Genomic DNA, 72,089 nt, shown 5'->3' on the forward strand with positions numbered 1-72,089 from the left:
TGCTGCATGCTACTTTCTCTTCTCACTGGGTGAGGCGTGATCATCCTAGCAGACCTAGTGTTTCCCCCTCTTGGAAACCTTCCCTAACTTCTCTAACTAGACCAGATTCTCCTCTTTTTCACTTTGTAGAAACCTTTTCATGGCTCTAGGATGCATTAGTCATACTCATTTTTAACTGTCCCACTTTTTGTCTCCTGCTTACAGACTGAACTTTCATTTCTGTATCTGCATTTTTTAGCTATAATTGTACCAAGTGGGCCTTTAATAAATGCTTGCTAAATAAGCAAATGGATAATCAGCTAGACCGATAATAAATGAATCAGTCAAAGAAGGTGTCAGAAAAATGTATCAGGAGAGATTTTGGAAGGGGTATGAATGGGTGATAGAATCATGTTACACCCAGGCTACAGGGAATGAGAAAGAAAAAACACTTGCTCTAACACTGAGGCAGTCAGTGGAGGGCTCTGAGAGTTATGGTTCAGCAAGCGGTTTGACCAGAAGCCGGGGGAAGGCTGAGCGGGCATGGTCAGAGCACTGAGAGTTAAGGGAAGCTGGAGTCATCGTGTGCGATTAACCCTAGCTGAGAAGTCCAGTGACTAAAGAAAACAACAGTGAGGTCAGGTTCAAGCAAAGACTTTCAGAGGAGCGTGTATACACGCATGCCTGGGGAAAGTGATGATAGGGGTGCTCTCAGGAGGAGGCGCTAGAGAGCGAAACGGTCTGGGAGCTGGAAAGTGACTTTGCATCAATGGCACCGGTAGGCATGCAATCTGAAGAGAGAATGGGATGATGATTGTACAAAGAAACTGAAGGTTAAGTGGAGAGAAAGATGATGGCCTTATAATGTTGGAGGTGGGCTTATACCCAGAAGGGCAAAGCTCCAGCTGGAAACGTCTGTAGGAGGAAGGGCTAACTGAAGGGTGAGAGTCTAACAAACACAGGGTGGATTATAGTCGTGTGGGTGGTTTCCTAATATTAGAGCAGCATGAGGGCTGGATGTCTAGACTGCATGTAAGAAGCTATAGTTTACAGCTAATGAAGATAAACCACCCAACCTTCCATTTGCTGCCTTTTCCAAAGAATCCAACACACCCGTGTACTTCCTGTCTCCCATACCTGCTGTGTTGAAGGTCCTCAGCATTTCATCCAGACATTTTCCTTCTGTTTCAGTGCTTAAAGTTTCCTTGGTTCACATTCCTTGAGGCAAACAAGAGCACATTTGTCCCACCCATGCTGCCCAATGTGTCGCTCAGTTGCTAAATTCTGCCCGACTCTGCGACCCCATGGACTGCAGCAGTCCAGTACACACCAAACATCATACACAGCTTATCCTACTACTGTGATAGTGATGGCTCAAAATTCAAAATTACTTCTTATATGTATATCCACATTTCTTAGTTTTTGTGTCTTTTTGTTAAAGCAAGTGAATGTTGGGACCTAGCCAGTGATTTTGATGGCAGCCAAAAAACATTATTTATGAATATACTAAAACACTCTGTCCTCGTTTTCCACCTCCTGCCTTCATGGTTATATAATATCTACTTGTGATCTTGATAACTTACTTTTTGAGACCGGAATGAGTTGTTGTATTTAACATTGTTTCAAAGTCCTCACCCCAATGTCTATAAAATCTTAGTTTTAGAGCATAGTAGCTAATCCCTGGTATCATACTGGCCATGTCTGAACACTGGTCCATCACTTTCCAGTTGTGTGAGTTTAAGCAGGACCCTCTCTCTCTGAACCTCAGTTTCCTTATCTGTAAGGTGAAGATTAGAGTGGTCCTAGCCCATAAAGTCATTGAATATAGTAAGTGAACCTGGTGCTGACAATAGATTTTTCAACAAACATTTATCCATAGTAGAACAATTATAATACTAGTATGATTTAAGAGGAGAGTTTGCTTTTTATCCTATATCACTTTTGTAATAAGTATTTAATAATAAACAACATAAAACCTTCTCCCTCATCTCTTAATCTGGTGGAATAAGTGGTCATGTATTGTGAGGTCAAAACAGTTATTGAAATGTTAAAAAAAATATAAAAAGCGATCTTGAATGTTTGAGTTTCATAGCTAGTGAAACTCATGTGAACCATCACATCCGAGGTGTTCAAGAGCTAGCATTACAAGACTGAAGCTTGCAGGAGTCTTCTCTTCAAATATGGTTAATAAAAACACATTGAAGGTATGAACTGAATGGCCACATGGCTTGATGTCATTTTTTTTAGTGGTTGCCAAAGAAATGAAAGCTGTGTAATTTAGGGTGAGTGAGCTGGGAAAAAGTACCCAAACTAAAAATTCTTAGCTGATTTCAGGGAATGAAGTTGGTCTCCTGGAACCAGTTCTTTTTAATGTTAAGCTACTCTCCGTTGTTGCTTCAGAAATCGTGACAATGTCTTGGTTTCTGTAAAAAGGCTGGGACTTATTAAACCCACCACAGCCCCAGCTTTCAGGACCATATTAGGCATTTGAGAGAGCCTTGTCCCACAGAACGTGATCTCAAGGCTGCCAGAATGAATGGCAAAGAGGCTGCGTCTCAGGATATCATTAGTGGATTACTTCTGTCTATAGATTATGTTAAAAGGTATTTAGGAAACTGCAATTTTAAGCCTATTTCATGTGCTTGGCATTGAGAAAGCAATAAAAAGTTGAGCTACCATCAGAATTTCTAACGAGAGCACAAACATCTACAAAAGTATCTACAGAAACTCACTATTAAAAATTAAGTACAAACAGAGATTACAGCTATGGATCCTGAAATTTAGAGAAGTGAGTAATTGCAAATTTTATAATAAAACTAGGTATAAATAACACAATAACATGACCACAGTATGTGAATATTATCAAGGCAATTTGGCCAGATGATTTTTAAAAACATAAGAAAAAGTCCATTGTCCAGTGTCATGGACAACTGTTTCTGACTGAAATTTTACTTTCCTATCCATTACTTTTAAACTTGTTAAACTCATCATTACAAAATCATTTAGAGATCTCAGAGCATTCTCCTCTCTGCTCTGAAGAGATGGAACAGAGTTGCTTTTGGTTTCTTACACAGAATATGCCTTTGGTTTAGTATCACTATTGTTTCAGTGAAAAATACTATAGCTAATTTTTTTTTACTGTTAGAGGACTCTGAGGAAGAATTTTACAAAGAGTACCAACTAACCTTCATTCAAGTATATCTTGGAAGACCCGTTTTTAGGCAACCATTGATTTATCATCAAATATTTAGGGACTCCCACTCCATAGCAAGCCCAGAGCTTGGCATTGACCATTACAGACAGGAATAAGTCGGGCATGTTTCTGCTTCCTAGGGTGTGCACTCTGTTGGAAGATGTGCAGAAGTCATAACCAGAGAGCTGAGGATCTCGCCAAGACAGCACAAAGTGCTGTGGGAACATTTAGCAAGGGAATTAACTGATTTTCAGCAAATAAAAATAGACACTGCCTATAGATGAGAAGTACCTTAAAATGCCTTTTATTGGAACAGTAAGCAGTTCTCTTCACTACATTGCACATACATTTTCAGGGCTATACAATTCGTATACCCAGCCACCTCCCCAAAATGATTCGTGGCAGTTAATTTTTCAGTTAGCAAAGTAGGCTTCTATATCTGTAAACAAAACACCAGTACTTTCTCTTACCAATAAACTTGAAACAGGATAAGCAACCCCAAAGTTTGTGGCTACATGGAAATGTTAGAGTACTTTTCAGCTAACACAAAAGAGCAATGAGTCATTCTAGAAGGCTCGGGGCTCTGCGCCTCCTCACGTATCCCACACTTTTGGTGGAAGGTCTGTCTTGATGTCTGTGCAGCAATAAATATTTTTCCTTCACCACATGACAAGCATTTAATTGACAGTCTGATAAATGCTACCAACAAAAAAGCTATCGGTTCTCTCCTCTGGTGTTCTATCATCAATTATCTTACCATCCAGAATATCCATAAAATATTCAGATCACCATGTAATAAGAAGCTGTGGCTGTATGCCACCCCGAGGTAGCATATGTTCAGCGGCAAATGCTCAGTGACCTAGGAAGTGTGCCTTCCTCTCCTAACACATGCCTTGGACAATCTTAACAGAAGTTCTGAAGTGGCAACCAAAACACTCTTCCTTCCCGACAGATGATGCATCCTGTCATATTTTTTTTAGAAAAGTGATTTAATCGTTTCAATGAAATGTTTTTTTGGAACCAAAATGGCATTTTAGCAGTTTACATACTTTCTACCTGATTCTATGCTTCTTTCACTTACTTGCCTTGAGGATAGCAAGGATACAATGAAAAATACATGAAAAGCCAGGTTCTAGTTGTATAAGAATATATCTAAAGGTAGACAGAAAATCAGTCATCTGCAGTGGGTTCAGTTTTTGCTCTCTCAAATGGTTCAGGAAGGAGTTCTGAGCTTGCTGATCTCCTAGTTTCCTTCAGGACTATATTTATGTGGAATTCAAGTAAAAAAACTTAAGAACAATGTACTTGATAATCTTGCATAAAGAAGATTGGACTTTGTAATATTTGCTTGAAAAAAAAAAATGAAGAGAACTATAGGAATCACTAGTTCAAATCCTCTCAATTTGTACATGAAAAACAGCCAAAACCTGTTAAGGTAACTGCCCCAAGCTACACAGCTGGTTCAGGACAGGATTGAAAGTAGGTTCCTGCCTTCTTGACTCCCGGCTTACATTTTACCCCCAAAGTTGGTACTTGTGAACTTGTTTCCTATTTGTAAAGAAGATTGGTAGAAATTTTAAAAATTATAATGATGACTAAAATTAAAGAGGTGCTGTGACAAACTAGAACAAAGGCTAATAGAAGGAGTCTGAGGCCCCGAATTCACCTGTAAGATCTAAAATCACTCCTGCCCCTTCAATTGCCTTGTCAGAAAAATGAGACCCTCTCTCAAGGCTTTATCTATTATAGTTATACAAAAAAATAGAAAATAAAACCTTTAGGGAAAAATACAACATAGTAACAAATATATTGTTCAAAATACAATATGGTAACAAAACCAAAGAGCAGGATGAAACTTACTGGTGTAGTAAAAATGCAGGCATTGCTGTCACACATCTGAGTCCACATTTCAGCTTTGTCACTGCTCACTGTTTATTTAATGCACCTCTCTTCTCCTCACTTTCCTCACCTATCATATAGATTTAATAATATTTATCACATACGGTTGCTATTAGGACTAACCAAGATTGTATATAGAACCAATTTATAACATTGGTATACAAACATGGATCAATTTAACTCTTTTCCATAGTATGGAATGTGTTCTAAAGTTCCAAAATGTGGCAGTTCCTTTAATAACATCACAGTCATGCTCCTTAACTTTAAGTCACTTGTGCTTATAGAATAACATATATTTTAGTATATCAGAAATATATATACACATATATACACATACATAAAATGTATATATATATATATATATATATATATATATATCAGGGCTGATGTTGAAGCTGAAATTCCAATACTTTGGCCACCTGATGTGAAGAACTGACTTATTTGAAAAGACCCTGATGCTGGGGAAGATTGAAGGCGGGAGGAGAAGGGGATGACAGGATGAGATGGTTGGATGGCATCACTGACTCAATGGACATGAGTTTGAGTAAACTCCGGAAGTTGGTGATGGACAGGGAGGCCTGGCATGCTGCAGTCCATGGGGTCACAAACAGTCGGACATAACTGAGTGACTGAACTGAACTGAACTGATATAAGCATACAAAACTCATTCCTGGTGATTTTAAAAATTCAATTTCATCATCTCACATTTGATTCCAAGCTGGGCTCGAAGTGGATCGTGTGACAGAGTGCCTCTACACTCTGTGTTCCTTTCTTTCTTTCTGCTCCTTTATGTTCCTAAACCCGTTAAGTCTCGAGTACCAGTCACTTCAGAGTGCCTCTCTTCCCCCAGGTGTGATGCCGTCCAGGCGACCCGTCTTGGGCAGGTGTAGGTATGAGGAGGGGGCAGCTCTGGCGTCTCAGGGCTTCTCTGCCTGCTGCTGGAACAAAGTGCCTGATCCTCTCAAATCTGGGCTGCTGCCTCGAAAGCCTGGCAGCTCCAGGACTCCAAGCTTCTCAGAAGAGAGACAGACACCCTTTACACTTAAGTCCCTCCAAACACCTTTGTCTTTGGGTGTGAGATTCTGCTAGGGGTTCCCCATCTTCAGAAATCCCTAACCTGGGAGAAGATACCTCCAGGCCTCAGGGTGTGTTAACCATGTCCAGCTTCTGTTAACATCTGCCCCATGTGCACATGCCGGGCATGTCCTGTTCTGGGAAATCCGATTACATGCTTGAGCCGCTTTGCCTTGGCCTCCCGTCTCCCTCAGTCCTACTCCCTGCCTTGTCTCCTTCCCATCCCCCCACCATCACCTCTCCTACTCCCAGAGATGTGCTATTCAAATACAAACCAATCCAAGAAAGAGGCCCCTCTTTTATCCAAATACCTTGGCCAGAAGCATTGCCAAGAATGGATCAGTGTATCAGGTCCATCCTTTCTTTTATCTTTTCAAAATTCCATCTTTTATGAGGCTTCCACACTTTTGGTGACTATACATTTTCCCTGACCACCCCGGGGTCAGCTGGTAGACAACTTTTAGTTACTTTTATCTAAAGTTCACCTATTATAAATACCATAGATACTGGAGATCATCTGAAGTGCTATGTCATCATTAAAGGTGTGATATGACAAATTTCCTTTGTGCCTGGTCTGGTTATCTTAGGAAAACTGTCTCATCAAATGCCATCTGCTTCAGTTCAAGGAAACCTTTACTTTCAGGTCAGAAGATGAATGTGCAGGGCCGGTCTGGGTTCAGCGCGTTCTTTAGGTGTGTCCTGTGAGTCTACGAGTCTGTTCCCTGGAGTTGGGAGGCACCACAGTTGCTTAGCAATGCCTGATGAGAGCCTTTCCAGAGAGGATGAATAGACTCTCTCTGGAGGTGTCTTTTCCAATAGACAAAGTCTCCAGTTTGCACTATGTGATGTACACGGTTTTCATTTCCTAGGAGTGAAGTGTGAAAATATTGTTGTACCAAGATGTGTTTTTTTTTTTTTTTAAATAGAAGCAATTAGGTCTTTTTTAGTACTGAACTATCTCTCCTTTTGTAAGGTATGGGTCAAAAGAGGCAGAAATCAAGTGCATTAGTTATCCTAGGACCATCTCAAGGTGTATCTTGACAAAGGGATGGATCTGAGGTTTAGATTCATCCATCCATCCATTCTTGGCAATGTTTTTGGCCAAGGGATTTGGACGGTCTCTACAAATTTTGCCAAATGAATTTTAATAATGCTATTATGTTGGTGTCAATATAATTGTGGTTTTGAACCATGAATTTTAAGTTATTATAACTAGGCTCAAACACATCTTTACTAATCAAAACCATTGCAATCATCACATTTTTGGCAATGAGAAATAAGTTTGTTTTAGTAGAAGTGAAAAAAATCTGTGCTTCAGGATTCGAGGAACCCTTGGAAAGTATTTTCTGTCTCCTACTGGTTATGGAAGAATTTTCCCTACAGAAAGTTGTCATGATGCTTGAAGAAGTGGCAAGAGGTCAAGTGAATACAGCAGGTAAGGCAAAACTTCTTAACTCAATTCGTCCAACTTTTGAAGCAATGGTTCTGTGGTGTGCAGTCAAGTGTGGTAGTGCAGAAGGATTGGACTCTTTCTTTTGATCAGTGCTGGCTGCAGGCAATGCAGTTTTCAGTGCATCTCATCAATTTGCTGAGCATACTTCTCAGATGCAATGGTTTTGCCAGGATTCAGAAAGCTGTAGTGGATCAGACCAATAGTAGACCACCAAACAGTGACCATGACCTTGGTTGGTGCAAATTTGGCCTTGGGAAGTGCTTTGGAGGTTCTTCTCTGTCCAGTCACTGAGCTGGTCATCTCCAATTGTCATATAAAATCCACATTTCATCATAAACCACAATCAAATCCAGATGATTTGTTGTTGTTGCGTAGAATAAAAGAAGACTACACTTCAAAGTGGATTTTTTTGATTTGTGGTCAGCTCATGAGGCATCCGCTTGTCGAGATTTTTTCACCTTTCCAGTGTGCTTCAAATGCCAAATGACCATAGAATAGTCAATGTTGAGTTTCTCAGCAACTTCTTGTGTAGTCGTAAGAGGATCAGCTTTGATGATTGCTCTCGACTGATTGTTGTCAATTTCTGATTGCTGTCAACTGCTCATCTTCAAGGCTCTCATCTCCTTAGCAAAACTTCTTGAACCACCTGTACGTTTGTTAACAGTTCCTGGGCCAAATGTGTTGTTGATATTGAGAGTGGTCTCTGCTTCTTTATGACCCATTATGAACTGGAATTAAAAAAAAAATCACTTGAATTTGCTTTTTTGTCTAACATCATTTCCATAATCTAAAGTAGTGAAAGTCACTCAGTCTTGTCCGACTCTTGCGACCCCATGGACTGTAGCCTGCAAGTTTCCTCTGTCCATGGGATTCTTCAGGCAAGAATGCTGGAGTGGGTTTCCATTTCCTTCTCCACGGGATCTTCCCGATCCAGAAATCGAACCCGTGTCTCCTGTGTAAAATAAATATAAAATAAACAGCAAGTCATTGGGCTTCCCTGGTAGTTCAGCTGGCAAAGAATCCACCTGCAATTCAGGAGCCCCTGGTTCAATTTCTGGGTTGGGAAGATCACTTGGAGAAGGGATAAACTGCCCACTCCAGTATTCATGGGCTTATCTGGTGGCTCAGATGGTAAAGAATCTGCCTGCATTGCAGGAGACTTGGTTTCGATCCCTGGGTTGTGAAGATTCCCTGGAAGAGGTCGTGGCAACCCACTCCAGTATTCTTGCCTGGAGAGTCCGCATGGAGAGAGGAGCCTGGCGGGCTACAGTCCCTGGGGTTGCAAAGAGTCAGACCTGACTGAGCGACTAAGTACAATACAGCACAGTAAGTCATTAGCAAAAAATAAAAATAAAGCACGTTAAAATTGCACATTAAAATGGTGTATAACATAGCCACATTTATTTAAGAATGCATTCCAATATTAAATGGCAGATTTCAACAATGCAAGACTGCAGTTACTTTTGCATTGACCTAATATTAATACATTTGTTGTTGCTGTTCAGTTGCCAAGCCACAACTGACTCTTTGTGACTCCACAAACTTCAGCAAAACAGGCTTCCTTGTCCTTTACCATCTCCCAGAGTTTGCTCAAACTCATGTCCACTGAGTTGGTGATGTCATCCAACCATCTCATCCTCTATTGCACCCTTCTCCTCCTGCCCTCAATCTTTCAGAGCATCAAGGTCTTTTTCAATGAGTCGACTCTTACCATCAGGTGCCAAAGTGTTGGAGCTTCAGCATCAGCATCAGTCCTTCCAATGAATATTCAGGGTTGATTTCCATTAGGATTGACTGGGTTTATCTCCTTACTGTCGAAGGACATTTAAGAGTCTTCTCCTGCACCACAGTTCAAAAGTATATGCTCCAACTCTTAACATCCACACATGACTATTGGAAAAACCATAGTTTTGACTAGAGGGACATTTGTAGACAAAGTAATGTCTCTCCTTTTTAATATACTGCCAGGTTTGTCATAGCTTTTCTTCCAAAGAGCAAGTATCTTTTAATTTCAAGGCTGCAGTCACCATTCTCAGTGATTTTGGAGCCCAAGAAAAGAAGATCTGTCTGTTTCCATTGTTTCCCCATCTATTTTCCATGAAGTGATGGAACCAGATGCCATGATCTTAATTTTTTGAATGCTGAGTTTTAAGTCAGTTTTTTCACTCTTCTTGTTCACCTTCATCAAGAGGCTCTTTATTCCTCTTTTCTTTCTGCCATTATGGTGGTATCATCTGTATATCTGAGGTTGTTGATGTTTCTCCCAGCATAGGAGTAAGCCAAGAGATTGAGGGTGGTAAGCACACAGAAAGTTCTGTAAAATCAGCCAAACAGGATTAGCTTGCTAAAGTACCTAACTAGTAAAATGAGTTCCTTGATCACTATGAAAGTCAAGAGAAGTCCTAAGATGGGGATAATCTTTTCCAAAAGAACTTTATCCATAGACGAGGTCATAGCTATCTTCAAGGCAAGGCTTCAGTCCAGTATGAAAGCACATAGACCATGACTAAAACATATTTATATCCATTAAATGGAGAAAGTTCTATGAAATCCATTTGCCAGACCTCAAATTGTCCACTAGACATTTTAAAATGCCAAGGAGTAGTACAGACAGGAATTCCTAAGACTGTATTTTAGATAAGTAAGGTAGATACTTTTTGCAGCCTTCCTAGTGCTTTCCTCATCAATACTGATTCATAAATGCTATCATTTTATCACTAGACTGATGGTTTAATACATATACAGTGGTGAGGTGTGGGATTTAAAAGTAAACTGTCTTCAGTAGGACTAGATTATTACTTGGTCTGAACCAGAGCTTTCTGTTTTTATCAAACCAACAATTGTTGAATTTACAATCTTGTTTTTTACTTTCTGAGGCCAATTGTTGGGACTTTCTAGCCAGTTTTTCTAAGTTATCATTTGGGGAAATATCCCTTTGCATCATGATGGAGGTTTGGCTGCTTCTGATAGCTTTACAGACAGCATTCCTTGTGGAAATGTCAGCAAAGTGATTTTCCTTAACTTCCAGTGTCAAGCTTAGAATGCCCAGAAATCATAACTAAAGCATCACATCACTAAAGCATAGCTAAAGCATCACATCGGGTAAAATGTATTGCATCTAATAATTCCTGAACATGTTATTTTCAATTTTATCAATAGTTCCATTGGAAGTAAGGAAGCCATGTTGCTTCCACAACATTCCAAAATCATGAGCTACTCTAAAAGCATGTCGGCTACCAGTATAAAAATTGTCAGTTTTGTCCTTAGCTAAAGTATAAGTCTATGAAAGAGCATATCATTCAGCCTATTGGACCAAAGTAGGCAAATTGTTGCCTCAACAGCATCAAAAGAGTTATAGTAGCATATAGCACTTGCTATTGTCACTTTTTAAATAAGAACCATTATGAGAATCCAATGCTACCCAATGGAATTTCCAGTGGATCATCATAAGTCAAAAGGCGATCCATCAGTATTAAGTAGTTGTGAGGGACTTCAGTGATAGAGCAGAGAAGAGTAGCAGGGCTAACGTTATTACAAGGTCAAAGAGTTATGTAAGGAGCAGTTAACAAAAGAACTTCATAGTAGATGAGGCAGCTGACTGAGACACACCAAGTGTGATGAGAATTCAGGAGGGCCTCTACTACATGAGGTACAAAAACAGCTAAAGGGGATCTCACAACAATTTTCCCTATGGCCTTAACCAAAAAAGCAGTGACTTTAATGTAAGGCAAGATGGTAGCCCCATGCTACAGAGTCCAATTTCTGTCTATATTACCCTATAAAGGTTCCTGTGTATTTGGGTGAGTACCCCCAAGGCATCTACTTCCTTTCTATATAGAAAAAGGAAAAAGAGAATCTGATAATTAGGATGCCCAAAGGCAGGTGGATTTATCAAACTCTCCTTTAAAGCCTTGAAAGCTATGCTGTCCTGTTCTTCCCACAAATTGGATTGGGATGGGTTGGGGTTGTTTTTCTTCAGTAAGAGATACAGAGGTTAGGCCATAAGAGAGAAATTTGTAACCTAATTCTGGTAATAATCAACTAACCTGAGAAAACTCCACAATTGGTGCTTAGTTTTGAAATTTGGGAAACTTAAGCCTACCTGGATCTAAGTGTAGCCTTTGTTCTGGTATCAGATGTCCTAAACATCAAACCTGGGTTTGGGCAAACTGCAATTTTTCTTTGGATACTTTATGTCCCTTTAAGGCTAAAAGCTTTAGGAAATGGATGCTGTCTTTCATGAGGAGGCTTGAGAAGGAGCAAAGAAGCAAATCATCCACATATTGCAACAAAGTAGAACCTCTGGGGAAATTATATCATCCAGATTAGTGATTTGTGAGAAATGAGAAGGAATCTCAGTAAAGCCCTGAGGCATTTCTGTCCAGGTGAACTGTTTTTATACCCAAGTGAAGAAAAAAAGGTTTGGCTAGTTTCATCACCTGGGATTCTAAAGAATGTACTGCATGAATCAATTACAGTAAAGAATTTGTTTCTACTGGGAGTGGATGTGAGAGGTATATGAGGGTTAGGAACAGCCTGGTGTCAAGGGATAACAATGTTGTTTACTGCTTGGAGGTCCTGAACAGACCTTTACCCTAAGCCCTTAGGTTTTTCTCACTGGTAAAATGGGAGTGTTACAAGGACTAGTACAAGGGATAATGAAGCCTTCAGCTTTGTCATCTTCTATTATGGGCTTTACGCCTTGAAGGGCTTCTTTACTTAGAGGGTATTGATTAATTCTTGGAAGAGGTTTTTGAGGGGTCAATCTGAATCTTGAAAGGAGGTGTGCTGTGAATTTTGCCAATGTTATTTGGAAGTTTTGCCCATAAGGAAAATTGTAGCTGATTCAATGGGGACAAATAATCAGTGTTTCCAGAATCAGTTCTAGCACTGTCAGAGATGAAGATAGAACAAATAAAAGGTGTCAAAAGGTCATTTAATTCATCTGGTTGGCTGTTTTGACAACCACTGTCAAGTATTAGAATTACCTCCCACTTTGAGAGAAAGAAATTCTGATGATACATCTCAACCTAATAAATGGATGGGGTGGAAGAACTAAGAAGGAAAAGTTGTTCATGTTTTATGGAGTCTAAACAAACAGGAATTGGTTCGGAGACAGAAATTTCTTGAGGTTCATTACAGAATCCATACTATTTGAACTATTTTAGTACTCCAAGGCAAGGGGTGTATAGTAGTGGGGCTGAGCACTGTGTGGCTCTGATGGCTTTTAGGACTGGAAGAGATTCATCCCCAACTTGGAGAAATGTTTCTAAAAGCCAATTCAGAGGGAAGATTGGTAGGAGCCTCTGAAGTTCCTTGGAATCCCCTCATTGAGAATTGGGAGGATGTTGGAAAGGCTGGTTAGAGGGCTGATGATGACTGAAGTGCTTAAATTTGTAACATTATCTTTTTTAATGTCCTGGCTCTTTGCAGTAATAGCAGAAACCAGACCAGTTTGGGCTTTGTTTAGGGACTTTCAATTGCTAGTGTTGAAGATTAAGAATTTTGGCAGTCTCCCTTATAGGTGACTCATCTATAGCATACGAGTGCTGGTTTGCCAGATTAACTAAATCTGAAGTGGACAGTTTCCCATTCCATTCTGATCCTTTTTACTAGAAGGGAGAGGTCTTGGTGCAGTCCATTAATAAACGTAGAGGTAAAAGCTACCTGGGTAGAATCAACATCTAAAGGAAGTATAGAATTAAAAAAAAAAATCTGAAGTCAACTGTAATAATTATGAACAAATTCATCAGATTTTTGTGTACAAGCCTGAATTTTATTTTAATCAATAGGCTTTAGAAGAGCCCTAGGGAGACATCCCTGGAGAAGGAAATGGCAACCCATGCCAGTATTCTTGCCTGGAGAATCCCATGGACAGAGAAGCTTGGTGGGCTGCAGTCCATGGAGTCGCAGGAGTCAGACATGAATGAGCACACACACAGGGGTAATACCTGGCAATCCAGTGGTTAGGACTCTGCACTCCCAATGCACAGGGTCCAGCTTCAATCCCTCGTCAGGGAACTGGATCCCACATGCCACAGCTAAGAGTTTGCATTCTGCAACTAAAGATTCCACAGGTTGCAATTAAAACGCTAGCACACATCACACTGAAGATCCTGCATGAGGCAACTAAGACCTGATGCGGCCAAATAAATAAATAATTTTTTAAAGGGCCTAGGAATTGCCCGGTAAAATTTCCTAACAATTGCCCAAGTCCGATCATATAACACATTAGCAGACTGGTCTCCTGGTTGTAATTCTAGAGATTTTTAGCACTTTCCCAATAATGGTTTTCATTTAGTGCTGGCCCTGGCCTCCACTAACAAGTATACCATCTAGTTGATGTAGGTTGGAGGATCAAGGTTGATAAGCTTGAATAAGTAGATTAAATGCCTCAACAAATCTGTGAGGATCTTCAGTTACTTTGGGAAAATCTTCAACTCTGACTTCAATTCAGCTTTAGTCCAGGGAATGTGAGAAATTAAAGATTCATCCTCTAGATTTTCAGAAGGCTTCATTTCCCTTGCTGCCTTAGAATTCTCTCTTTATCTTTAATTTTTGCCATTTTAATTGTGATATGTCTCAGTGTGGGTCTGTTTGGGTTTGTTTTGTTTCCTGTATCTGAATATGGTTCCTTCTACAAGCTTGAGAGTTTTTAACCATAATTTAATCAGATGCATCTTCTATTCCTTTCTGTCTCTCTCTCCTCACTCTGGGACTCCCTGTAGTCGGCATGCTTCACGCTATTCCAGAGCTCTCTTAAATGCTTCTCATTTTTATTTTCTTTTTTTTTTTTTAATTCTGATTGTGTAGTTTCCATTATTCTATCACTTATACATTTTTATGTATCACCTAGTCTGCTATTAATTCCTCCTAGTGTTTTTTTTTTAATTTTAGTTATTGTATTTTTCAGTTCTCACTGGTTCTTTTTTTGTATTTTCTAGTTCTTTGTTAAAATTCTCTCGTTGTTCATCTATTCTTTTCCCAACTCAGTTAGCATTCTTACTAATGCTGTGAATTTTTTATCTGGAAAACTGTGGTTTTGGTTTTATTATTTATATTTTTTTTGCAGGGTGTTTGGTCTTTCAATTGAGTCCAATTCCTCTGCCTTCTCATGTTGCTTAACTTTATCTGTGTGAAATTCAGTGAAACAGTTACCTAATGTGATTTTGAAGGGGTGTCCTTTCCTGGGAGTGTCCATGTACAGTCTGGATTTGACATGAACACAAGTCATTTCAGGATGTGCTGTCGGCCGTCACCTTGGTCAGAGGTGGGGCTGCAGAAGGAGGGGTTAATGCCAGAACCAGGTATGGGCCAGGCTTCCTCCCTGCTCCGTGCTCACCATGGCCCTACCGGGAGCAGGGGTAGGACCCAAGTTGCTGGAGCATACACTTGAGGTTTGAGTCCAAACGCCTCTGTTTCCTTTGGGTAGGCTCTCACCCCTCCCCAGGAGTGGTTCCCTTGCCCCAGAGAGGAGCAGTGTGGGAGCAAGAGGGGTCCATGGGTGCTGTCCATGTGTGAGGGGAGTAGGCTGCAACAATCTGGCTGCAGAGAGATATCTGGGCTGCTTCTGATGCACTGTCTGTGTAAACAATACTAATGGCTCCCTCACCCTGTTCGGACCCCACTTCGGGTCTGGCCACCTCTAGCTCATGACAGAGTTCTTTCCTCTATCAGAGCAGCCCTTGATCCAGTGTGGAGCAGCAACATGAAGTAAGTGGGGCTGGAATGCTCACTCAGCTCAGGCTGGGGCATGCACCAGGTGGGCCTAGGAAACCAGTCAGTCACCCCCATAGTTTCAGCCTATCCTCTCCGCCCTGCTTCATGTGCAAGCAAGCACAGGCAGCCTCCTCCCAAGTGCAGTCCAGGCTCCTCACAGCCCGCTTGTCAGGGACCCAGGCCCTCCAGCCAGCAAGAGGGAGCCTCTTCTCTGGGTTGGACACCAGGGGCGGGACTCCCAATGTCTGCCTCAAGCTGCTCACCTCCCAGGAAGGACCTCTGCCTCTGTAATCTCCCCATTCCCCAAGTCCTCTCCCTGGGGCATAAATCCCAACCTGACCTCCTCTCATCCCTTCCTACCCAACTCCATGCGGATCTTTCTTTCTTTCAGTCTTAGTTGTACAACTCTTTCTGGAAGTCTCCAGTGAGTTTTCTGTGAGAGTTGTTCCACACATAGATATATTTTTGATGTGTTCATGGCAGGGAGGTGAGTTTCACATCCTCCTAGCCCACGATCTTAATCTCCTCTTCTCATTTTATCTTTCTTCAATGTCTGTTTGCTTCAGTTAATCTTAAAATCTCTTTTTCAGAGAGGCAATTTTAGCCTCCTGATAATGTTTGGAAGCCTCAAAATACCAACTGAAATGGGGATTTCACTCAACTCTGGAAATTTTAGAAATATTGTAGTTTAATTCAGAAAATTAAACTGATGTTGGGAAAGACTGAGGGCAAGATGACAGAGGATGAGATGGCTGGATGGCAACACTGGCTCAATGGACATGAGTTTGAGCAAACTCCAGGAGATGGTGAAGGACGGGGAAGCCTCAGTTCAGTCGCTCAGTTGTGTCCAACTCTTTGCGACCCCATGGACTGCAGCATGCCAGGCCTCGCCGTCCATCACCAACTCCTGGAGTCCACCCAAACCCATGTCCATCGAGTCGGTGATGCCATTCAACCATCTCATCCTCTGTTGTCCCCTTCTCCTTCTGCCCCCAATCCCTCCCAGCATCAGGGTATCGTCAAATAAGTCAGCTGTTCACATCAGGTGGCCAAAGTATTGGAGTTTCAGCTTCAGCATCAGTCCTTCCAATGAACACCCAGGACTGATCTCCTTTAGGATGGACTGGTTGGATCTCCTTGCAGCCCAAGGGATTCTCAAGAGTCTTCAACACCACAGTTCAAAAGCATCAATTCTTCGGCACTCAGCTTTCTTTATAGTCCAACTCTCACATCCATACATGACCACTGGAAAAACCATAGCCTTGACTAGGTGGACCTTTGTTGGCAAAGTAATGTTTCTGCTTTTTAATATGCTGTCTAGGTTGGTCATAACTTTTCTTCCAAGAAGTAAGCGTCTTTTAATTTCGTGGCTGCAGTCACCATCTGCAGTGATTTTGGAGCCCAGAAAAATAAAGTCAGCCACTGTTCCCACTGTTTCCCCATCTATTTGCTATGAAGTGATGGGACCAGATGCCTGGCATGCTGCAATTCATGGGATTGCAAAGAGTCAGACACAATTTAGCGACTAAACAACAACAATCCAGCTTTAAGAAAATTCCGAAAGTATGGGGTTTGAAGAGCTTCTGGGTTGTGGAACAGGAGGAGGTGCTTAGAGGGTGGTGCATCCAGAGTGACTACTCTACACTCCTTCCCACATATCTTCCCACATGTCTCTTCCACCTGGATGTTCACCTGTAGCCTTTTTCATACTTCCGCTGGTATCTGCAAATAAGTTTTTCTAAAGGAATTATAATTAATCTTATACTAGAGCCACATATGTAGCCTACTAGACTTAAAATCAAAGTGAAGTATCAATAAATAGGGATTTTCCTAGTGGGCCAGGAGTTAAGACTGCATATTCCCAATGTAGTGGGTATGGGTTTGATCCCTGATTCAGGAACTAAGATTCCACATGTCTCATGGCACAGCCAAAAAACAAAGTAAATAAAACAGCAACACTTTCTTACCTTTTGCTATTTGTTGAAATTATATATATATACACACATATATATAACATATTTTCCTTTTGAATTTACCCAGGAAATAAATATAATTTATATGGATATAGGCAACACCAACAGCAGATAAAATTGATTTACTATATATAATGTTTCATACTTTTTTCCATGGTTGAAGAAAATTAGTAGTGTGTCTGAGATGGAGCCCACATAAAATAGGTGGTAAAGAGATGGTTTTTGTACATCACAGAAATAGTTTCTACTCTGATACCATGTGTATCTTGTCCTCTAGAAACTAATTTGGAGATAGCAGACCTTCTAAACCAAATTGGATAGTAAAGAAGTCAGAATACTTCATTCTCTATAATACACTAACCAGCATTCAAATGATTGGACCAGGAACAGACTGGCTTTAGACTCACGAGTCTCCTATTTTACAAAACACAGGACAGTACATAAAAAGGCAATATATCAAAATAGCAGTAAGAAAACATAATTGAAGGGAAAAAACATTTTTTAAAAAGTAGGAAAAGAATTTACCATTGGGTATATCTGTCACTGAGAAAGGTTAAAGGCAAAAGGAAAACAGTGCAGCAGAGGGATGAGATAGATAGATAGCCATCACTGACTCAATAGACATAAATCTGAGCAAACTCCAGGAGACTGTAGAGAACAGAGGAGCCTGGCATGCTGCAGTCCATGAGGTTGCAGAGTCAGGAGTGATTGTGCAACAACAGATGCTCGCCACATTATCTCCAAGGAAGAGACCCTGATGAAAAAGACCCTGACGCTGGGAAAGACTGGAGGCAGAGGAGAAGGGAGAGGCAGAGGATGAGATGATGAAATAGCATCACAATTCAATAGACATGAATTTGAGAAAACTTTGGGAGATAATGGAGGACAGGGGAGCCTGGCATGCTGCAGGCCATGGGGTCACAAAGAGTCAGGCAAAAAGTAGTGACTAAACAGCACCAATTCCAAGGAAGACATCTGACACACAACTTAGATCTGGCTGTTCTGATGTCATCATTTTAATGAATCTATGTCAAAAAGGTGGCTTAAAAATGTAAAGACACTGTCTGTTGATTATCAACTACTATGAACAGCAAGCATCTCTGGTCCATGCTCCACCTCTATCCCCAACCTGGCCCCACCATGGAAGGAGAAATTGCTTTTGACTTTTTGTTTTGCTTATGTGATGTGGGCATTTATAAATCTCTATATGCATGTACAAATATGCATTTCCTTTATAAGCAGATAAAGCAATAAAGATATCTCACACACACACACAGTATGGTAGAACTGAAGTTGTCTTTAAGGTTTAGTTACTTGTTCCCCAAATTATTATAATTAAAAGGGGTTTAGCAATATTATATTTAGTAATGTATACACATTTGTTAGCTAGCAGAAGTCTTCTAAATGCAATTGAAGTTTTCCTATGTGGTTCAGATTACTGGAAAAGAGATGATACTTTTTCTCAAAGAATTCTATCTCCTTCTTAATCTAACACTCCCAACACACATAGACACATATCCACACACAGAGTATTATTCAATATATACCCAATTAAATATCAATAACATATTCAGTAAACCTACAAAGTCCTCTAGAAGGTGTATCTAATCGCCTATTCAAGCCCAATACTAAACAGACCAATCAATCAGTTGAAAGAAAATGAACATTACTGTTGTAATGTTGAGAAAAATTATCGCATGATGTGAGGTTCAGACCAGTCAATATGTAAGTATATTCTCAGAAAATCTGCAAACTCTTTCCTTTCTTTGGGTTGCTGGATAACATCCAGCATTTTGAGTAATTGATAATAGTAAGCATAAAACTCTTAGTTAGACATAATCCAAAATTCTGCCTAACTCCCACCTTAAAGCAAAACATGTAGGTGAAGTTAGTTTTAAAAGTAGAAAGAATATTTTTATCTTTTTAAGATACACACACACTCCTTTAAAAGTACCTCAGCCGCTTTACATTCTTCTTAGGATAAAACTGGGCTTCCTTGGTGGCTCAGACAGTAAAGAATCCAACTGCAACGCGGGAGACCTGGGTTTGATCCCTGGGTCAGGAAAATCCCCTGGAGGAAGGCATGGCAACTCACTCCAGTATTCTTGCCTGGAGAATCCCCATGGACAGAGGAGCCTGGCAGATGGCAGTCCATAGGGTCGCAGTTCAAACTGGATGAAACCAGTTTCCTTTAAAGGGTCCACCTGGCTTGGTCTGTCCTGGCCCACCTCCCTCCCATCTCCTTTTCACCTCTCCTCTGTGGCTGTCCTCCCGGTGCAGACCCCTTGAGCACAGTGCCTCTCCTCTCCTGGACACACCCCTCAACATTTCTTCCTCTGCCTTGGCCATGGCCTTTATACAAAATGCTTCTTCTGCCCTGGACAACTTGTTCCTTTGTCTTAAAGTCTCTCCTTTGGATTTTAGCCCTCTCTTAGAGTTGACTCCCTAAACAATTCTTCCACCATGCATTCTCATAGCTCACTGCTTCTGTCCTTCAAAGCACTTTATCACTGTTGCAATTTTACATTCATTTGTGTGACCATTGGATAATATCTGCGTCTCCCACAAAACTTTAATTTCCATGAAGGCAGGGACCATGGCTTTTTGCTCATTATTGCATCCCGAGGGCCTAACATAGAGCCTGGCACATGGTAGCCATTAAAACCTACATTAACTAAATGAATGAATCAATTTAAATAATAATTGCTGTTATTCTAGATTTTAAGACTCAGCCTACACTAAAATTAATGGTGTATTTGCACATTTCCACCCACCAAAGTTCTGTCTTCCTTCTCATTTTTTCTGACATCCAAGACTGTTTCATGAGATCAGTGTACTAGGATTATTTTTCCTTTCCCCATTTATTTTTTAATGGAGTTGCAAATTTTAACTCACTCTACAATTTGGATATTTAGAATAAGGAGAGTGCTTTTAATTTTGTCTAAATTTAATCTAGTTATTTTCTGCCAATTACTACCACCCCCATCTGAAACTCCCACACATTGGTTAACAGGATTAAAAAAAATCAAATATGGATTAAAATCTAGTCAAATCTCTGATTTTCATTGTCTCTTTAGAGATCAGTCTTTCATATATGCAGATGCAATCTCTGAGGTAACCCCTCTCTCCTGTTTCCCTCCTAAAGTCTAAGTCTGTGTTTTTTGTCCCTGATTTCGTGACAACAGAAATGGAATGGGAACTCCTGTCACGATGCCCTAGGCTTTCACTGGTCAGCAGGCAATGCCGTTTGCCAGTTGGTGTTTTCCTCGCTGGCATTTGCGCCTGGAGTGTGATGCGTTGTGTGTACACTCATCCCTTAGTCTATACGATTGTGCCAGGGACCGGCGGAGTCTGTGGACTGGTAAACAAAGCACCTTTCCCCTTATGTGTATCTAAAGGTATCCAAAGTATCTAAACATTACTGTTCACTGACTTTCTGCTAAGACAGCCTTCAAATAACATGACACCTTATTGGTTGCCCTGTATTGGCTCTTAAAACAAGCATTCTTCTCTGATAATGGGTTAATATCTGATAACAGATCAATATACAAAATAGACAAAGAACTCATACAACTCCATAGCAAAGCAACAACAATAAAAATTAATCAGTTTTTTATTTATTGACTTACTTCTTTTGCATTTTCTCCCTTACTTTATCTTATTTTTAGTGAACAATTTTTTTTTTATTGAAGTATAATTGCTTTCCACTGTTGTGTTACTTTCTACTGTGCAAAAAAAGAATCAGCTATATGTATGCATATATACCCTCTCTCTTGAGCTGGATAAGGTGTGAAGAATACGGATCCCTGGTGCACTGTTGGTGGGGATGTAAATTGGTACAGCCACTATAGAGAATATCATGGAGACTCCTTTAAAAAAACTAAAAGTAGAGTTACCATATGACCCAGATATTTATTTATTTATTTGGCTGAGCCGGGTCTTAGCTCCAGTACACAGGATCTTCGATCTTCTTTGCAGCATGCGGGGTCTTTAGTTGTGGCCTGTGAACTCAGTTGTGGCATGTGGGATCTAGTTCCCTAACCAGGGATTGAACTCAGGCCTCCTGCACTCGGAGTGTGGAATCTTAGGCATTGGACCACTAGTGAAGTCCAGAGAAACTGAGTAGACATCTTCCCAAAGAAGACATAAAAATGGTCAACATGTACACATAAAGGTACTCAGCATCACCAATCACTGGAGAAATGCAAATCAAAGCCATAATTAAATATCACCTTATTCCTGTTAGGATCATCAAAAAGATAAGAGATAACAAGTGTTGGCAAGGATGTGGAGAAAAGGGAAATCTTTTGCACTCTTGGTGGGAATTTAAATTGGTGCAGCCACTACCTACAGAAAACAATGTGGAGTTTCCTCTAAAAAAAAAAAAAAAAACCAACTACCACATCATGTAGTAATCTCATTTCTGAGTATATGTCCAAAGGAAATGAAAACAGGATATTAAAGAGATATCTGTACTTACTTGTCCATTATAGCATATTGGAATATACTATTATTCACAATATATTGTGAACATATTCTCAACAGATGAGTGAATAAAGAAGATGCAATATATAGTAAAAGTTATTCAGCCATAAGAAAGGACAACCTGCCATTTGTGGCAACGTGGATTGACCTTGACAATGTCATGAGAAGTGAAATAAGCCAGAGAAAGGTAAATATTACATGGCATCACTTATATGTGAAACATAAAAAAAAAAAAAAAACTAAATGAATAGATGTAAGAGCCTGGAATGGTGGTGACCAGGGACTGGAAGGTGGGGGGGAAAGGGTAATTGTTGATCAGAGTACAAATTTCCAGCTATAGGATGAATAAGTTCTGGGGAATCTAATGCACAGCACAGTGACTATAATTGACAATACTGTGTTATACTCTTGAAAGTTGCTAAGACAGTAGATCTTAAATATTCTCACCATCAAAAAGAGATGGTAGTTACATGATGTGATATAAACATTAACTGGGCTTCCCTATCTTTTTGAACTGATCTGGGCTTCCCTGGTGGCTCAGATGATAAAGAATCTGTCTGCAATGCAGGAGACCTGAGTTCGATCCCTGGGTTGAGAAGATGCCCTGGAGAAGAGAATGACTATTGATTTCAGGATTCTTGCCTAGAGAATTCAGGGACAGGAGAGCCTGGCAGGCTAGAGTACACAGGGTCGCAAAGAGTCAGACATAACTGAGCAACTCACACACACACACACACACATACACACACACACACACACACACACACAGAGGCAAATGCTTATGGTGGTAATCATTTTTTAATATATTTGTGTATCAAATCAACAAACTGTACATCTCCAACTCACAATATTCTATGTCAGTTTTACCCCACCTAAGCTGGAAAAGAAGCCCAAGTGTACCATGATTTTTATTTATTTATTTATTTATTTATTTATTTATTTATTTATTTTTCATGATTTTTAAATTTAATATCATGGGGTAGTTGATGGCTCATCTTGGCTCCTGTGACCTGGTCCATATTCTCAACAGCTGCTTACACAGCCCAAGGAGGACTTCAGAGCTTGTCTAGTTATGTATAGATGGATGAATAAGTGAGGAAAGACCTTCAGCTCCCGCTTGGTTTGGGGACATATAAATTGTTAGGCTTTAGATTTTATTCGAAGTGGAGCCAAACTAGGTTGATGTGGGAGAAGTATACTTCATAAAATTCACCCAATAGGAGAAAAGGTGAGATAACACAGAACTTTGGCAACTCGCTAAAGGAATATTAGAAGCCATGTTACACAAATGTTTAATTTTACAGCTGATAAAACTGAATCTTAAAGTGCGTAAGCAATTCACCCAAGGTCACACAGGGAGTAGGTTTCAGAGCCTAGATAAAAACCCTAGTCCTTCCATTTCCATCCCCTGGGGTCTTTACATTGCCTTTTAGACTCACCATAAGGTGGGATGAATTGAAAAGTCACCCAGGGCCCAGGTCTCAGTCTTCACTTCAGAGACTTGTTATTCTTTCCCAGGAAGGTTAGAAAGAGTCAAGGTATATACATATATACCCACAACTGACTTTTTTTCACTCATCTCCCAGAAATAACAAAAAGAGAAATGGGAAGCTTCACTCTAAGGATCAGTTCCTTGTGAGTCAAAAGAAGGGTAAGAAGCAAAGAAATAGAGAAAAGAGCAAAAAATGAAGGCTGTAAGGGAGGGCAAGAGGAAGGAAGGAAAGTAGAGAGAGAGGGAGGGAAGGAAGGAGGGAAAAGAGTACATGCAGGTCAAGTAGAATTGCTGGAACCCACAGAATCTCTTGCCACCATGCCATTCCATGGCTAATCCTCGTCTCTGCCTGTCAGAGAAAGGAATAGAAGCTTGTAGAAAACTGCTGCTCTAAACAAGACCTGTTCTTGTGGGAACAGAACAAGATTAGAAATGTTGAGATTAGAAATGGAGATACCAGAGGCAAATTCCGCGTCACTCAAACTGCAGAAGACCTACAGGTATCTAGAGAGTCATTGGAAAGCCTAAGGGAGCACATGGCAGTACATTTAATTCTGTTAATCAGTTTGCATGGAATTTCAGGATTAATGGACAGAATGTAGTTTATAAATGTCAGTTATAGCTATAATGTTCACCCTGTGCCATAATTTAATTCAATAGAGCTAAAGGCTAGTAAATTTAGAACCAATAAAAAGAAATACTTCCTCCCATTGTACACTCCTCCCCTCTGAGACCATTGCCAGGAGGTCCTTGACATGGCGCCAGCTTTGAGAAAAAATTTGACAGGCCTCAATTAGATATATATCTGGGCAGGCAAAGAGAAGATGATTTAAGAGTCACAAAATCCTGTGCTTTAGTGTATTATTGAGAGCCTGTGCAAGGGTAGAGGAGGTAGTCCACCCGCTTTACGCTGCTTGGCTTAAGGTGGATTAATCACATCTGCTTTTTATAGTGAAGAAAAACATGGCATACATCAGCTCAGAGAGGGACTCCCAGGGAGAGACACCCGCTTTGTGCCACGTGGATGCCACATGTCCTGTGGGATCCAGATACTCTGCTTCTGGGCAGGAAGGAATCTGGAAAGGGCCAAGGGGCCCCATGCAAATTGCTGTCTCCCGCCTTCTGAGAAATGTCTCCAAGTTTCCCTGAAGATTACATGTGGGACATCTTTGTGTCAAATAACCCCTCTCCCTCTGGTCCCTCTGACTCCTCTAACCTTGAATGTGTCTCCTCCCATTGAAGAAATTCATCTTCGAAACAATTCCACTGATTTCCACCTCAATTCTATTCCTATATCATTGACTTCCTTAGAAATAAAGAGTCAGGGAAGAAAGTCCTAAATACCATTCCTCCCCATTTTATCTCAGAGCAGGATCTAATGAGAAAGCCTTTACTAACCATGGCTATATCCATCTAACCTATGGATTTAGTACCCTCAGGGGAAGTTTGGAAAAATAGACAAATATATTTGTCTTCTAGAGTAGGTATCCCCAGATATTTACATATTGAAATAGGTCATTTAGCTATATATGTTATTTCTTTTATTACAACAGGACATTATCCTGTTTTTTTCATTTAAAGTTCTCATGCATGCGAAGTCCCTTCAGTCATGTCCAACTCTGTGTGACCCTACATACTGTACCCACCAGGCTCCTCTGTCCATGGAATTCTCCAGGAAAGAACACTGAAGTGGGTTGCCATGTCCTTCTCCAGGGGATCTTCCTGACCCAGGGATTGAACCCTTGTCTCTTACATCTCCTGTGTTGGGGAGCAGTTTCTTTACCACTAGCACCACCTGGGAAGCCCAAAGTTCTCCTATTATCTCTCGATTCCATTTTAGACTGGTAAAGGGGATTTTACAAAATGTTTATTGTAAAAGAGGAGGATGACATTAGAGAGTTTGAGAACCACAGATATAGTGCACAAGAAGCAATATTCACATATACTTGAGTAAAATTTTCCCACTGAGTATTCAGTTTGCTCCTCTGTATTTCAAGGTTCTTTTCCTCAACCTCATTGGTTGCTCACTAAGGCTTCTACTTCCGCTAAATACTGACTTTATTGCCTTTGATTACTTGCTATTGCTACCTTTATTCTTCCAAATTCTGGATTTCATTTGTTTGAAAGTCCTATTCCCTTGTCCTGGAAGTCAAAATGTTTCCATGTGACTCCTAGTATGTCCTTTGGTATCTTGCAGCAAATTGTGGCTGTAGGGGTTTTCTCAGGCAATAGTAGAAATCACTGATGTAGGGGTTAAGGAATAAAAGTTGGAGAAATATTTGTTCAATTCTCAACAAATTACTAAATATCTTAAAATTCCATTTTCTCACCTATTAATAAACATGTTGATACTAATATCAACCTCACTGGGTTGTTTTAAGGGTTAAAAGAGATACCACATGTGAAGGATTCAGCATAGTAGAAGTTGTAGACTTGTGGAATACTTTATTCTCTGCTTTTAAAGTGTGTGATTCTTTTGAATATCAATTATACATTAGACTTTTAATGGTATCCATTTCTTGCAGAATCTTGTCATTAAGACCTGTGAAACTCACCCAAAATTGAGTCTAAAATGCACTTACCAGTTATTGGAGATACACTAGTGCAATTGTTTATTATTTCAATTTGATCTTAATTAGCAGAGTGAGAGATGCCTTTTAAACGGCATGAAAGTGTTTATTTAATTCTCCTATTCAGTACTCTCAAGAGTGAAAGCTTCTGCTTCAGTGCTTGGTCAAGCCTTAAACTTTATGTGCTCTGGCACGGCTCTGTAACAGAAGTGTTCATGGCTGACTCTGCCAAGTGCACAGAATAAATATAAATTTTTATCAGTACAGTAAGTGTTCATAATACTGACTGTCAGTTGAAAGCTATGCAGTGCTTTTATGGTTTCAAATTTTATAATAGAAAAGCAGCAAGGTTTGAGTGTGGCTGTGTATCCTTCAAATCTAAGCTGCCGATGCCCACAAACCACTATGTACATGTAGTGCTCATAATATTTAGCACAGAAGAAGTGAGGGCCTAATAGGCCAGGGACAAGGATCTAACCCAAGGCTTACCACGACTGTCTAGGAGCCAGAAAAAATCCCCAAGTCTTACCTGTTAAAAAAAAAAAAAGTCTATTACTTGTAGAGATCGACCTTTCAGTGTTGCTAGGAGGAAAAAAAAAATGAAGTAACACATGTGAAAATGATGCCAAAGTTACACAGTCTAACTATACAGTTGTGATAGCCTTCAAGTTGCTGTGCTATTGATAAAGAATCCAGAGAGTTTTCAAGGAAGCCAGTTTTACTAACACAGACTATGAAATAATGCGGAATAATCTGTTTTACATTCAGATTCATCAACTTCAGAGGGATCTTCAGAAATCATGTTGTCTTCCAGGAATTTTGATTTTGACAAAAGAAGACAGCAAATAAAATTTCTTCATGTACTCTCTTTAGAGTTGATGACCTACATTTTTAGTTTATCAACTAGCAAATCCTAGTCAAGCAAGATCTGTGTTGAACTATAAAACATCTCAAGAAATGAAGATCCCACCACGGGTATCCTAGGAGAGATTCTAGTGTAATTAGGAGAAACCAAATAAGATCACAGACAAGAAGAAATGGCCTCTATAAAGCAATGCCTCTTGAAGAGGTTTCAATCTGTTCTTTTCTTGATGCATCTTATTCAAAACTGGGCCTAGGTTATCAATCGTCTTAAAGCAGTCTGGGCCATTCTGGTGCTTTTCTATAAATATTAAATTTACTTACTGTTTGAAGAAATAAGTCATGCTCCTCCTTCATTGAATGTTATTAACTTAACTCTCAAATGCTGATATTTTGGGGAGCTGAGAAAGATAGCTTCTTGAGCAGAATAAAGGACTTGAGTGAAATCAGAATAATTTCTGTCCTAGAAGGCCATCGAGTTAAGATGTTATGCCTGATATATAATTCCTGAAGCCCTGGTGAATCAAAGCGGATGATCTATTATATCTTGGATTGCTTTCTAGTTGTTTTATGAACTTTAGTTTTATATCCTCACTGTAAAAAGGCAGACACAGCACCTTTTACTTCTGCCCTATAAATGCCCAACACAGAGCTGGCATTCAGTGTGATTTTAAAACGTATTTTGTAAGTTCTCCTAGGTAACATGAATAATTCAATAACTCTTTTGTTAGAATGATTCATTCATTCATTCAGCAGCACATGCTGTTTATCCTTTTATTTAGAAAAAGAAATGCTCCAAATCTTTAAACTGGTAGAGCCCAAAGGACATTTTCTGTCTGGTTCATTCTGTGCTGAATGGGTCTCTTACTCTTCTCCTTTTTCCATGTGGAACTGGCTACCCAATTTTATCAATTCCATCCTAAAATATCTTTCTAATCCACTTCTTTCTCTCTAACTTTAGTCCTACTGCCCAAGTTCAGACCATCATATCTTTTACCTAGGTTGTTTCAAGACTCTTCAAATCAATTTTTGCCTAATCTACTTTTTAAGATTTAATTAATATGCATTTATTAACAACTATGTACCCAGTGCTTCCTAGGTACTGAGAATACTTTCTAGATTTCTACTCTCATGGGGCTTTTATTCTAATGCTCAGACAGAAATTAACCAAGAAAACAAACAGGATCATTTCAGGTGGTTTAAGTATTACAGAAGAAATAAAATAGTGATGTGATATTGACTAGTGGATATAAAGTGACAATATGTCTTTTAGAAAATGCATTTTGAGTTTGTAACTGGGCTATAGTTCATAGGGTCGCAAAGAGTCAGACATGACCTAACATCTAAGCCACAACATTTAGTTGAGTTTCGGAGATGAGAAGGACCCAGCCATTTGAGGAACTGGGTAGATAATCTTCCAAACAGAAGTAGGGGCATGAAACTGGAACAGAGAACACACCAGTATAGACAGAGAATAGCAAAGTTGACAGGGTTTTATGAGCTGAGATGGAGAAGTGGGCCAACAGCAGTTCATGTAACTTTGTAGGCAATTGAAAGGAGTCTGGGCTTTATTCTAGGAGCAAAAGGTAGATCCTGGAGAATTTTAAGCAAAGAAGCAGTATCATATGATTTAATTTTAATAAACTCATTCTTGTCCTGAGGAGATTGGATTCATACAGGCAAAGCATGAACCAAAAGGATGAGTTATGAGACTATTAAAATAATCCAGGTAAGAGAAGATAGTGGTTTATACTATGGTGATGGGAAACAAAATGAAGGAAACACATTTAGGATTTTCTTATTTTTTTATATTTTGAGCAAGCAAAAATGAAAAATAAAGAATGACACTTGGGTCAGGGGCTTGAATATCTAGATAGCTGACTTTACCATTTACTGAGATGGGCAAAAATGGAGAAAGAGTACATTTCACAAGTAGAACAATTTTTCTAAAATTTGAGTCTGGTTATGTTTTAGCTTAGCTAATATATTTCAACCGTTTCCTATTCTTCCCAGTATGAAATCCACACTTTATATTAAACATATGACATCACCTGTATTCATCCTTCCAAACCAGCTTCCTTTCCCATCACTCCCCCACAAGGCACCTGCAGCTGCAGCCGTAATGAGCTTCTCACTTCTTTTCTGTACAGGCTGTACTTTCTCCCTTCTCCATGCCTCAAAACTCAAGTGTTTATTCTGCCTAAAATTTTTGACCTTCATCCTCTATGTTATAATGTCTAACCTATCTTTCAGTACACTGTGTTACCTCCTCACCAAAGTAAGTTGGGTACTTCCCTGTTATGCTTTCCTGAGCCAGTCTCAGATAATGGGCCAATCCCATTCTATTGATGAATATGCCATTGCTGTGAGCTTATCATCAGGAGGGAGTCTCATTCACTTTTCACCCCCATGATTGATAAGCCACATCACAGCTCACAGAACAGGCCAAGGTAGATGTACTTCACCCCAGTTACAAGGGTCACTCACCTTCATCCTGATTATCAATGTGGGAGTCTTTATTAACTTTCATCTGTTTTTTGCATACAGCCCAAACACACAATTCTTACACAGTGGTATTGCTAAAATTCTCTTTTCTTCCCCCCTCTAGCTTAGCTTCATGGGTGTTTAGAAATGTGAAAAATATTTTTGCACAGAAGAAAGAATGCTATCAGGGTAATTAGTGTATGGGGTCTGAGACCCTTAGGCAAGCCACCACACTTTGAGACAAGATGTATTCTTAATGAGGAAGTCATTTTCTGTGTGTCAAAGTCATAAAACTTAACACTGACCCCTCCCTATATTTTATACTGAGTCTGTGTTGTGCTTGCCTGAATATGCTGCCAGTAGATTTATACTCTAATAACTTGATTTTTAATTAGCGAGAAACCAAGGCAGTACTAGTTAAATGTCTCACAAAGCATTGCAGATGACTCTAAATGCCTTATGATATAAATACCTTTAGTCAAATGAAAACACAAGTAGCTTTGCATATATTTATATGTTTTGCCCTTTAAGTTTTGAGTTTAAAGGCTGAAAGCAGAGGCAGTGGTAAGAGGAAGGCAGCTTCTTCTGAAGATTCATGCATTAAATTAGTTTGATTAAACTCAACACACATTCACCAGACATCTACTAGGTGCCAAGGCGTGTGTAGGGCATGGTGGGAATTGCAAAGCCAGGTGACATGAAGGACCTACTGCCAAGATGCTCTTCAGAATAAAGTATTTTCCAAGAAAAACCTTTTTCTGTTCCTCTGAGTGGTCTCAAAAGACAGCTGAAGTCAGGAGTCATGCATCAATTCTGGAGTCCTCAGCATTTCATTGGACTTGCTAAATCAAACCCTAAGTGGAAGTGATGCAGTTCTATTCATTATAATTCATTTCTGAAAAGTAAAGATTCATTTGCCCTAAGAACTTATGGCACATTTTTAAGTAAAATATTAAAAACTCTGAAGTAAAATAATTTAAAACAATCAAATCAGTTTAAAAGCTAAATGATCTAAATGAATAAAAGAATTTATTCTGTGATACTTAGGCTCTTGATTAGAATAAAATTTCTAGTTCATTTTAGCTTGAGATAAATAAAATTCCTAACCAAGCATGATCAAAAGTCTCTCTTTCTTTAGGGAAATAAGATTCTGTGAATTTTGCACTTGGAATTTTATATCAGAATTGGTGTTCAAGATTGGAAAAGAGTGAAGTAGACCTTACATTGATGTCAGTCCTTCACTCATTTATCCAGCCAGGCTGCAGCCCTCAGATGTATCAAACACAGATTTGCTGGGCACCCTCTCTGTTTTAGGCTCTGTGACCCATGATTTAGTTCCCTTTTCTCTTTGTATTTCAAATACAGTTCTCTCATTGGAGAGTGACATTTTGTTCTTCCTTCATTCACGGAACAGCATGTTTTGTTTGTTTGTTTTCTTTCCTGCTTGCTTGTTTTATCAGCACTAGTATACCATCTGCATTCTGGGGCACTTCTTTTCTTTCCTTAAAGATGTATGAAGATCCTCCAGACTGTTTTGCTATCCCCTTGTCCCAGCCCAACCTGGGGATTGGTCAGCAATATTGCAGGAAGCTGGAGGTCCTGGGTTGAATGGTCAGCATTTCCAAGAGGCAGTGAAGAGAAGACAGACTGATAACTCAGTAATGACTGAGGAATACTCCAGGCCAATATTTCTTATTTATTACTGTCACCCCTCCTTCCCATGTTGGACAGGTTCTGTTTGTCTTCTGTTCTGTTTTCGGCATCTATATTAGTTTGCTAGAGCAACCAGCCATTAAAAAGCACCACAAACCAGGTGACTTAATGACAGAAATCTGTTCTCTTGAAGTTCTGGAGGCTAGAAGTCTAAAATCAAGGCAAGAAGTCTAAAATCAAACTGAGCTACACTGCCCTGAGATTCTGGGTAGAATTCTTCTTTGCTTCTTCTAGCTTCTAATGGTTGCCAGTATTCCTTGGCTTGTGGACGCATCACTCCAATCTCTGCCTCTGTCTTTACCTTGCCTTCTGCCTTAGGTGTCTGTGTCTAAACTTACTCTCTTCTTATAAAAACAAGTTCCTGGATAGGGCTCATCCCAATCCAATATGACCTCATCTTAACTTGATTACACCTTCAAAGACAACTTTTCTGAATAAAGTCACATTTATAGGTTTCAAGTGGAAATGAATTTTGAGGAGGTACTATTCAACACAGTACATCATCCAACTGCCTTTCCTTACCCCTTCAAATTCAGGGGTTTCTTACTACCCAGTGTTCTAAACTCTTCTTTGTTCATTTCATTGAATTTGTTCATGCAATTGTAACTTGTTTACATCCAGTGTAAATCTTTTCTTAAAGTCTCCTCAAATTACCCAGTGTGAATGTGTCATTTGTATTCATAGGGACCCTAACTGATACAGTCCTCCCTTTCATGTTTACCTTTAATATTTTTGCTTTCACTTGTCACTTACCACAGAGATGTGAAGGAAAGAAAGCACTGGGCCAGAAGAGGTTTGCTTTGATTCCCCCTAGCCTTTGTAGGGCTTCCCCAGGGGCTCAGTGGGTAAAGAATTTGCCTTCAATGTATTAGATGCAGGAGATGCAGATTCAATCTCTATATCGGGAAGATCCCCTGAAGGAGGGCATAGAAATCCTCTCCAACATTCTTGCCTGGAGAATCCCATGACAGAGGAACCTGATGGGCTATATGTAACCACAGGGTCACAAAGAGTTGAACATGATTGAAGTGACAGAGCACACATGCAACCTTTATAGAGAAGGGCAATCCTTCTTGAAGAAGCTTCTGCTTTTAATCCTAACTGGACAGAAAAAATGTAAGACATGAGGCACTAATAAAAAGAGTTCCAGGAAAAAGAAAACCAAAAGTGTGAGAAAGAAGATGGCATTAGAATGCACTGGGGAAAAAGACATAAATACTTCCATACAGCCAAATGTTTTTATTTATGATATTTTTAAAACTATGGAAAAGTGGAAAGGGGAAAAAAACTATTAAAAAATTTGGTGTTCCTTTGCTAATCTAGCCACAAAAGTACTTTTTTCTGTGCTGTTGCCAAGTCATATCTGACTCTGAGATCTCATGGACTGCAGCACACCAAGCTTCCGTCTTCACTATTTCCCAGAGTTTACTCGAATTCATGTTCATTAAGGCAGTAACGCTATCTAACCATCTCATCCTCTGCCACTCTTTCTCCTTTGCCTTCAATCTTCCCCAGCATCAGGATCTTTCCCAATGAGTCAGCGGTTCGCAATAGGTGGCTACAGGATTGGAGCTTCAGCTTCGATACCAATCTGTCCATTCAGGGTTGATTTCCTTTAGGATTGACTGGTCTGATCTCCTTGCTGCAAATGGACTCTCAACAGTCTTCTCCAGCACCACAATTCAAAAGTATCAATTGTTTGACTCTCAGCCTTCTTTATGGTTCCAACTCTCACAACCATACATGACTACTGGAAAAAAAACATAGCTTTGACTAGATGGATCTTTGTTGGAAAAATGATGTCTTTGCTTTTTAAAATGCTGTCTAGGTTTGTCATATCTTTTCTTCCAAGAAGCAAGCATCTTTTAATTTTACATCTGCAGTCACAGTCTACAGTGATTTGGAGCCCAAGAAAATAAAATCTGTCACTGTCTCCACTTTTTCCTCTATCTATTTGCCATCAAGTGATGGAACTGGATGCCATGATCTCAGTTTTGTCCTTTTACCTATGATTTATATTGATACACCTTTGAAATTCTAGAATAAATCATTTTAGTACTCATGCATTAATTTATGAATTTTATATTTATTATAAATGTAATTGGTTCATAGTTTTCATTTTAGGACCATTTCATTTCAAATTTGGGACCAGACCAAATTTAAAAAATTATCTGGGGAACCTTTTATTCTTTATTTGCATTCTGAAACAACTGAACTATTAATAGAACAGGGTTTGTTTTATTACTGTTTCCTTCTTGAAGATTTCAATGAATTTTCTGATGAAACTATTTCGGCTTAACAATGTGTTTGTCTGTGCTCAGTCACGTCTGACTCTTTGAAACTCTATGGACTGTAGCCTGCCAGACTCCTCTGTCCATGGAATTTTCCAGACAAGAATACTAGAGTGAGTTTCTGTTTCCTTTTCCAGGGGATTTTCCACCACCCAGGGATCAAACCCTCATCCCTTGAGTCTCTTGCATTAGCAGGTGGATTCTTTACCACTAGCACCACCTAACAAATACTTTGAAAATCCTTGATCTAAAATTTTCTTCCATAAGAGCTAATATATTTGTTTCATATTATTTCAGCAGTTTTAACTTTATTACAAAGATCCACCTCATTAAGATTTTTAAATTACTAGTTGAGAGCTACACATGGAAGGTAGTTATAATTTGAACTTTTTTACATTTTTACATTTATTTTTTGGCCTCACTGAGCAGCATGTGGGATCCTAGTTTGCTGACCAGGGATTGAACCTGGGCCCCCTCCACTGAAAGCACAGAGTCCTGACCACTGGTCTGCCAGGGAAGTCTGGGCAGTTAGAATTCTTAAACTTTTATACCTCTGATTATATTCTCCTCTTCCTTCTCCATAATCGTAAAAGTATTAGTAATATGATAATGATGATGCTGTTTGGAAAAACCATAGTTTTGACTAAATGGACCTCTGTTGGCAAAGTAATGTCTCTGCTTTTTAATATGCTGTCTAGGTTGGTCATAACTTTTCTTCCAAGGAGTATGTGTCTCTAATTTCAAGGCTGCAGTCACCATCGGCAGTGATTTTGAAGCCCCAAAAGATAAAGTCTGTCACTGTTTCCACTGTTTCCCCATCTATTTGCCATGAAGTGATGGGACAAGATGCCATAATCTTACTTTTCTGAATGTTGAGTTTTAAGCCAACTTTTTCACTCTCCTCTTTCACTTTCAACAATCTCTAGTTCTTAGCTTTATGCCATTAAAAGTGGTGTTATCTGCATGGCTGAGGTTATTTATTGATATTTCTCCTGGCAACCTTGATTCCAGCTTGTGCTTCATCCAACCCAGTGTTTTTTATGATGTACTCTTCATATAAGTTAAATAAGCAGGGTGACAATATACAGCCTTGATGTACTCCTTTCCCTATTTGGAACCAGTCTGTTGTTCCATTTTCCAGTAGTCACATATGGATGTGACAGTTGGACTATAAAAAAAGCTGAGCACTGAAGAACTGATGCCTTTGAACTGTGGTGTTGGAGAAGATTCTTGAGAGTCCCTTAGACTGCAAGGAGATCCAACCAGTCCAGCCTAAAGGAAATCAGTCCTGGGTGTTCATTGGAAGGACTGATGCTGAAGCTGAAACTCCAATACTTTGGCCAACTGATGTGAAGAACTGACTCATTGGAAAACACCCTGATGCTAGGAAAGATTAAAAGCGGGAGGAGAAGGGGATGACAGAGGATGAGTTGGTTGGATGGCATCACTGACTCAATAGACATGAGTTTGAGTAAACTCTGGGAGTTGGTGATGGACAGGGAGGCCCAGCGTGCTGCAGTCCATGGGTCGCAAAGAGTCAGACACGACTGAGTGACTGAACAAACTGAACTGAACTGAATGATACTGTTTGCCAGGCTAAGCACTGTATACATCTTACAGTTTTTAATCTTCACAAGAGTCCTAGGAGGTAGATTCTGTCATTTGCCCATTTCGGGCAAGAAAACTGACATATATTTTTCTCTTCTAATTACTAATATATGAAAAGTCTTGTCACTTTGAGACAACTTCGCTCCAAGTCATTGAATCACTATGACAGCATGAAATTCAATCCAGGATTGAATTCAGAAACCATCCTCCTAACCTCCACACTCTATGTATTTGTATTGGTATTTCCTTTCTTTTATCCTCTATTGGTCTTAGCAGAGATTTATTTTACAGATAGAGCATCAGTTCTTCACTATAGTACCAAACCATCCCTTTTTACTTTTTTTAAATCATTAATTTTTGTTTTTTATTGCGATGTGTGCATGCTCAGTTGCTCAGTTGTGTCTGACTCTTTGCAAGTCTAAGGACTGTAGCCCACCTGGCTCCTCTGTCCATGGTATTGTCCAGGTAAGAATACTAGAGTGCCCCCAGGGGATCTTCCCAACCCAGAGATCAAACCTGGTTCTCTGGCAGGCTGCTTCTTCACCACTAAGCCACCTGGGAAGCCCGTTTTATTCTTACACTCTTGTATATTTTTGCTAATTTTTTTAGTTTCTTTAATTTAATCTTAGACATTTTAAATTTCTTCTTATTTAAAAATAAAAGTATTTAAAGCTATGAAATTTTCTTTGATTATAACTAGTGTGAAATCTTACACCTTGAGATATTATATTGAACCTATAAAATTGAGATCAATAGTTGATAGTTTGGGGAGTTACAAAAATGATCATTTCATATGATTCAATCTAATGCCTAATATTATTTTCTTAATATTTTTATAATTATAGTTTGATCTGCTCAGTTGGTAAAGAATCTGTGTACAATGCAGGAGACTCCGGTTTGATTCCTGGGTTGGGAAGATCCACTGGAGAAGGGATAGGCTACCCACTCTAATATTCTTGGGCGTCCCTTGTGACTCAACTGGTAAAGAATCTGCCTACAATGAGGGAGACCTGGCTTCAATCCCTGGGTTGAGAAGATCCCCTGGAGAAGGGAAAGTCTATGTACTCCAGTATTCTGTGTACTCCAGGATGGCCTGGAGAATTCCATGGACTATATAATCCATGGGGTCGCAAAGAGTCAGATGTAACTTTCACTTTCATGCTTTCTTTTTTCAAGGATTATTGTGCACCAGAGGGAAGTTTTAAAAATTGTTTTCTAAAGCACAGCCCTACTGATCTTTCTTTACTCAAAAAGATTTTGTTTCTTTTTTTTGGCTGCACCATGTAGCATGTGGAATCTTAATTCCTGGACCAAGGATGGAACCCACAGCCCCTGCAGTGGAAGCACAGAGGCTTAACCTCTGAACGACCAGGGAAGTCCCCCTAGGCTTTCAGGGTGACATTAATTGTCCTTCACATCGCTTCCTAACACATTGTAGGCTGCCTGTATGTACCCCTCACCACCATCCAGACTCAACCCAGCTTTCCCCTGCCCACTTCTGGCTTTGTTCATAGTCTTTTTCCATATGAAATATCCTCTCTACTCAGCTCCACTTGCTGAAAATCTTTTATGATCTTTGAGGAATAGAGCAAAGGCACATCTTCCAAGGTTTCTCTTATTCCCTCAGTTTGAATTTGTACCTATTTGAACTTGGTTCAGTTATTAATGGCTGAGTTCCAGTTTGTTCACTTGTAAAATGGGAACAATAATACTCACTTTATCAATTTCTGAAAGGATTGAGTTATATAAAGCATCTACATCAGTAGGAGAGTTCCTAGCATGTATAAGCTTTTTTTTTTTTTTGGTCTGTGCTATTTCCAGTTGACCCCCTACCACCACGGCTCTGCTTCCCCTCCAAACCTCATCTCAAAGTGCTCTGCTCTCAGAGATCTCATTTCTTCAACCTCTCTTCATCCTCCACTCTAAGTTGGCTTCACGTCTCTTTCTTTCCTCTACAGATGAACTACCTTCCAAACTTGTGTGTTGTTCCCATCGCCTTTACCCCCACTATCCACACCTCCCTCTGCTCCTTGCCTGGGACTTCTCCAGCACAGCCCCTGCCTCTTCGCTTACTTCTCCGACCTCTCCCTCTTAGCCTACTGTCAATGACTGCTTTACCCACCTACTCTTAAGTATAAACTGAAATTTATATTTTGCCCTTATATCTGTGCTTCTGTTTCAGGGAAGAACAATATCATATAACCAAAAATCTGAGAATCATCTCTAAATTATTCTTCCAACCCAGTAGTCCACTTCCTGTCTACCCTATTCTTTCACATGTCCCTGTGTCCAGATCCCCACTCTCTTTCCCTTATACAGCTCTAACAGGTTTCTAAACTCTACTAACGTCCTCTTTCTTTCCTATTCAGAACATTCTCCTCTCTGCTGACTGAATTATAATCCTGGAACATAAATGAAGTGTCTTTTAGAGTCTTTTATAGCTAACCTTTGCTTAAAGTTTACCATGAACATAAAACCCTCAAAACATACCTTCCTTAATCACTTCACAGTTATTCATTCTTTAGCGACTGTTTTATCAGTTGGCCCATGATTGCAACAGAACTTCCATGTCTCTGAGTTGTTTGAAATTAAAAGCTGTAATTTCTTCTTTATAGCTTCCAATGAACCTGCTACAATACCTGACAGGCAATCACTCATCAGCATTGTCAACCTAATCCTGATAGTAAATGCTACCATTATTGAGTGTATCCTATGTGCCTACTACTCTGTTATGTGTTCTGCATAAGTTATAACTTAGTTCCCATGGAATAAGTATCAATGCTATCAACATGAAGTAAGGACCTACAGCTAGTAAGCAAAAGAGCTAGAATTTGAATCCAAGCAACTACAGAACTTGCCTTTGTAAATATTGCATTATTTACCTAGTGCACATGCTTGTCAAGAAAACGCCTAAAGGACTAAAATAAAAACAAATGTATTTTTATAGTGGCATAAAGCAAATGCAATGGTGAAGAGTTCTGACAAAATGTGGCTCACTGGAGAAGGGAATTGCAAACCACTTCAGTATTCTTGCCTTGAGAACTCCACAAACAGCATGAAAAGGCAAAAAGATAGGACACTGGAAGAGAAACTCCCCAGGTCAGTAGGTGCCCAATATGCTACTGGAGATCAGTGCAGAAATAACTTCAGAAAAAATGAAGAGACAGAGCCAAAGCAAAAATAACACCCAGTTGTGGATGTGACTGGTGATAGAAGTAAATTCCAGTGCTGTAAAGAGCAATATTGCATAGGAACATGGAATACTAGGTCCATGAATCAAGGCAAATTGGAAGTGGTCAACAGGAGATGGCAAGAGTGAACTTCGGCATTTTAGGAATCAGTAAACTAAAATGGGCTGGAATGGGTGAATGTAACTAAGATGACCGTTATATCTACTACTGTGGGAAAGAATCCCTTAGAAGAAATGGAGTAGTCATCATAGTCAACTAAAGAGTCTGAAATGCAGTACTTGGATGCAATCTCAAAAATGACAGAAAGATCTCTGTTTGTTTTCAAGGCAAGCCATTCCATATCACAGTAATCCAAATCTTATGCCCTGACCAGTAATGCTGAAGAAGCTGAAGTTGAATGGCTCTATGAAGACCTACAAGACCTTCTCAAACTAACACCCAAAAAAGATGTCCTTTTCATTATGGGGGCTGGAATGCAAAAGTAGGAACTCAAGAGATACCTGTTGTAAAAGGCAAATTTGGCTTTGGAGTACAAAACGAAGCAGGTCAAAGGCTAACAGACTTTTGCCAAGAGAACACACTTGTCAGAGCAAGCACCCTCTTCCAACAGCACATGAGAAGACTCTACCCATGGACATCACCAGATGGTCAATGCTAAAATCAGGTTGATTATATTCTTTGCAACCAAAGATGGAGAAGCTATATACAGTCAGCAAAAACAAGAGCAGGTACTGACTGTGGCTCAGATCATGAACTCCTTATTGGCAAATTCTGACTTAAATTGAAGAAAGTGGGGAAGACCACTAGACCATTCAGGTATGACCTAAATCAAATCCTTTATGATTATAGAGTGGAAGTGACAAATAGACTTAAGGGACTAGATCTGATAGACAGAGTGCCTGATAAACTGTGGATGGAAGTTCGTTACATTGTACAGGAGACAAGGATCAAGACCATTCCCAAGAAAAAAATGCAAAAAAGCAAAATGCCTGTCTGAGGAGGCCTTACAAATAGGTATGAAAAGAAGAGAAGTGAAAAGCAAAGGAGAAAAGGAAAGATATACCCATTTGAATGCAAAGTTCCAAAGAATAGCAAGGAGAGATAAGAAAGCCTTCCTCGGTGATCAGTACAAAGAAATAGAGGAAAACAATAGAATGGGAAGGACTAGAGATCTATTCAAGAAAATTAGAGATACCAAGGGAACAGTCCATGCAAAGATGGGCACAATAAAGGACAGAAATGGCATGGACCTAACAGAAGCAGAAGATATTAAGAAGAGGTGGCAAGAACACACAGAAAAACTGTACAAAAAAGATCTTCATGACCCAGATAATCACGATGGTGTGGTCGCTCACCTAGAGCCAGACATCCTGGCATGCAAAGTCAAGTGGACCTCCGGAAGCATATCTATGAACAAAGCTTGTGGAGGTGATGGGATTCCAACTGAGCTATTTAAAGTCCTAAAATGTGATGCTGTGAAAGTGTTGCACTCAATATGTCAGCAAATTTGGAAAACTCAACAGTGGTCACAGGACTGGAAAAGGTCAGTTTTCATTCCAATCGCAAAGAGAGGCAATGCCAAAAATGTTCAAACTACCCAACAACTGCATTCATCTCACATGCTAGCAAAGTAATGCTCAAAATTCTCCAAGCCAGGCTTCAACAATACATGAACCATGAATTTCCAGATGTTCAAGCTGAATTAGAAAGGGCAGAGGAACCAGAGATCAAAATACCGACATCCTTTGGATCATTGAAAAAGTAAGAGAGTTCCAAAATAAATCTACTTCTGCTTTATTGACTATGCCAAAGCCTTTGACTGTGTGGATCACAACAGACTGTGGAAAATTCGTAAAGAAATGGGAACACCAGACCACCTGATCTGCCTCCTGAGAAATCTATATGCGGGTCAAGAAGCAACAGTCAGAACTAGACGTGGAACAGACTGGTTCCAAATTGGGAAAAGAGTATGTCAATGGCATATATTGTCACCCTGCTTATTCAATGTATAGGCAGAGTTCATCATGAAAAACACTGGGCTAGATGAAGCACAAGCTGAAATCAAGATTGCTGGGAGAAATATCAATAACCTCAGATGTGCAGATGACACCACCCTTATGGCAGAAAGCAAAGAACTAAAGAGCCTGTTGATGAAAGCGAAAGAAGGAAGTGAAAAAGTTGGCTTAAAATTCAACATTCAGAAAACTAAGATCATGGAATCTGGTCCCTTCACTTCATGGAAATAGATGGAGAAACAATGGAAACAGTGACAGACTTTATTTTGGGGGCTCCAAAGTCACTACGGAGGGTGACTGCAGCCATGAAATTAAAAGATGCTTGCTCCTTAGAAAAAAGCTATGACCAACCTAGACAGCATATTAAAAAGCAGAGACATTGCTTTGCCAAAAAAAAGTTCATCTAGTCAAGCTATGGTTTTTCCAGTAGTCATATATGGATGTGAGAGTTGGACTATAAAGAAAGCTGAGTGCTGAAGAATTGATGCTTTTGAACTGTGGTGTCGGAAAAGACTCTTGAGAGTCCCTTGGACTGCAAGGAGATCCAACCAGTCCATCCTAAAGGAGATCAGTCCTGAATATTCATTGGAGAGACTGATGTTGCAGCTGAAACTCCAGTACTTTGGCCACCTGATTTCAAAGAACTGACTCATTGGAAAAGACGCTGATGCTGGGAAAGATTGAAGGCAGGAGAAGGGGATGGCAGAGAACAAGATGGTTTGATAGCATCACTGACTCAATGGACATGAGTTTGAGTAAACTTGGAGAGTTGGTGAGGGACAGGGAGGCCTGGCAAACTGCAGTCCATGGGGTCGCAAAGAGCCAAACACAACTGAGTGACTGGACTAAAAGCAAATAGAGCAAAAGTCATAGCATTTGAGAATGCTATTATTTAGGAATATTATTAAATAGGAATCTGTTACATAGTTATCTTGTAATATGTCAAACAATTCTGCAATAGGACACAGCTATGAATTCCTGCTGCTCTTCTTCCTGAGACTAACTTATTTTTAAGTGTTGTCATTCTAAAAAAGATGGAAGATTTATAATTCAATACACATTTCTTCTGTGGTAAGTTCCCAAAGGTAAATCAATCAACCAGTTCCATATTTTCTGAGTACTTACAATGTCTATATTAATGCCAGCAGCCTGAAAAGAAGTTTTGAGATTAGCAGTTCCTGAATCCTTTTTTAAAATCTTGTCTCTTTTACCCATCTTATAACATAAATGTGTTCTGTTCTTTCACAAGAGAAAAGTCAATAAAGAAGTTACTAGAGTAAAACTTAAAGATTCAAACAGATGTCTTATAAATTAAAAAAGGAAAGCAATGACTATGGTGGTGATATCAGGTCTCTTTACTTCTGAGCAGGGTCTAATGAGAGACCTAATCCATTCCTAAACAATCTCTGAAGGACTGGTAAGAAAAGTCATTAGTGAGATTAAACTCAATAGCAAAATCCTTGGATGCTGCCCCAAGCGACTAGTTTTATCTGAGTTAGCTAAGTTTAAACATTCATTTACCAGCAAGTCCTTCCTGCTGGCCCTTCTATTGTGACACAGTTCTTCTTATTAATCATATATACATTTTATTATTCTCAAAATAGAAACCTTTGAAATGAACATCTTGCTCTTCAGTTTTTAAGACAATCTACTTTCATCTATATTATCAGTGACCTTTTATTGATAGCAGTGTTATAGAACAAAAAGTAATTTTAATAGCTTGCATAACTTATAAGACTGCTTACTTGAGGATAAATGAACTTAGTGTAAAATAAGAACTTTATCAAGCAGGATTTGTTTTATGGAAAGCACTCTACCTTGAGCAGAGTACAAAGATCAGTTAAGATGCCTGTCAGCCTTGCACAGGAAAGTTGTTGCCTCAATCGTCATTGACCAATTACCATTTTATTGTATTTTCTTTTTATTTTTATGGTAGAGAATGCAGTTTTTCCCACAATCAGTCCTAGAGCACAAATACAATAACAATTTGGGGAGATAGAGTGAAAAAGGAATCTTAGTTTTATCTACAAAAAGGGACCAATGGGAGTTCTGTTGTGCATACAGTTGTATTCAATAGAGTATTCTAAAAATAGCTTCCTATTGTAAATAGTTCCTTTAAAAATAATTAAAAGAACACTTGTTTTCCTTGACTATATTTGGAAGTATTAGAATTCCTAGAGATTATCTATTTATTTATGTAGAATAGATTTCCTGAGTTGTAAGTATGATAAAGTGGAATATGACACTGATTATGTTCCAAGTAAAAGTTCTTACTGTGTTCATTAGGGGCATAGCTTCCCTGGTGCCTCAGATGGTAACGAATCAGCCTCGACTGTGGAAGACCTGGCTTTGATCTCTGGATTGGGAAGATCCTCTGGAGGAGGATTTGGTAACCCACTCCAGTATTCTTGCCTGGAAAATCCCCACGGACAAAGGAGCCTGGTGGGCTACAGTCCATGGGGTCACAGAGAGTTGGACATGACTGGGCGATTAAGCACAGCACAGGAGCAAAGCCAGAGCTGTCATTTAAAAGGAGGGGGGAAAGGCTGATTTTCATGAGAAAAAAAAAAAAAAAAAAAACTTTCCTCAAAAAGTTGTTAGGGGTTTAATTTTTAAAATTGAAAGGCTTATTTACCATTTGAACAAATACATACATATGTTTAAATGAGATATGCACAAGTTCTTTGTTTTAACATAACACCTGCATTTTTCCCCCATGCCTTATTTTAACATCTTCCTAGCAAAGGAATGCCCCTTGTTATCTTCATGGTGGTGGTGGTTTAGTCGCTAAATCATGTCTGACTCTTGCAAACCCATGGACCATAACTGTCCAGGCTCTTCTATCAATGGCATTTTCCAGACAAGAATACTGAAGTGTGTTGGTTGCCATTTCCTGCTCCAAAGGATCTTCAAATTCTACCATATTTTATATGGAAAAGTCAGAAAAGTAGTAGCCCAACAGTGATCCCACATTTCCTTTGACGGTCCTTCTAGCAAAGGAGATGTGATACAGTAGGGAGGTGGGTAACAGTCCAGGAAAGTTACTATTTAACTCCACCAAGAAGCTAAATCAGAAATAAATACCAACTTAGGTGCTTTGTCCTTTCTGTACTTTCTTCGGGTACCTCTTCAGAGGTGTCAACGGCAGCCCCAAGAAAATGGAAGGTTGTGATATAATGGCTTAATAAAAGTGAAAGTGAAAGTCACTCAGTTGTGTCCAGATTCTTTGCAAACCCATGGAGTAATACAGTTCATGGAATTCTCTAGGCCAGAATACTGGAGTGGGTAGCCTTTCTCTCCTCCATTAGAACTTCTCAACCCAGGGATTGAACCCAAGTCTCCCACATTGCAGGTGTATTCTTCACCAGCTGAGCCACAAGGGAAGCCCAAGAATACTGGAGTGGGTAATCTATCCCTTCTCCATCAGATCTTCCCAACCCAGGAATTGAACTGGGGTCTCCTGCATTGCAGGCTGATTATTCATCAACTGAGCTATCAGAGAACTGTCCCCCCGCACCCCATGGCTTAATACATCTTCTGATGAAAGAAAGGAAGGAAGAGAGAAAAGGAGGAAGTTAGAAAAGGAGAGAGAGTGAGTGTGTGGAAGGAAAGAAGGGAGGAAGGAAGGAAAAGAAGGAAATTTCATATTTACCTCTTCATGGTAAGTACATGAATGTACTTTATTATTTAATAAAAGTACTTTATTATTTCATTAGATAATCTAATTTCATTTATATATTGTGTGTTTCTTTTATACCAATGCTCACAGTTGTGTGTAAAAAACAATGAGCTCGTGTAACGCATTTCTATGTAATTCAGAGAACAGTCTGAGGCGGCCTTCTCTTCCCCCACAAAAATTGGCCTCACATCACTACTTTGTGGAAATGTAATTTTACCCTGATAGAAAAGTACTCCGTAAATATGATACATGTGTGGATTAAAGCATAACATATAATTATTTTCTAATAATAACTATAAATATACAATAATTTAGGCTGCAAGCAGGGATTAAAAATAAGGAATGGTACGTAATGAAGTATTTATTATTTTTAAAGTAGAACTAAATATAATATGGAGTTTCAAAATTTCAATTTAACAGATTGCCATCTGTTAGAATATGCTGTCATTTTTTCTTTCTTCCTTTCTTCCTTCACTTCTTTCTTTAAGTATACAAAATCTCTATGTTGTATTGTCTATAAAGCCTGAAGGGGCTTCCCAGGTGGCTTCAGTGGTAAAGAACCCACCTGCCAGGGCAGAAGAGACGCAGAGTGAACCCCTGGGTCAGGAAGATCCTCTGGAGGAGGGTATGGCAATCCACTCCAGAATCCCGTGAACAGAGAAGCCTGGTAGGCTACCGTTCATAGGACTGCAAAGAGTCAGACACAGCTGAAGCGACTTAGCATGCACAAACACATTAAGCCTGAAGCAGATTTGTAAGGTTACACACGTATTGTAGAATATTCCCAGTTCTAAGACAGATATCTCTAATGAGATAAAAGAATTTGGCTTCTGTAAGATAACAATAGGAAGACAATATTCAAATGCTAAAAAAATCCAAAGAATTAAACTATGTTTTCATCTGGTATATTTGTTTCCTTCTTATATTTGCCGGCATATCTATTAACTGATAAACTCTAATGATTTGAAATTATTATATTTACATCTATATCCTCCTCTTTTCAAAAACATTTAGACTGTTACCCAAAGAACATTCCCAAGTTCTCTTTGACTCAGAAGATAACTTGGAACATTTTTTAACTGAAGAAAATGCATCATATTTAATTATTATTTCTTCCATATCATCAAATGGGAAAATTTTTTTAAGGAATTCTGCAAAGTGAATTAAGTTATGAAACTTAAAGCAAAGAATAAAAAATGGGACAGGCCATAGCTCTGTCCTCTTGCATTTCATTTCTTCTGGAGAGGACTCTAAAATGTCCAGGGTTAGAAAATGCTGTTAACTCTTTTGGATAAAGAATATTATTGAATAGTTAATGTCAAGCAGTTAGGTAGAAGATTGTTTGTTTAATTTGTTCATCACTGGCCGAGCTGAATTTCTCACTGCTCACAAAGAAGTTAAATAATGAACATTGACTATATAGATACATGGATTTCCATGCAGAGAAAGTACATACTGCTAATTCCCAAGGAAGCATTCCTAGCCTCCTGTCATTTGTGGAGACCTAAGAAAACTTAAAGGAGGGGGAGCTCTCTTCTGAGTTCTGTTTCATTTCATAAACCTTCACTTCTGATTTTAATTTTCTTCCGCTTGTCTTTGAGAGGCTGGAAACTGCAAGATCTTGTTCGCCAGCGTGTTCAGAATCTTTCTTTTAAACCCGCCCGAGCTTTATTTTCTTAAGTGACTTAATCAAAGGGAATTCAAGTTCACATTTTTGTATCAATGGTTGTATTTAAAAGGTCTTATCTGATTTCCATCACCAATTACAGGCTTGCATTTCTTGTTTATATCCATCTTGAAACTGACAAGGGCCCGCTTTGGTTTTGATAGGAAGTCAAGCCTTCATCTCATGTCAAAAGTCCCTAAAGCACATTTGTTCTGGTAAAATTATATCTCGAGAATGATGGGTTCTAATATGAAATGAGGATGTGGTGGCATGGGGTGGTCCCTGCCACTTTGTTTGAAAAATAAATTGTGAAACCTCAGTAGTAAATATTTGCCTGAGAGAACACAGTGGGAGGGAAATTACAGTGCCGGGGAATATTGCCATTAAGAGGACTGAAGTCAGAGGTTAACGTAACAGGAGTTGGTCTAGTCAAAAAGGTCAAAGCGGGTTGGCTCACTCAGCAGAGAGCTCCTAGATGACTTTTAACTATTTCTGGCAAGATAAACATCATATGTCGTTGCCTTTGGGAGCAAAGAACAAAGGTCGAAGACCCAGGGGAATTAACTTCTTAAAAAGAGATACAATATTTAACTTGGCTGCCCTCATATGCCTCGGTTTTCTGGACTGCTTTCTTCAGCAGTGGAATTCCAGGTTTTGTTTAAAACAGTGTCTTTCAGAAGTCAAGATTCTAACTCTGCAAATCTAATACCATAAGAAACCATAGATTTTAAGTTAAATTTTAGACTCGGTATATAACTTGGGGGTCCTGTTTGTTCCAGGGTGTGGGCCACCACCCCGAAGGCCGTGTGTACCTCCCTTTGTCCTCACAGCATCCTCAACATCCCTGGCACCTGCTATTCCCCATCCGCTCTGTACCTATCAAGTGCCCGTCTGTCTCTTCCAACTGGACTCTGAGTTTCCTGAGCTCTTCGTAGTCTAACTTATTTACCGTTGACATGGTTTGGTTCAGTCAGATTGCTTTTATTTGCTTCCTTCTACCTGGACAAAATTAGACAATTTCTTTAACCTCACTGTGCCTCAGTTTCCTTGAACCGGAAGCGATAATAATACCAACCTCATAGGTTAAACAGGGACACAATCGCTTATTCACATTCTGAAATCCAAAATATTCAGGAAACTGATTATTTTTCTTAAATTTGTAGAAAATCTACATGGCGGTTTTAAATAATGTGAATCTAAAGACTTTATTTCTCTTAGTGTAACAATTCACCTATTTCAGTGCAGGAAAGCTAATGGGCATTTGATGACGAAGTGTTACCCTAGACCCGCCTGGGATATTATATTATATACTCTATAAGCATTCTATTTCTGTTTTAGTATCTTAAACAGTTCTAATTCTGAATCATGTATGACTTCAAAACTTTTAGATAAGGAATTTTGCTTATTGACACTTAGAAATCAATCACAATCAGTTGGCAGTAATCATTATCATTTGGATCCTAACTACCTGGAACAGTATGTGACACAAAGAATATGTTCAATAAATTCTAGTGCTATTCCTTTTAGAAACAATGCTCACTGATCACTTCTAGAGTATGGTAGGTTCTTTTCCCAAGGTTTGGTAATGCCAAGGTGCTCCCACACTTAGGTGGCAGAATAAGAATTCAAAAATAGGCAGATTAATTCCAAAGTGTATGCACTGAACTAGTTCACATACGGTTAGTACTAAAACACTGACCATCCACATTTTCTATAGCAAAGTTGTGGTGCTGCTGTGAATGAGATCTGAATAATTCATGACCAATGGCATTTTAGGTTTTGCACTTTATGTTGAATTTTATGTTTACACTATTAGAATCAAGAAGAGAACAACTAAACAATAAGCATGCAAAAGAAATATCAATGACATACTCATTTCAGTTCAGTTCAGTCGCTCAGTCATGTCTAACTCTTTGTGACCCCATGTGTATTTCAATCTGCTCTCACACCAGTTACTGTTAGATACTAAGCAACTGAGCAATTAATATGTATTGAAAAATCTAATGAAAGCCTGTGGGCACAAGTTCTCTGTTTTACCTTCTGCGAGTCAATTCTATAGCTCAGATCAGCAAATATTTGAATGTTAAAGTTATTTAGTCTTTATCCTTTTATTTTATTTTTGTCTTTTAAATATCTATAATACAAAAAATAGCCTTGACATCATGCATTTCTTTTACGTTGTATCCAAGCCTTGTTGGAAAAGATGGCGTCATTTATTAATTGATGGTATCTTTTATGATATAAGCATATCACCAATTCTTTAAGGAAGGAAAGCAATGTATACATAAATAAAATATTTTCTCCTTTTTAGTTCCAATTAAAATAACTTCTCTGAGGCTTATGAATTCTGTTTTAAAATATATTAGTTTACATGTCTATTTGAAGCATAGTGTATGTATTTATGATCCATCAACTTAAACTCAATTATTTTTCATCTAAAAATATTACCCTCATTTAGCTTATATAATATAGGACATTAATAATAGATATTTAGTATGATACTTAGGGCTTAAGAAGGGGATTGTTGTTGTTTAGCTGCCAAATGGTGTCTGACTCTTTTTTCGACCCCTTGGACTGTAGCCTTCCAGGCTCCTCTGTCCATGATATTTCCCAGGCATGAATACTGGAGTGGGTTGTCGTGCCCTTCTCCAGGGGATCTTCCCAACCCAGGGATCAAACATGCACTTTCTGTATTCCCAGGTGGATTCTTTACCACTGAGCCATCTGGGAAGCCAATGGGAGTGCTAACTGCTAAAATACTTGTGGTTTTGCACAATTTATTCAGTGCAATTGATTTTACTAATAGTCCCACTTTTCCATAATTCCAGTATACTCACTCCTAGTGGCCAATCACACAGACTCTAGGTTGATTTTCAGGTTTTATTTAGTCAGTGAATCTTAGAGAAGCTGATGAAAGAAAAGCGTTATAAAGTGCATTTTCCTTGTGTCTCATGCCTTCCTCAGTGATCAACACAAAGAAATAGAGGAAAATAATAGAATGGGAAATACTAGTGACCTCTTCAAGAAAATTAGAGATACCAAGGGAACATTCCATGCAACGATGGGCATAATAAAGGATAGAAATTGTATGAACCTAAAAGAAGCAGAAGATATTAAGAAGAGGTGGCAAGAATACACAGAAGAACTATACAAAAAAGATGTTCATGACCCAGGTAATATGATGGTATGATTACTCACCTAGAGCCAGACATCCTGGAATGTGAAGTCAAGTGGCCCTTAGGAAGCATCACTATGAACAAAGCTAGCAGAGGTGATGGAATTCCAACTGAGCTATTTCAAATCCTAAAAGGTAATGCTGTGAAAGTGCTCCACTCAATATGCCAGCAAATTTGGAAAACTCAAGAGTGGTCACAGGGCTGGAAAAGGCCAATCCCAAAGAAAGGCAATGCCAAAAAATGTTCAAACTACTGTACAATTGCACTCACCTCACACGCTAGCAAAGCAATGCTCAAAATTCTCCAGGCCAGGCTTCAACAGTACATGAACTGTAAACTTTCAGATGTTCAATCTGGGTTTAGAAAAGGCAGAGGAACCAGAGATCAAATTACCAACATCCATTGGATCATTGAAAAAGCAAGAGAGTTCCCCCCAAAGAATCTACTTCTGTTTTACTGACCTTGCCAAAGCCTTTGACTGTGGATCACAACAGACTGTGGAGAACTCAAAAAGGGATGGGAATACCAGACCACCTGACCTGCCTCTTGAGAAATCTGTATGCAGATCAGGGAGCAACGGTTAGAACTGAACATGGGACAACAGACTCATTTCAAATTGGGAAAGGAGTACGTCAAGGCTGTATTTTGTCACCCTGCTTATTTACCTTATATGCAGAGTACATCATGAGAAACGCTGGGCTGGATGAAGCACAAGCTGGAATCAAGATTGCCAGGAGAAATATCAATAACCTCAGATATGCAGATGACACCACCCAAAAGTGAAGAACTAAAGAGCCTCTTGATAAAAGTAAAAGAGGAAAGTGAAAAATTTGGCTTAAAACTCAACATTCAGAAAACTAAGATCATGGCATCCAGTCCCATCACTTCATGGCAAATAGATGGGGAAACAGTGGAAATATTGAGAGACTTTATCTTTTTGGACTCCAAAATCACTGCAAATGATGATTGCAGCCATGAAATTAAAAGATTCTTGCTCCTTGGAAGGAAAGTTATGACCAACTTAGACAGCATATTAAAAAGCAGAGACATTGCTTTGCCAACAAAGGTCCGTCTATTCAAGGCTATGGTTTTTCCAGTGGTCATGTAAGGATGTGAGAGTTGGACTATAAAGAAACAGCACTGAAGAATTGATGCTTTTGAACTGTGGTGTTGAAGAAGACTCTTGAGAGTCCCTTGGACTGCAAGGAGATCCAACCAGTCCATCCTAAAGATCAGTCCTGGGTGTTCATTAAGAGGACTGATGCTGAAGCTGAAACTCCAATACTTTGGCCACCTAATGCAAAGAACTCACTCACTGAAAAATATCCTGATGCTGGGAAAGTTTGAAGGTGAGAGAAGGGGACGACAAAGGATGAGATGGTTGGATGGCGTCACCGACTCAGTGGACATGAGTTTGAGTAAACTCGGAGAGTTGGTGATGGACGGGGAGCCCTGGCATGCTGCAGTCATGGAGTTACAAAGAATCAGACACAACCGAGCAACTGAGTTGAACTGAACTGGTTGTACCTCATGAACCCTTCAACCTCCCATCCCCTGAGAAAATGTCCAGGATACCTTGCTGAAGGAATATGGGAGGCATTTGTGTGGGAGCTAAGTCATTAAGCTGAGGCCATCCATGACCATCCAGCTTCTAGCCACATCATCATCTCAGTACAAATGCTTGAGTAAGCCCAGTTGATATCAACAGAGCCTGGTCAGAGAGAGGATCTCCTAAGCCAACCCATAGACTCACAAGAAATAATAATGAGAGAGTCAAATCCTAGGCAAGTTGATAAGAAGTCTGGGGATCCCCGAGGAGGATAAAGGGGTCTGAGGCTCTTAAAGGGGAGAAAGGGGTCTGGAATTCTCAAGGAGGAGGAGAGGACAAACATCTTTTTCTTTCTCTACATTCCTTAGTCTTACGTCACATAAGATGTCTTTTTCTTTAAGCCGGAAACTGATGATTACAAAACAAACAACTCAGTTTAAACTCTGTACCAAGGTTTATATAACAACTATGTATCCTGCATGCGGACAGTTTCTCCTTCCTGAAAACCTTCTGGCTAATCCTGCTATCTTAAAATGCAAATTATGGGAGTGGGTCTAGTAAGACCCTTACAACCTTGAGACGTTCTTTTGATTTATTATAATAACTAATTTAAAAAATATATAATTCTGTTGCTTATGCTAGCGAGGGGGTTATTCTCTGCCTCCCTTCTGATGTCTATGTCAGAAGCTTTCTCTGTCCCTTTTTGTACTTTAATAAAACTCTGCTCTGTACTTCTTCGTCTCTTCTTCTGCCCTGCATATAGGGCCATCGTTACCATCTTTCTAAATTCCGTATATATGTGTTAGTATACTGTAATGTTCTTTATCTTTCTGGCTTACTTACCTCTGTATAATGGGCTCCAGTTTCATCCATCTCATTAGAACTGATTCAAATGAATTCTTTTTAACGGCTGAAGAAGTACAGAACAGACTTTTGAACTCTGTGGGAGAAGGTGAGAGTGGGATGTTTCAAAAGAACAGCATGCATATTATCTGTGGTGAAACAGACCACCAGCCCAGGTGGGATGCATGAGTTGAGTGCTCAGGCCTAGTGGGCTGGGAAGACCCAGAGGAATCGGGTGGAGAGGGAGGTGGGATGGGGGACTGGGATGGGGAATACGTGTAGCTCTATGGCTGATTCATATCAATGTATGACAAAACCCACTGAAAAATAAAAAATTTAAAAAAATTTAAAAAAAAAAACAAAAAAACTCTGCTATACAAAAGCTCTTGAGTGATCAAGCCTGGTCCCTGGTCCTGAAGTTAAATCTTCTTCAGAGATCACAAGTCCAACAATTTTCACTGTAAGCTATCAACAAGCAGTTGATATTTTAAGCCACTATATTTTGGAGTGGTTTCTATTATAGCAATAACTATCAGAATTTGCCCTGCCGTGTTTCATTTCCCCTGTCCATTGGAATAAATGAGATTGAATTTCAGTCCAGTTTTGAAATTCTATGCTAATTCTTTGTATTAATTTTATGTGTTCAAAGAATTATGAAGTTTACATTACAATATTATTATCAGCCGCAGCAGTAATATCATCATGACCCACAAACATTTATTGAACACACACATGCTTGGCTTTAAATCAGACTAAGCAAGATTCATTATAATAAAGAAAACCCCTACTATCTAGAGCCAAACTTGGCAAACTTTCTGCAAAAGGTCAGATAGTAAGTAGTTTAGGATTTGTGGGTCATATGGTCTCTGTCACACTTATACATCTCTGTCTTTGTAGCACAAAGTGACCAAGGAAAATACATAAATAATTGAGCATGTATACTTGCCAATAAAAATTATTAATATTCACAAAAATAGATATCAGTCTGGATTTGGCCCACAGACAGTAGTTTGACAAACACATAAAGAAACTGTTGAAGCCAAGCAATTCTGCTGTTATACAGGAATAAAAATAAAGCGGCAAATCAGCATAAACATATGATTTTTTTCCCTTTCTTATTGTAGTTAAAAAAACTCATTGCATGCATGCCTGTGTGCTAAGTTGCTTCAGTTGTGCCCGACTCATTGCAACCCTACAGACTATAACCCTCCAGGCTCCTCTGTCTTTGGGATTCTCCAGGCAAGAATACTGGAGTGGGTTTCTGTGCCCTCCTCCAGGGAATCTTCCTGACCCACGTGTTGAAACCCCATCTCTTACATCTCCTGCAGAGACAGATGGGTTCTTCACCACTAGTACCTTCTGGGAAGCCCCGCAAAACTCATTATATGAGATCTACCCTCTTAAAGAAGAACTGTACAAAAAAAGATCTTCATGACCCAAATAATCACAATGGTGTGATCATTCACCTAGAGCCAGACAACCTGGAATGTGAAGTTAAGTGGGTCTTAGAAAGCATCAGTACGAACAAAGCTAGTGGATGTGACAGAATTCCAGTTGAGCTATTTCAAATCCTGAAAGATGATGCTGTGAAAGTGCTGCACTCAATATGCCAGCAAATTTGGAAAACTCAGCAGTGGCCACAGGACTGGAAAAGGTCAGTTTTCACTCCAATCCCTAAGAAAGGCAATGCCAAAGAATGCTCAAACTACCACACAATTGCACTCAACTCACACACTAGTAAAGTAATGCTCAAAATTCTCCAAGCTAGGTTTCAGCAATACATGAACCAAGAACTTCCTGATGTTCAAGCTGATTTTAGAAAAGGCAGAGTAACCAGAGATCAAATTGCCAATATCTGCTGGATCATTCAAAAAGCAAAAGAATTCTAGAAAAACATCTATTTCTGCTTTATTGACTATACCAAAGCCTTTGACTGTGTGGATCACAATAAACTGTGGGAAATTCTGAAAGAGATGGGAATACCAGACCACCTGACCTGCCTCTTGAGAAACCTGTATGCAGGTCAGGAAGCAACAGTTAGAACTGGACATGGAACAACAGACTGGTTCCAAATGGGAAAAGGAGTACGTCAAGGCTGTATATTGTCATCCTGCTTGTTTAACTTATATGCAGAGTACATTATGAGAAACACTGGGCTGGAAGAAGCACAAGCTGGAATCAAGATTGCCAGGAGAAATATCAATAACCTCAGATATGCAGATGACACCACCCTTATGGCAGAAAGTGAAGAGGAACTAAAAAGCCTCTTGATGAAAGTGAAAGAGGAGAGTGAAAAAGTTGGCTTAAAGCTTAACATTCAGAAAACTAAGATCATGGCATCTGGTCCCATCACCTCATGGGAAATAGATGGGGAAACAGTGTCAGACTTTATTTTCTTGGGCTCCAAAATCACTGCAGATGATGACTGCAGCCATGAAATTAAAAGACGCTTACTCCTTGGAAGGAAAGTTACGACCAACCTAGATAGCATATTAAAAAACAGAGACATTACTTTGCCAAAAAAGGTCCATCTAGTCAAGGCTATGCTTTTTCCAGCGGTCACGTATGGATGTGAGAGTTGGACTGTAAAGAAAGCTGAGTGCCAAAGAATTGATGCTTTTGAACTGTGGTGTTGAAGACTCTTGAGAGTCCCTTGGACTGCAAGGAGATCCAACCAGTCCATCCTAAAGGAGATCAGTCCTGGGTGTTCATTGGAAGGACTGATGCTGAAGCTGAAACTCCAATACTTTGGTCCCCTGATGTGAACAGCTAACTTATTTGAAGAGACCCTGATGCTGGGAAAGATTGAGGGCAGGAGGAGAAGGGGACAACAGAGGATGAGATGACTGGATGGCATCACTGACTCGATGGGCATGAGTTTGAGTAAACTCCGGAAGTTTGCGATGGACAGGGAGGCCTGGTGTGCTGCGATTCATGGGGTCACAAAGAGTCGGACATGACTGAGTGACTGAACTGAACTGAACCCTCTTAAAACTTAAGTATACAGGGCACTTTAAATATATACACACTGTTCTATTGCAGATCACTAGAATATTTTCATGTTGCATGAATTTAATTCCATACCCACTGAACAGTAACCACACTTCCCTCTCCCCTCAGCCCCTGGAAACAACCATTCTTCTCTCTGCTTCTATAAGTTTGAATATTTTGGATACTTCATATAGGAAGAGTCATGCAGTATTTGTCTTGTGTCTTATTACACTTATCATAATGTCCTCAAGTTTTTTGTATCATGTGACAAGTTTTTCTTCTTTTTAAAGCTGAGTTTTATTGTATTGTATTATACACTACATTTTCTTCATCTATTTATTAGTTGGTAGACATTTAGATTATGTCTACTTCTTGGACATTGTGAATAAGATTGTAATGAACACAGAAGTGCAAATATTACTTCAAAAACCTGTTTCTAATTCTTTTACATACCCTGAAGTGTGATTGCTGGATCATATGGTAGCTCTCTTTTCTTTTTATTGTTGTTGTTGTTGTTTTTTTTTTCCTGTTTTGAGGAATCTCCACAATGTTTTCTATAATGGCTGCACCATGGTATATTCCTACTAACAGTGTATAAGGATTCCAATTTCTCCACATCATTACCAACAATTGTTTTTTTCTGTTCTGCTTTTCTGTTTTTTGTTTGTTCATAATGGCAGGCTACAGTCCATGGGATTGCAAAGAGTTGGGCATGACTTGGTGACTAAAACAAAAACAATAGCAAACAAAAGTTATAAGTAATATCTTATTGTCTTAATTTGCATTTCCCTGATGATTAGTGATTTTGGCCATCTCTTTCACTTATATATAGGCCATTTGCATGTCTTCTTTAGAGAAATCTTTCAGTTGCTTTGCCCCCCCCCCCTTTTTTTAATTGAGTTATTATACTTTTGGTATTGAATCATGAGTTTCTTTTATATTTATAGTTGGCAAATATTTTTCCCAAACCATAGATTGCCTCTTCATTTCGTTGATTTTTCCTTTACTGCACAATTTTTAGTTTAATATAACCTTCTTATTTATTTTTGCTTTTGTTGCCTGAACTTTCAGTATCATATTGAAAAAATTCATTACCAAGGCCAATGTCAAAGAGCTTTTTCTCTGCTTCTTTCTAGAAATTTTATATTTTCAGGTCTTACATTTAGACCTTTAATTCACTGTGAGTTGATTTTTGTCTATGGTATAAAGATTCAGTTTCATTATTTTGCATAAGGATATCCGGTTTTCCCAGCATCATTTATTGAAGAAACTAACCTTTCCCCATTGTATATTCTTGGCTCCTTTGTCATAAATTAATACACCATATGTGCATTGGCTTGTTTCTGGGCTCTCTATTCTGTTCCATTGGTCTATGTGTATGTTTTTATGCCAGTACCATACTGTTGTGATCACTATAACTTTGTTATATAATTTGAAATCAAGAATTATGATTCCTTCAATTGTTTTCTTCTTTCTCAAGATTACTTTAGCATCAAAGCTTTACATGTGGGTGGGTGATTTCATATGAATATTAGGATTTTTTTTTTCACTTTCTGCGAAAGATATTGAAATTCTGACAGTGATTGAATTTAATGTGTATATCTCTTTGGAAAGTATGAACATTTCAGCCATATTAATTGTGGTACTATTTAATCCAACAAGTGTAATTCTAAAACTCTATGCTATAGGCACAGCCACATAAATTCAGATACACATACATACAGGAATTCTTATTATAATATCATGCTAATTTAAAAAATTGGAAGCAAAGTTAAGGTACATGCATAAGACAATAGTTAAACAAATCACTTCCAAAGTCCACAATACAATGCAGCATTTAAATGAATTTAGTATGCTAATGAACATAGATGCAAAAACTCTCAACAAAATTCTACCAAACAGAATCCAACAGCATATTTAAAAGATTATGTATATTATGAACAAGTAGACTTTATTCCAGGGATGCAAGGATTCTTCAATATTTGCAAATCAATCAATGTGATACACCATATTAACAAACTGAAATATAAAAACCATATGATTATCTCAATAGATGCAGAGAAAGCCTTTGACAAAATTCAACATCCATTTATATAAAAACTCTCCAGAAAGCAGACATAGAAGAAGTATATCTCAAGATAATAAAAGCCACATACAACAGACCCATAGTGAACATTATCCTCAATGGCAAAAGCAATTGAAAGCATTTCCTCTCATATCAAGAACAAGACAAGGGTGCCCACTCAACCACTACCTATCCAGCATAGATTTGGAAGTCTGAGTCACACCAATCAGAGAAGAAAAAGAAATGAAAGGAATCCAGATTGGAAAAGAGGTAAAACTCTCACTATTTGAAGATAACATGATCCTCTACATAGAAAACCCTAAAGATACCACCAGAAAATTAGTAGAGTTAATCAATGAGTATAGCAAAGTCATAGGATATAAAATGAATATATAGAAATCCCTAGCATTCCTATACACTAACAATGAAAAAACAGAAATTAAGGAAACAATTCCATTCACCATTACAACAAAAAGAATAAAATACTCAGGAACAAATCTACCTAAATTAAAAAAAAAAAAAAAACACATATATAGAAAAGTATAAAACACTGATGAAAGAAATCAAAGGTGACACAAAAAGATGGAGAAATACACCATGTTTATGGATTGGAAGAATCAATATAGTGAAAATGAGTATACTACCAAAGCAATCTATAGATTCAGTGCAACCCCTATCAAGTTACCAATTGTATTTTTCACAGAACTAGAACAAATAATTTCACAATTTGTATGGAAACACAAAAAACTTTGAATAGCAAAGCACACATGAGAAAGAAGAGTGGAACTGGAGGAAGCAATCTTCCTGACTTCAGACTATACTACAAAGCTACAGTCCTCAAGACAGTAGGATACTGGGACAAAGACAGAAATATAGATCAATGGAACAAAATAGAAAGCCCGTAGATAAATCCATGCACCTATAGACAACTTATATTTGACAAAGGAGGCAAAAATATATAATGGAGAAAAGATAATCTCTTTAACAAGTGGTGCTGGGAAAACTGGTCAACCACCTGTAAAAGAATGAAACTAGAACACTTTATAACACCATACATACACAGGACACACAAAAAACTTAAAATGGATTAAAGATCTAAATGTAACACCAGAAACTATAAAACTCTTAGAGGAAAACACAGGCAGAATACTCTCTGACATAAATCACAGCAAGATCCTCTATGACCCACCTCTCAGAGTAATGGAAGTAAAAACAAATAAACAAATGGAAACTAATTAAACTTAAAAGGTTTTGCACAATGAAGGAACCTATAAGCAAGGTGAAAAGGCAGCCTTCAGAATGTGAGGCAATAATAGCAAATGAAACAACCGACAAAGAATTTATCTCCAAAATATACAAGCAGTTCATGCAGCTCAATATTGAACAACCCCATCAAAAAGTGGGCCAAAGATCTAAATAGATATTTCTCCAAAGAAGACATACAGATGGCTAATAAACACATGAAAATATGCTCAACATCACTCATTATCAGAGAAATGCAAATCAAAACCACAATGAGGTATCATCTCATGCTGGTCAGAGTGACTGCCATCAAAAAGTCTACAAACAATTATTGCTGGAGAGGGTGTGAAGAAAAGGGAAACCTCTTACATTGTTAGTGGTAATGCAAACAGGTACAGCCACAATGGAGAAGAGTGGCTTCTCCATTGGAGAAAATTCCTTAAAAAACTGGCAATAGAACTGCAATATGACCCAGTAATCCCACTGCTGGGCATAAACACTGAGGAAACCAGAATTGAAAGAGACACATGCACCCCAATGTTCACTGCAGCACTGTTTATAATAGCTAAGACATTGAAGCAACCTAGATGTCCATCAGCAGACGAATGGATAAGGAAGTTGTGGTACATATGCATAACGGAATAAAGCTCAGCTACAAAAAAAAGAACACATTTGGGTCAGTTCTAATGGAGTAGATGACTAGAGCCTATCATACTTACAGTGAAGTAAGTCAGAAAGAGAAACACCAATACAGTATATTAATGCATATATATGGGATTTAGAAAGAAGGTAACAATGACCCTATATGCAAGGCAGCAAAGGAGACACAGACATAAAGAACAGACTTTTGGACTCTGTGAGAAGAGGCGAGGGTGGGATGACTTGAGAGAATAGCATTGAAACCTGTATATAATCATATGTAAAACAGATGACAAGTGCAAGTTTGAGACATGAAGCAGGGTGGTCAAAGCCAGTGCTCTGGGGCAACCCAAAAGGATGGGGTAGGGAGGGAAGTGGGTGGAAGGTTCAGGATGGAGGACACATGTACACCCAGGGGTGATTCATGTCTATGTATGGGAAAAGCCACCACAATATTATAAAGTAATTATCCTCCAATTAAAATAAATGAATTTTAAAAAATAAATAAAATAAAATTAACCTAGTAGATTTTATGGAGTAATCTTGAAAGACCATAAGACATTTTATTAAGTGAAAGGAGGATATTAAAATATAAAATATTAATACTAACACTCGTAATAATAATAATTTAATGATTATTAGGTGTTAGGAATATCTCTTATTATACATACAAACATGTAATGAATTGATATGTGAGATACCCAGAACTGTGGAATATGCACACACACATGCATGTGCTCCCAACAGTCCTTACGAAAATTCTTTGAACTAAGTACTATTATTATTTTATGTATACTTTAAATACAAGGAAACTGAAGCACAGAGCTGTCCAATGACTATGGAAGGTTAAAGATTCTTAATCCCAACAGTCTAACTCTTTAGTCTCATGTGTGTATGACATGATGCCTGCCTAAAAACCAAATTAAAGGAAATAAAAATTTATAATGCCCAAAAGAGTAGAGGGATAAGTAGACAGATGATAAATTGATAGACACTATGACTGCATGATAAAAGGTTTCAAAGGATTTAATGTATAGATAGTATTTGATTTTAGGATAAATATGGAGAGGGAGAGAACAACTTTTTACTCAATATGTTTCCATATTGTTTGAGGTTTTACAACAACCATATATTTATTTAATATTTGAGTAATGAGAAATAATTACTTAAAAAAATCATCTAACCATTATATGCAAACACATACATATATACATACATTTGTATATCAATGTACACAAATCAACTCTCCATAAGATGTTGGTGATTTTTATGAAAAATTGCACATTGATTATGACAACAATAGCTAGAATTTAAGAATTGGTGAGATTATATATTTCAAATAGCTTACCAAAGAATTAAACCATATTCAAATTTCAATCTGTCAAGCCACTATTGGACAATTACACAACATAAAATATATTGGAGCATAATAATATATACATCTTGTATTATTAAGTAGTTTATCTTCCTTTCTACCACTTGTAGTTTCACTTTTCTGTAAATGGGTGATTTTTTTCTGTGAATGAATATTCTTTAAATCGATGCCTTGTTCATGTGATAACAAAGCAGTTCACAACAGTGAAAAATGTTGGCAGGCAAACCCTCTTCCCTTTTTTTTTTTTTAATAGTTACTTTATTCAAATTGATTTCTAATCCAAAATTTCCAAACAATCCCAGGTGTCTTAAGGCTTTGGGACCTGGAACTGACCCACCTTCTAACCTGAATGCCACCTTTTTGTGCCCAAAGCAATTCAAAAATGCAACCTGAGAAAATAATTGGTTAGCAAGCACATGTTTGCTGCTTCGGAGACCCTTGAGAAGCATCTTATGGCAAAGGGGGCCTCTGCTGGAATAGAAGGGGATGTTCTGGCCTGAGTCTCCAGGATAATTATATTGGTCTGAATTTAAGGCAGGAAGATTTTCATGGCAAACATTAGATGACAACCAAAATTCTTTATGATACAAGGGGATATGAACTTATTTTATGCAGGCAAAAATTTAAGGCTAGCAAAATTCTAAAGCTTGATTGCTCATGGGACAATATGTCAAGGCTCCAATCATTCCATTTTAAAATACCTCAAGTTTACAATGATGAATCTAAAAAGCACTAACAAATCCTACTCATTCAACTCCAGTTCTTGAAATGGCATCTGCCTTTAAGCTGTAAAAATAACAGATGATTTTTTGATAGCTTATCAGTTAACAGACTGCTTAGTTAGGGTAGCACATTTTTATGCTAATGTCAGCAGAGAGGGAGAGGGAAAGAGGAAAGTAAAAACACAGAGCACCATGGTGGGATAGATATTTAAGGACTCATTTAGATTTAAAAAAAATAAAAGATTTTTTTTTCCAGGCTTCTTTCTTGATAAGGTAAGGTGAGACTTTTGTGACCTGAAATTTTTCGAACATAAAATAGATCTTGATTGGGGCCTGACTGGGGAATAAAATGTGATTTAATGTTTAATTAGTATAAAATATGCCTTATACTGAGCACAAAATAAATGAGGAAACTTCATGAATAAAGAATTCTATTGAAGTGTCAGTGAGCTAAAAAGATGTATTTTTTGAAATGTCAGTGTGACATTGTAATCTTAGAGTTAAGATTACAATATTAATTCCAGGAATTCGAGTCTAGCTAGTAGAGAAATATCCTTGTTGTCTTAATATGTCTTAATATGTTATCTTAATAGTATAAACTGAAGGAGAAAGAGATTAATCTTAGATTTTCTAAACACTTAATTTAAAATAAATCATAGACCCATAGGATATTAGATTGGGAGAAATTTGGAGTTCTGTGGTACAACCTGTTATCCAAAAGCTGCATCCCAACTTCAAAAGCATAATGGTAAAATAACATGTATCAGTAATGATATATTTATATTTTAACATTTATTAAGTATTTTCTATGTTCCAGAAACTCTGCAAACTATTAATCAACTGCTAGTTACTATAAATTACATAGTTTTAATGAGAATGAAGAATTTTACTTGAAAAACAAAGGGAGGTTAAAGCTAACAGATAGATAAAGAGATGATTCAGTTCAGTTCAATTCAGTCACTTAATCGTGTCCAACTTTTTGTGACCCCATGGACTACAGCATGCCAGGCTTCCCTGTCCATCACCAACTCCCGGAGCTTACTCAAACTCATGTCCATCAAATCGGTGATGCCATGCAACCATCTCGTCCTCTGTCATCCTCTTCTCCTCCCACCTTCAATCTTTACCAGAATCAGGGTCTTTCCCAACGGGTCAGTTCTTTGCATCAGGTGGCCAAAGTATTGGAGTTTCAGCAGCATCAGTCCCTACAATGAATATTCAGGACTGATTTCCTTTAGGATTGACTGGTTGGATCTCCTTGCAGTCCAAGGGACCCTCAAGAGTCTTCTCCAACACCATAGTAGAAAAGCATCAATTCTTTGGCACTCAGCTTTCTTTATAGTCCAACTGTCACATTCATACTTGACTACTGGAAAAGCCATAGCTTTGACTAGATAGACCTTTGTTGGCAAAGTAATGTCTCTGCTTTTTAATATGCTGTCTATGTTGGTCATAACTTTTCTTCCAAGGAGCAAGCATCTTTTAATTTTATGGCTGCCATTACCATCTGCAATTATATTGGAGCCCCCAAAAATAAAGTCTCTCAATGTTTCCTTTGTTTCCCCATCTATGTGCCATGAAGTGATGGGACCAGATGCCATGATCTTAGTTTTCGGAAAGTTGAATTTTAAGCCAACTTTTTCACTCTCCTCTTTCACTTTCACCAAGAGGTTCTATAGTTCTTCTTCAGCTTCTGTCATAAGAGTGGTGTCATCTGCATATCTGAGGTTATTGGTATTTCTCCCAGCAATCTTGATTCCAGCTTGTGCTTCATCCAGCCTGACATTTCATATGATGTACTCTGCATATAAGCTAAATAAGCACCATGACTATATACAGCCTTAGGAAAGGATAATAGCAAAGATAAAGGGGACTTACTTGGTGGCTCAGAGAGTAAAGAATCTGCCTGCAATGCAGGTGACCAGAGTTTGATCCCTGGGTCGGGAAGATACCATGGAGAAGGGAATGGCTACCCATTCCAGTATTCTTGCCTGAAGAATCCCATGGACAGAAGAGCCTGGTGGGTTACCATCCATGAATTTACAAAGAGTCAGACATGACTGAGCAACTAAGCATGATGACAAATAGCAAAGATAAAAGTTAAGAATTCTTTTTTTTTTTTTTTTCAAATATCATGCATTGAGAGAACTTCAAGTAGTACAACAGAATGTGAAGACATTGTATTGGGGAACTGGCAAGGTTAACTTGACTTAGAAAATAGAAAACTTGTGTGCCATGCCAATTGATGAGCCAAGATTGAGCCAAGTGGGCAAAAAGATTTTGCTTATGTCCAGATGAGATAATTTTGACAGTTTCAAAGGATAAAATGAAGATGATGGTGATAGTTAGATGAGATTTCATTCAGAAAGAAATGAAAATATAGGGCTACTTCTCCCTGATAAATAAATAAAATGTAATAAAAGACTAAACTTAAGACAGTGGGACAGAAAAGAAAGCAACTGATTTGTGACATATTTTGTAGGTAATCTTTTCAAGTTTCAGAGAGGAAAGAACTCAGGTTCCTCCTGAACTTCTGGAGCAAGAGATCGGACAGTGGTGTACTATTAGATTTGAAAATGAAGAGAAAGCTTTGATGGTAAAAAGATGGGTTAGAGGGGCCCCGCTCAGACCAGCCATCGGCTGGTAAGATATTGGAAACATGGATCTTGAGTGTTCTGGACCATATTTTGGAGTTGTCTTTCTCAACCTGAGTTCCAACAGGGAATTAAGTCTTAAACAGAAAATGATTTCAGTGCCCACTTTCTTAATTCTTCTAAGGATGGTACATAGCTAGTACCATTCCAAATATGTAGGACAGAAGATATTACATGGGATGGAGAATTAGATCATTCAGTTCAGTTCAGTTCAGTCGCTAGTCATGTCCAACTCTTTGCGACCCCATGAACCACAGCACGCATGGCGTCCCTGTTCATCACCAACTCCTGGAGTTTACTCAAACATGTCCATTGAGTCAGTGATGCCATCCAGTCATCTCATCCTCTGTCATCCCCTTCTCCTCCTGCCCTCAATCTTTCCCAGCATCAGGATATTTTCAAATGAGTCAGCTCTTCACATCAGGTGGCCAAAGTATTGGAGTTTCAGCTTCAGCATCAATCCTTCCAATGAACACCCAGGACTGATCTCCTTTAGGATGGACTGGTTGGGTCTCCTTGCAGTCCAAGGGACTCTTAAGAGTCTTCTCCAACACCACAGTTCAAAAACATCAATTCTTCTGCACTCAGCTTTCTTTATAGTCCAACTCTCACATCCATACATGACCACTGGAAAAACCATAGTCTTGACTAGATGGACCTTTGTTGACAAAGTAATGTCTCTGCTTTTTAATATGCTGCTAGGTGGGTCATAACTTTCCTTCCAAGGAGTAAGCATCTTTTAATTTCATGGCTGCAATCACCATCTGCAGGGATTTTGGAGCCCAGAAAAATAAAGTCAGCCACTCTTTCCACTGTCTCCCCATCTATTTGCCATGAAGTGATGGGACCAGATGCCATGATCTTAGTTTTCTGAATGTTAAGCTTTAAGCCAACTTTTTCACTCTCCTCTTTCACTTTCATCAAGAGGCTCTTTAGTTCTTCTTCACTTTCTGCCATAAGGGTGGTGTCATCTGCATATCTAAGGTTATTGATATTTCTCCTGGCAATCTTGATTCCAACTTGTGCTTCCTCCGGCCCAGCACTTCTCATGATGTACTCTGCATATAAGTTAAATAAGCAGGGTGACAATATACAGCCTTGACGTATTGCTTTTCCTATTTGGAACCAGTCGGTTGTCCCAAGTCCAGTTCGAACTGTTGCTTCCTGACATGCATACAGGTTTCTCAAGAGGCAGGTCAGGTGGTCTGGTATTCCCATCTCTTTCAGAATTTTCCACAGTTTATTGTGATCCACACAGTCAAAGGCTTGGCATAGTCAATAAAGCAGAAATAGATGTTTTTCTAGAATTCTCTTGCTTTTTGAATGATCCAGCAGATATTGGCAACTTGATCTCTGGTTCCTCTACCTTTTCTAAAACCAGCTTGAACATCTGGAAGTTCATGGTTCACGTATTGTTGAAGCCTGGCTTGGAGAATTTTAAGCATCACTTTACTAGGGTGTGAGACGAGTACAATTGTGCGGTATTTTTGAGCATTCTTTGGGATTGCCTTTCTTTGGGATTGGAATGAAACTGACCTTTTCCTGTCATGTGGCCACTGCTGAGTTTTGATTTCATTCTCTCTATGTACTCTAGATTAAATGGGTTGAGTTAGCTTAAGGAGAAAGGAAGAGTTAAGCACTATTTCCTCTCCTATTTCAGGGTTGGGGGAAAATAAAATCCCACAAAAGATACTACAGATGGCCAAAAACTGATTGAGTGAGATTTCTGAAATCTGAACTTCACAAATGGATGTGTGGAAACCAAAGGAAAAGAAAATTCTGTGAAAAAAAAAAAATCCCAATTTTGTCAAAGTGTTAAAGACACAGATAGCGTCATGATTATAATATTCATTGAGTACCCACTGAAAACTTCAGTCATGTCTGACTCTGTGCGACCCCATAGACGGCAGCCCACCAGACTCCCCCGTCCCTGGGATTCTTCCGGCAAGAACCCTGGAGTGGGTTGCCATTTCCTTCTCCAATGCATGAAAGTGAAAAGTGAAAGTGAAGTCACTCAGTTGTGTCCGAGTCTTTGCGACCCCATGGACTGCAGCCCACCAGGCTCCTCCTTCTATGGGATTTTCCAGGCAAGAGTACTGGAGTGGGGTGCCATCGCCTTCTCCGCTGAAACTAAGAAGTGACATATTAGATTCAGGAGTTGGAACATTATTAATGGTGGCACAAAGCAGAGTCAAGTGATTAATTTAGAAAATAGATGTGAACGATTTGAGGCAAAGAGGTAGAAAACATAGGACAAATTTGGGGTTAAATATAGAGAAAGTTTCTCCAAAGGCAAATTTTTTGGTGAGGCTTAAGTCAGTTCTGAAATCTCTCACCACTGAACTATTTAATACAGCATGCACCTGAGTAATGTGATGCTTCTGAGATAGTCCATTTAAAATTTTGTATTTATTATATTATTTATTTTTGTTTTGGGCTGGTCTGGGTCTTCACTGCTGCGTGGGATTTTTCTCTGCTTGCGGCAAGCAGGGGCCTCTCTCTGGTTGAGGTGTGTGCGTCTCGGTGCGGTGGTTTCTCTCCTTGTGGAGCGTGGGCTCCGGGCCAAGCAGGCTTCAGTGGAGGCAGCATGTGGACTCAGGAGCTGCCGCCCCGACTCTAGAGCACATGCTCAGTATTGCGGCGCATAGCCTTAAATGCTCCACAGCACCAGGTCAGGGCTCTAACCCCTGTATCCTGCGCTGGCAATCAGGTTCTTTACCGCTGAGCCACCAGGCAAACCCAGTTCATTCCATTTTTGTGTGAGCTCTGACGTTAAAGACTATGTTGTTTATAGGGAGCCAAAGTCTGTTCTCATGTAACTTCCACTCACCTTGTCACAACCTACCCCTGAGCATTACGGAAATAAGTCCCGAGATATCCATGAAACAATACTGGTAAATACTGGATGGCAACCTCACGTTCACTTGGAGCCAGGACTCCTCAAGCTAATTATCTCCAGATGAGACCACCAGTCATTTGTTCTGTAACATAGTTTCCCGCAACTCACTTTTCTTACAGTTCCCTTACCAAGCTCCGTTTTCCTTTAGAAAGTCCTCTTGGTGTCTGTACACATTAGAAACAAAATTAAGTTGTAGAAGCAAAGGATATATTACCATTTACTACAAGTGAGGGATAATATTTACTTCTTTACCTTTTTGAGCTTATGAGGAAAATGAAATGATGAGATAGCTACAACTCAAAAAATCAAAATCTTAATTATTCAGAACTGTCATTATGTAATCCTTTATGAACACTAATTGCAAGACTGACTATGTGTCAGGTCATATGCTAAATCCTTATTTATGTTTCCTCATTTAACTCTTGAAATAACCCCACAATGTACATACTTCCCAACTAATGGGGAGATAGACGCAATCAAGAAATACATAGCTTGTTCAAGGTTGCACGGTGGTAAGTGACAGGCCTGGAATTTGAATCCAGGTGCATCTGTCCCCATTCAGTATCTTCTTCATAATACATATAAGAAAACTGAGACTGTGAAGATGACTTTTTGAGAATCACCAACTAACTAACCAACAGTAGAATTAAGGCTGGTTCCCAGGTTCTCTGACTAGTGGTCCAGTGTTGTTAAAACTACTGCTTCTGAAAGGGGTTCCCCTGAGGTTGCAAGGCATGCATTCAATAAGAAATTATGGTTCTGGAAGTTTATTCATCTTGTGTTTAGAAACAGACAAGTCTAACAATGTTTATAAAAATGAGGGAAATTAAAATATACCTGACACCTAATACCTAAATACCTGATACCTAAAATATCTGACAGAGTATTTGCAGATCTCTGATGCTTTACTAATGCTGATAAAATTCAGTGAAGTGGATTTGACCAGTGTTGTATAAATTCCACAAATGAAATCTGTTTTATATAAAACTCCACTCACAGAAAGATTAACGTGTCTTTTGTATTGAAATTTATTATCTTCAAATAGGTTTCAACAGAAGAAATTACAAATATTTGTTGCAGGAATGAGGATATCTCCTAGATGTCTTTGAGATGTCAAAATAATTTTTTTTTTCCCTTTTGGTGGTGGTGGTTATAAGAAGGGCAGGGAGAAAAGAACCACCAATAATCATATCTTGATAAACTATCATATGCCTTTCTAAACTTCTCCTTTTTATGCCCTCTCTCTTTTTTCCTTTAATCTCTATTGTTACTACATAAAACATTACCAGAATCATATAGTCTTGGTACCTAACAGAATGTCAACAACTATATTTGATTCATGGCCCCTTAATGTTTAATGGTAGAAATAATCTTCAACATTTTGTCAATATTATTAATTAAAAATGTAGCACTTGAAAAATGAAATTCAAAAACTAACAAAAGAATATTTTATTTTATTTTATTTTATTTGTGTAAAATACCACTTTCTACACTTATATACACACACATACACAAACATTGTACTATGATGTGGTGGTTTAGTAGATAAGTCATGTCCGACTCTTGCGACCCAATGGACTATAAAGCCTATCAAGCTCCTCTGTCCATGGGATTCTCCAAGCAAGAATACTGCAGTGGGTTGCCATCTCCTTCTCCAGGAGATCTTCCCAACCCAGGAACTGAACCCAGGTCTCCTGCATTGCAGGCAGATTCTTTATCAACTGAGCTATGAGGAAAGCCTATCATACTATGATAAGTGTAGGCATTTATTAATTCAGCATCCAGCAAATATTTTTCACCTGCCATCTCATTTTTATGATTTGTACTAAACTGAAGCATCAAAGACAAAAAGGATACCATTCCAATATCCTATAAACTCATAGGCCAATAGGGGAAAACAAGTAAGTAAGAACTGAAAAACTGATCTAAAAACTGCTTTTTCAAAAAAACAAATAACTGTTGCTTCAAGTGGGCTGGACTGTTTATTCTTTTTAGGCATGTATATTGTATATTGGGCTTCCCTGGTAGCTCAGTTGATAAGGAATCTGCCTGCAATGAGAGAGACCTGGATTCGATTCCTGGGTTGGGAAGATCCCCTGGAGAAAGGAAAGGCTACCTACTCCAGTTTTCTGGCCCAGAGAAGTCCATGGGATGACAAAGAGTCAGACAGGACAGCTTTCACTTTCACTGATTGTATATTATATTTGAATAGATAAATAGGAAAGATTTGAGGTGGAATTTCAAGTTATTATAGTAGGAAACTGCCTTATTCTTCTCCATTGGTCTTTTTTTCTTTTCAATCAGGAAATAATTTCATAAAAGGATGCCTCTCTGACCTCCATTATCCCTCAGATGTTAAACTCATATATAATCACTGCAACACAAATCTTTGAATTTAACATAGAACTCAGTTTTTAAGACATATAAATAAATGGGGCAGGGGCAATTGGGGTTACCTGATACAGTCCCTTGTTTAATAATCTGAGCAAAATGCTGCACTTAATGTTGTGAACTAAGTTGCATTGGTGCTTCTAATCTTCTCTGTATCAAAACTGTCTTTATGCATGAAGGCTGATGAAAATAGAGAAATTATGTCCACCTCCTCCCATTACTTATTTTTAAACTCCCTGCACACTTTGTAGCTTGGGTTCTTTAAGTATATTGGTCCCTATAGTAGACGCTGGGGCTTCCCAGGTGGCTCAGTGGGTAAAGAATCTGCCTGCCAATGTAGGAGATGTGAGAGACATGGGTTTAATCCCTGGGTCAGGAAGATCCCCTGAAGAAGGAAGTGGCAACCACTCTATACTTTTTCCTGGGGAATCCCATGAATAGAAGAGCTTGGCAGACTACAATCAATAGGGTCGCAAAGAGTCGGACACTCCTGAAACAACTGATCGTGCATATAGTAGACTGTCACAGGTTTCTGTAAAACTTGCAGGAGTTATGGTCTCTATCCCCAAATAAAGTGAATCACACGTGTAAACCACCTTGAAGAGGGTGTCTGTGCTGAAGACAATGCACATTGGATAGGAAATAATGAGGGAAGGGACAGAATCTAAGCCAAAGTAGGGAAGGAAAAAGATCATCAAGACAGACTAAACTCTTTCAACTCTAGCAGAAGACAGGTCTTTACTGCAGATTTTTTAATGGGCACTAAAAAGATTCATGTCAAAGATGTTTACTGCTGCTATCTCAATGAAGAAAATTAAAAATGTGATTTTACCTCAATATCTTGCTTTAAGTTAATATATGGTAAGTAACCAATAACTTAACAGCAGAATATAATTTGGTTTCATAATTTGGACCAAATCAGACCTCTTTCATAAAATTATAGAATTTAATTTTGTCTAACTGCAGGGGTGAATCAGAAAGTTCTATAATGAACAGTTTTGACGTTGAACCATTTGGGCTTATAAATCAGTGTTTTAAATTTTTATAACAAAATTTATGAGTGGATCTTTTGTAAAGCAATTGAGGAATTCAAGTATACTGAGCCTCATACATTTTCTAATCTAATGAACCATATACAATCACATATATTTAACATACTCCAGGACAATTCTAAATGTACTTGCTTCCTATGAAAACAATTCTACTTAGGTGAATTATTTTACTGACAGAGGAAGAATATTTTATTCACTATGACTAGCATTATGTCCATCCAGATTTCTGAATGTTATTTTGAAATATGTCTGTACATTGGAGGTAAACATACATAAAGAAAACAATTCAACATAAAAAGGTAGACAAACATGTCTACATACCTAAGGCCTTTGAAAACAATCATGCCACTTACATACTGATGACTGAAATAATCCATTTTTACTTTGCAGGAATATATAGTTTAAACTTTGTGTCTGCAAACCAGGGGAGAAAAGGGGGACTTTATCATAATATTATCTACTATCATAAGTCTGTGGCTCCTTTTGTTCAAAAAGTTCATTCAGCTTACACAAATTTGGATGTGTGGCAAAAATATTTCCTGCATAGCTGGTGTGTACCTTTAAATATTGGGGGCTCTCTTCCATGTTCTTACCAATAGCAGCCACTCTCTGAAAATAAGTAACCAGATATACGGTGGAGTAAATGTGGATTTTAAATGGAGTGTGTTACTCCTTCCCACTCTACTGAATGAACTGTTAAAAGACCAAGAAGGCTGTCATAGAGATATCACAGGAAATAAAGAACTCCAAGCCAAGGGTGTGTCCAATGGGGCTGGCATGGAATGACAGACCGCCCTCCCCACATGGAAAATCTCGTCACCCATCTGAGATATCACATAACGGTGGCAGCGCTCCAGGGACAGAATGAGCTCCACCTGTTTGCAATGTGTTTAGCTATTAATATTTATGTAGTAATTCAAGGGAGTAAAAAATGACAAAATGAACTGAGTTGTATCACTGTTGGTGCTTTCAACCAAGATTTCTCAAAAAAAAAAAAAAAAGTAACAGCATGAATCTGTCCTTTGCTGTAGGGAGAAACTGTGTGACATCCTTTGGATGCCAAAGACTATTGAAGAGAAGGCAGTAGCCATGTCCTTGGCATACCCAGAACGCTTACTCTACTATGACTTAATAAGAAATGTTTGCTATTTGTAGTTGTGCTTCTGACTCATGTAAAAGCCATATATATCAGAAAAATATATTCTCAGAGCTGTGCTAATATTAGTGAGTCATACATTAAACTTAGAAGAAACAAAAACTGTTCAAATTTCTCATCTGAACCAAGAGAAATCAGAAAGGTAGTTGACCAATGTCCCCACAGGTATCTGGAGTAAGGTCATGGCTGTTCTTCATAACAGCATCTTCAAAAAGTGAGTAATATTCAGTGAAGATCATTTTCTTGATGTTTATGGCCCTATGATTCACTAGTTTAACTAATCTTTACTTGAATTGATTTTTTTGAACTATACTCCATCTTAAGGCAATGGACTCCTTAAATGTAGTGGTCAAATGACATGTTCTCCTATTTATCTTGAAATGTCCTCTTTTGAGGACTGAGCTTGTGTTGTGCGGCATAATGGCAAAACACCAAGTTGAATCCAAGGACATCTAACCTCCCCTGCTTCTGAGTGGTAACTGGTGTGATGAAATAATCGTAAGCATAGGGGTAAGGCTGACTTGAATTCTAATCACAGATCCCCTCCAAATTGGCTGTATGACTTCATAAATATATTGTATTCCTTCACCCATGATTTATTATTTTTTAAACAGAAATGGTAATATAACTTCACCGAGTTGTGAGAATGGAGAATCACGGCACAGGAAAAATCCCAACATACTTCTAAATGTCCATTTTACCATGTTTTGGGCTAGGACTGACCCTCAAGGTTACTGATGCAATTTGGATGATATAATGCTATGCCAAAGAATACCTATAACTTATTTTATTTATTTGTAGAGTGGAACTTCTTGCAAGAGATCTCATAATTGTGAGCTGAAACCTAAGAAACCATCTGGCATAAAGACGGAATTTATCTTAGCTTTTTTTGTTTGTTATAAATAATAATAAAACTCGCAGCATCGGGTGCATGGCTCAAGTAAAATAAAGAACGTACTTGGGAAGTCTTAGTCCAACTCAGTAGGACTGTGGGAGGATCTACCAGAGATCACAGAGAAGATTCCTCTGGACTTAATCCCTATGGAAACTACAAAATGACATTGGCTTTGCCCTTGTTTTTCTTACAACCCACTTAACCACTACAAATAAGCCCTAAATTATTCAAAGCATCTTTGTGATAACTTGTTCTTAGAGAACTTTCTCATGCCCACATGGTCCTTACAGCACAGAATTGCCAGGGTTCTAGAGCCATATCCAGACCAAGGGTGCATAGTTAAATGTAGGACTATTCACCCTTTTCGTCAACACTGAATTCCTAAATATGAGCACTGTGAATAAGTACTGGCATAGGTTGAAAAATACCCTCCCCTCCACCAAAAATATAAGATCCTAATGCAGGAAGCTTCAAATGCTATTATATGTGGCAAAGTATGCAGAGAGTATACTGGATAATCAGGGCAAACCCTAAATGCTATCACAAGCATTCTTATAAGAGAGAGGCAGGGGAATATTAGACAGATATACAAAAGAGATGGCTGTGTGAAAAGAGAGACAGAGAGTTGAGAGAGGCAACGGGAGCCAAGGAATGCTAGCAGGCACCAGAAGTTGGAAGAAATAAGGAGTGAATCCTCCCCTGTGGCGCTAGTGGTAAAGAACTTGCCTGCCGATGCAGCAGACATAAGAGACGTGGGTCCCATCCCTGTGTTGGGAAGGTCCCCTGAAGGAAGGCATGGCGACCCACTCCTGTATTCTTGCCTGGAGAATTCCATAAAAAGAGGAGCCTGGCAGTCTACAGTCCATGGGATTGCAAAGAATCTAACGTGACTGAAACAGCTCAGCACACACATAGCACCGCCTTACCACCACCTCGGTTTTGGACTGACAACAACTCCCAGACTTACAACCTCCAGAACTGTGAGAGAATAAATTTCTGTTGCTTTGAGCCACTGAGTTTGTGGTAACTTGGTACATCAGTCATAGTACAGATACATCCTTTGAATTCTATTTTACAGTATTTTATTGAGCAGCT

The sequence above is a fragment of the Muntiacus reevesi genome, chromosome 3, assembly GCF_963930625.1.
Source record: "Muntiacus reevesi chromosome 3, mMunRee1.1, whole genome shotgun sequence".
Lineage (NCBI taxonomy): Eukaryota > Metazoa > Chordata > Mammalia > Artiodactyla > Cervidae > Muntiacus > Muntiacus reevesi.